This window comes from Ambystoma mexicanum, chromosome 5q (assembly GCF_040938575.1).
Source record: "Ambystoma mexicanum isolate Mex_15411 chromosome 5q, UKY_AmexF1_1, whole genome shotgun sequence".
Taxonomy (NCBI): domain Eukaryota; kingdom Metazoa; phylum Chordata; class Amphibia; order Caudata; family Ambystomatidae; genus Ambystoma; species Ambystoma mexicanum.
This window is the reverse complement of record NC_090933.1, coordinates 981,512,612-981,584,700: the sequence shown is the minus strand read 5'-3', so window position 1 is coordinate 981,584,700 and position 72,089 is coordinate 981,512,612.

Here is a 72,089-nt window from a genome sequence, read left to right as displayed (position 1 = left end):
CAGCCCAGCTTTTGCCAAGGAAAGCAGGAATGGAAGAATCTGTGGGGTCGTGACCCTCAGACGGGTAATCTTCTGTGAACGGCACCATGTAGAAAAATGCTTCCATTTATGGCCATAGCACTTCAGAGTCAACGACACCCTGGCTTTGACAAGGACCTCCCTGCAGTCCGCCGGCAGCTCATAACCTCCAAACTCTTTGGGTCATGATGAACGATTGCCCCTCTCTCCCTGGTGAGTAGATCTGGAAGTACCAGCAACTTGACTGGAGGCGCCACTGTCAGGCTGAGTAAGTCCGGACACCAAATGTGCCTAGGCCATGCTGGGGTGATGAGTATCATCTTGCATCACCACTGTCTAAGTGTGTTGATCACATGTAGCAGGAGGGGAAACAGGGGAAAGGTGTACAGAAACAGACCTTCCCATTAGAAGGATAACACGTCCCCCATGCTCCTCGGTTGGTGGAATTTGCTGGCAAACTTCTGGCACTTTCAGTTCGCTGCAGTGGCAAAAGGATCGATCAGTGGTCTGCTCCATTCGACAAATGGACGGTCCACCTGATCCTGTTGAAGTTCCCACTCGTGGCAGGAGCGCAGCTTCGTGCTGAGGGAGTCAGCGATGGTGTTCTTGATGCCTGCCAGGTAGAACGGGACTAGGAACATCCCCTATCTGATTGCCCAATGCCAGAAATCCAGAGCTTCCTTGGAGAGTCCTGGGGATTTGAGTGCCCCCTTAATTCCTGATGTAGAACATGGGGGTGGTGTTGTCTGTGAAGATCCTCACCACCTTGCCTTTCAGAGATGGTAGGAAAGACCTGAGGGCCCCGAACACTGCCTGTAACTCCAGGATGTTGATGTGCAGATCCTTCTCCTCCAGAGGTCACTGGTGTGTAGACGTCCGGTGTGAGCTCTCCAACTGTCCAGAGAGGCATCCGTGGTGACCGTCTCCTGGTATGACGGGGTTTGAAATCTTGTCCTTGGGAGATGTGGGAGCGTTGGAACTCCTAGGTGTGTCCCTGGGCGAGAGCGTCCAGCATCCATCAGTGGGTGGTCATCTTCTTGCATTCGCTGATGAACCTCGTCAACCACCCTCTCACAGGGGTGCATGAGTGGGGGCCTAACGTCTTTGCCGGTTCAGGCTTGCTTGGGTGCCGGCACCTTATCTTGTGGGTGACAGCAACGTTGACCTCCGCTACTGTAGGCCTGAGAGCGAGCCCTGTATGCTCCCTGTGGGGAGGATCGGGGAGGTTGCCTGTAGAAGTGAGGATGATCTGCTAGAAGCTGCGGATAGGGGAGGCTCCACAATATTGTTGATGCTGGACCTGTCTGTGGCTTTTGATACGATCAACCACAAGATTATCCTTCAACGTATTTGGGAAATTGGGAGAGCCTTCGAAGCAGTAGTAAACTGGTTTAGCTCCTTTTAGAAAGACAGGACCCAGCGCGTAACACTAGGAGGTTTTCTCTCAGAGTTACTATGGCTAAGATGTGGAGTCCCACAGGGATCAGCATTGTCACCACTGATCTTTAATCTATATATTCAACCACTTTTTGATATATTAAGGAAGTATGGCTTAAGATTCCACTCCTACGCTGATGATACCCAGATCTACGTGGAAACATAGAACATAGTGGAGGCATTTGAAAAAATTGACCAGTGCATGCATGTGATTAAAAGATGGATGGCATGCAATCAGCTACAGCTTAATGCAGCTAAAACTGAGGTTATTCTATTCGGACGAGGAAGTAAGATGAGGGCTGAAAAACAAAATATAGTCCCACAGATCCTGGGTGAAGAGGTCCAGTTTTCAAGGAAAGTAAAGAACCTTGGATTGATATGGCAGGAAAACCTGGGCAGTGAAGCACAGGTAGGTGCTAAAGTGAAGGCTGTGTACTATTCCTTGCGCATGCTGAGGAATGTGCTTCCTTTTGTGTCAACTGAAGATCACCCAGTGGTCGTAGGGGTGCTAACCAACTCCCACCTTGACTATTGGAACAGCCTAATGGCAGGGATCCCAGCAAAACAGAAGATGAGACTTCAGAGGGCCCAGAATGCTTCATTAGGCTAATCGCTCACCTGGGAAAAAGAGACCATGTTTCAGCCTCCCGTAGATCTCTCCACTGATTGATGGTAGAGCATTGGGTAAAGTTCAAGATGACGTGCCTCATGCACAAATGCTTTTATGACCATGCACCAAAATATTTGAGTGCTAGGAACCATCACCTCCAACCAACCAGAGATCTTCGCTCGAGAGATAAACTGTTGATGACTATACCCCAGACTGAACAGATCTCAAAGGGAGATAGGAAGTTTTCGGTCTTTGGTCCAAAGCTATGGAACCAGTTACCATCTACAATCCGTTCATGTTCATCGCTGGAAAGTTTTAGAAAAGCACAAAAAACCTTTCTATTCAAGTGGATTTAAGTGACATGTGCTGTAACCACTATGCTCTAAGTAGTGTGTGAACTATAGTTAACATCTGCGCCCGAATGCAGTTCATTCTGCCTGGTGCGCGTAAGAAATATTCAAAATCAAAATCAAAATCATAAGACATGGAGTATCCCTTGGATGATCTGCTCGATATTCCGCTGGAGGAGCCAACAGACGACGAGCGATGCTGCAGCATAGTGCCAAAGGCATGTGCCGTCTCGAGTGTCTGTCTTTATGGCTTGAAGGGATTCGTCAACCGCCTTACTTAACAGATGTTCACCATTGAAAGGCATGTCCAGCAACTTCGCATGAACGTCCTGGTGAAAGTTAGTGGCCTTCAACCATCACTGCCGACGAAGGAAAACTCTGTTTCCCATCTGTCGGAAATCCGTGTCAGCGATGTTATGTAATGCCAACACATCATGCTTTCACACACCAAGTGCCACTTAAAAATGTTGTAGAAATGTTTTGCATCTGATTTTCTTTTCTTTTAGGAAAACATTACACATAGTGCCACTATAAATGCACATATGCATTCTTTTACTTTCATGAAAATGCTCCTAAAAATATATTTTTTTAAACGCACAGCATTCTATATTTTTCATTTGAGATAAAAGTCACACTTTCGAATATTCCTTTTCAGTCCTGTTTTTTTCTCTGCATTGTGGGACTTTTAGTCTGAGTTGTATAATGGGAGAAGTGGAATTACAAGTCACAGAATGCAAAGAAAAAAATGAAGACTTGATAAGCACGCACAGATTGAAATGGGTCATGTTGGCATGTATGCATGTACTGCCAACATATTAAACTTACACACACCTAGTGGCACTTAAAAATGTTGTACACATGTTTTGCATCTGCTTTTTCTTTCTGTTAGAAAAAAGTTACGTACAGTGTTGCTATCAATAGACATGCATTTTTTAACTTGTATCACATTTCTCTTAAAAAGAAACTTTTTTAAGTATTTGCTGCTTGATGTGAGCAGATGCTGAATGCTGCAATGCATGGATTTTTCTGGAGTTGTTAAAAAAAAGAATATGCTTATTGAGAAGCTTATTACAGGGTAAGTAGCAGGAATCCTTTATATATATATTTGTAAAAGAGTTGCAGAAAATACTTTACAAAAAATAAGCATACCTGTACTATGTATTGTTAGATGCAGATGTTCTTGAATCTGGAAATAGAAATGTTAGAGAGTTTAATAGTAGTTTTTGATGCAGATCGCTGTGATTAACAGTAGATATGTACTCTCAGAGTTCAAGTGCACATCTGAAGTGTTGAACTGAGATGACAGGGTTGGTTGTATAGTTTTTGGATCTGATTGGTGCATGGATGTATGACTGTTTGAAAGCAGCCAGAGAGTGTTACAAGAATGAAAGTGGAAAGTGTAGAAGGGCTACCCCTGTGCCACATCTGGGTCTTTCAAGGAGCCTGGCATGGAAAGGAAACTCTGGGGATTAGCCAATGTGGTGTTCTGGTTGTGGTTTATAGGAAGAGAGGGTAGTATGTGTTTTGATTGTTGTGTTAAGGGAAGATGGATGCGACTATTGCTAGGAAAAAGCTCCTGCGTGTATGTTGGGAGATTTTTGGATGAATAATTTGAAAAAGTACACTGGGCCTCATTACACGCAATGCAGTAAGGGTTTACCTTTACCGGTAAACCCTTACCACCTTACTACGAGGTCCCTTTGCGGGACCCAACCTCAACAGCTGGTTTTACCAGCCGTTAAGCAACGGGCCCGCAAAGGGACCTTGGAGGCAATTACGTTACCGCAATTTGTGGTAACGTAATTGCCGCCTTCCCCATTCCCATTGAGCCCTGTGGGGGCTCAATGGGAATGGGGAAGTGCCATGGTGAATGGGGAATTACCGCCCGCACACACCTTGGAATGTGGCAGTAATTCCGCCATTCACTATGGCGGACTCGGTATGGTACCGGCGGCAACCATGGTGCTAATAGCGCCATGGTTACCGCCTACCGTATAATGAGGCCCCCTGAGTTTTGTGGCATCTCTTTTACTACTGGATTGGAGGGAGTGGAAGTTTGGTGGTATACAGTGTCTAGGCTAAACTGGAAGAGTTTACAATCATTTTGTAAGGCTATAGCTCACTTTCAATGCACAGATAATATTGTTGTGCATTGTGGAGGAAATAGTTTGGGCTACATTATTTCACTATCTTTGCAGGTTGCATTAAAGGATATGTTGCAAAGCTTAATGGAACTAGTTCCACGTGGAAAGATTATTTTTTCACAAACACATCAAAGGGAAGTATGGAGATGTGTTTTGCGTGCAGCTAGAAGCAGGTAGGCACCATGAAAATAAAGGTGTATGTGCTTTTTAAAATGGTGTAGACATGGCATATTTTGAAAATGAAAATAACAAGTTGGATGGTGCAAACCATTTTTGGAGTGAGGGAGTGAATTTGACTGATTTTGGGAATCAGATGTTTCTTGTAAATATTCAAAATGCACTGAAAAAGCTTATGTGACAAAGATGTACAGTGCTTATGGAAACATTTGTAAGTAGTTCTAGGAAATAAAAATCAGAAAAGCAAAAAAAATATCAAAACTGAAAAGGGCCACCATTCTACAATAAATTGTTTAAATTAAGTGTAAACCTCCCACTCCCTTCAATTGGACGCCCTGTCCGCAGGCACCACAGTAGTTCGCGAACGGCACATGCACATCCAGGTGTTTTGAGGATGCCTGGCACAGAAAGGGCACTGCTAGACCGCGGACAATTGCGGATGTCTGCGGACATCAGGGTATCAGCTAATCAAGATTCTTGGGTGCAGTGTACAGTGAGATAGGGTGGCAGGAATTTTGTTTAGTGAGAACACTGAAGATGCCTGTGGCTATGTCTTTGAGGAGGCATAGTGTATGGATTTTGGGGGACTTTTATTCATTGGCTGAAGGTCTACTCTACTCATGGATTGGCTGACAATCTTGGATTCCATGATTTTGAAGTGTAATGGTATTGAGTGCGAGGAATGAAGTGGGTTGACTTACTCCCGTTTTGTAAGAATATGGTTCACTTGAAACATTTGGACATCATTGTTGTTCATTGTGGGGGGAACAGTTTGAGGTATGTTGCTGGTTTTTTATTGCAGTTTGCAATGAAGGATACATTTGGAAAGCTGATGGAATTGTTTCCAAATTCAAAAATGATGTTTTCTCGCATTGTTCAGAGGCAAATGTGATGCATTTGAATTTATTTTATCTGCAAAAGGAAAAAGCAAGGGACAATGGGCCTCATTACGACCCTGGCGGTAAGGGGTTTACGCCAGCGTTAGCTGCGCCGACCCCTTACCACCAATTACGAGGTCCCCTAGCGCCATGGTGCTTTTAACACCTGCTTTTAGCAGGTGTTAAAATCCATGGCGCTAAGGGACCATGGAGTTAATTACGCCACCGTAATTTACGGTGGCGTAATTAACGCCTTCCCCACTCCCATTATGCCCTATGGGGCAAAAATGGGAATGGGGAAGGGTAAATGGGGATTGGGGACTTACCGCCCCGCCAAGGTCGGAATGGGGCGGTAAGTCCGCCAACCACCATGGCGTAAACGTAGTTTACGCCATGGTGGTAAAGTCACGGCCCAGGCGGTAACTTACCGCCTGGGTCGTAATGAGGCCCAATGTAAATAAACTGTGTGTGCTTTTTTGCATGCCATCTTTTCATAATGCAAATATTAAATTTGATATTGTCAACATTTGTCAGATATATGCAGCCCATCTAACTGATGTGGGAAATCAGATTTTTCAGAAAAGCATTCAAAATGCATTGAAGCAGTTTTTGTGAACACATAAAGTATGGATTGAACTATTTGTTGCATTAAATAAAAATGAAAAATATACATAAAAAATACAAAGCACTTTTTGTGAAAGTTACAAAAAATAATTATGTTGTGTTGGTTTAGTATATAAAACAAAATAATCAAAACAATATTTAAAAGTAAGAAAGAAAAAAAGGCTCTTTTCAGAGCCACCATTTTTGCGCAAAAAAGAATTAAAATGATTTCCATTTCCTCAACCGACGCTTGGAATTTTTCCAGATGTCCACAGACTAACACGATGTCTGCGGACTATGCAGGCTGCAAAGGGGCCTGTGACTTTTTTTCTCACTTCTATTTTTTAACTTTGAAAGGTGGCTCCTAAAGGAACTTTATGTGTTTTTTTGGTTTTATATTTTTTGTGGTTTTATTTGTGTTTTTTCCAGGAGAGGCAAGGTAAGGTGATAGAGGGAAGGGAGGGAAGGGGCTGCAACCACAGAGAGAGAGGGGAAGGTGGACAGAGGAGTAGTGTTTCTTGTGCCTCGAAATCTCTCTGAAACTCCTCCCCCCACCAGGTAGGTGCATCACATTACATGCATAATACTGTGACCCTCGAAAGATAAGGGTCAACACTGTTCTGTATGGCTTGAGAGGCGGCCACTGGGGTCATCTGCCCCAAAGAAAAATTCTTTGTGGTAACAGGAGCAGTTGAAGAAGATGGGGTAAAGGGTGTCAACCTACACGTACCTGAGAAAGGTATCACCTTCCTCAGAGCACCAGGGTGGGTAGATTTGGTGTGGGGTGTCATAGAGATTGTCCCGTAGGAATAGAACCCAGGTTTCCTGTGACTGAGTACAACTTTGCAATCAGTGCATCTGACCTCGGCTGCATGAGCCTTTGGGACATCCCCAACAGTGTTGAAAAATTGCCACACCCAGGACTCACTCCAGGTGCTGAAGATAGGGACTTCCTCCAACTCATCTTCCTCTTCATCCTTATCTGTATCGCTGTGCCTGTTCCCCTCTCCAGGCCCTCCAGGTGGTTGTGGTGGTGTCCCCTGGAAAGGGAGCTGGCAATGAGTGAAGCCATTGGTGCAAATAAAGGTGGTCTGCAACGCAGGTGTCACTCCAGATGCTCTCTCCTGAATAGCCAGATTGAGAATGAGGAAAAGTAATGGTTGTGCCCCTTCAGGGGAGCTGTCCGCGCACTGAGTGACTGTTGGTGGACCACTGTGTCGCAAATATGCCTTGGAAAGTTGTAAAAAGTTGCCAGATCAACTAAGATATGGTCTAACAGCTCTGGAATAGTAAACTTTCGATTTGAACCCCCCCTAGATTGGCCAAAAATGCAGTTTTAAACTGTCTGCGGAGCATGGACACTGTTCATGGTCAGGCTGTCATGGCGCACTGGGACGTCTGCGGACACCCATCAGGCGGGAATTGTAGGGCGCATGCACATTGGTGTCTGTAGAATAGGCGCACTGTCCTCAGTCTAATTAAAAGTCTGTCATGCGAAACCATACATATGTGGACAGTCTGGGGTGTCCATTCTCAAAATGGAGGTGCGCCCGGACAGTCGTATAGTTCACAGACCCATAAAATAGGAAATACCACACAATAATATACGACACATTTATAGTATAAAAAATACATTTATTTATTAAAGGGATGAGGTGTCGGAATGGGAAACATAAATAAGAAAATTAGGAATGTGTGTACAAGAATGATCAGGGTGAAGAAGTGAGTGAGATTTCATCAAAGCGTCTCTGATTTACATTTTGGGAATTTGATGGGGATGATTACTGGGGACAAGGGGACAGGTGCAAGAAGGACAGTGATAGGGAACATGTTTAATGACATGATTTTGACATATTGCAAAAGTTCTTTAAAATCATTACTTAGTTTATCCAATTTTGTAGACAAGTTCATAATTTGATTATGTACAGTTGGGAATAGAGCATCTCTTTGTGATTCTTGGGATTAAATTGGGGCGTGGTTTCTTCATGAAAACTATGTATTGTAAGAAAAAAATACATTATAATTGCAGTGAGATCTATAGAAATTACATTATTTGTTTATATTAAAAGATCTAATGTATACCATTACAGATGTTATCATCAGTCATTTCTTCTTTTATGAAGTTTTACTCTAACCACTGAAGTGTGTTTGCCATTTCTGTCAAAATGAACATGTTTTTCTTTTTCCTTATAAGACATGTTTACATAATGAATGCTAATAATAAAAAAATAATAGTGTACTTACTGTTTCGTGAGAGATTTAGAATAAGTGCTTGGTGTATGTCAGTCTCTATGAACAGTTGTATTGATGTGATAATATGAGGTGTACAGTTATGGGTTACGCTTGGTGAATTCTATTATATTGTGTTATAAATTACATATAATTTGTACATTTTCAAGTAATCATTTGTACAAAAAGGTATATTTAGGTGCACTAAATATAAGTAATGTTGTTTTATGTATATTTGTTTGTTGGTTGATGGGTAGTACATTTTCTGTTCTCCCGTGTTATTCTGAGCTTCTGGGCTTTGTGAATGCTACCTTCTGTCCGTAGGCTACCGTGCTGTCCGCGGACTCTACAGCTGCTAGATTGGGGGTGAGTGAAATATGAGGAACTTGTAGTAAATTAAGGGTGCACAGGTAAAATCTGTGAAATTCAGTGAAAAAGCTTTGTGAAAGGGAGATTATGGTTAAGTTACACTAATTAAAACCTATGAAATTCAGTGAAGAAGCTTTGTTAAAGGGACATTATGGTTACAAGTAAAACCAAAAACCCACAGAAATTCACCAGTTATGGCAAGCTAAGCAACCATAACTCACACCACAACCTTGCACTGCTAAGACTAACAGCAAGGACATCAACAATGACATCACAAATGTCATTGATGACATCAATGATGACATCACATGTGAAATTAATTTTGATGATAAGTCCTTACAAGGGGTTGTGTTTATAATGTTGGTAACAAGATGTGGGGGTAATGGGGAGAGCTATCATGAACTACTTAATGTATTAAGGAAAATGTGCTTATCCGAACAAAACACTATGTTGGGGTGTTGTTAATACAGGAACGTAATCATACATATACATAGGCAATGGCTCCACCGTACACCATGGAAGACAAGCATTTTTAATCTGGTAATATTGGCCAGTAAAATAATAACTTCAATCCTATTAGAATTTTGACTAATGTTAATTATGGAATAAATAGCTAACAATTGAAGAAATACTGCACACTTGTGTTAGTACAAACAATAAATGTAAATGTTAATGTTAAAGATCATTTATACAGTGCACTATCACCGCCAGAGTGGTCCCCTGGCACTCTGGCAGATCTGAAAGGGATGGAGCGTGGGGTGGGTTAGTGTGGCATAGCGGGAAGAGGTAGAGCGAGAGTTGTGATGTCCTGTTGACAGCTTCAGTTTGGTTTGCACCGTTTGCTGAGCTTGAGTTGCGATTTACGGCTTGGTAGATTCCCATGTGCTGTTGTGCGCGACTATCTGCGGTTTGTTTTGTTATTGCAATGTAGTGAAGTGCATGCAGATTGCTGTGCAGAGATGGGGTTTTGTTTGTTTAGTGAATAAGAGTTGTATGTGGAACGTCAAGTTTTAGGGTTGGGTTAGTGGGGCTTTTCTTACCTCATTGGTTCAGACGTCTGTGCTCAGCCAGGTACTGTGCATGGTGGTGGCTGTCCTCTCTAACTGTCTAGCGGTCTAAGGTCATGAGGTGGTGAAGGCCTCACCCCATCCCTGGGTGGAGATGGGTATGGTTGAAGGGTTTGCTCTTAGGTTGCCATGGTTGTGTCTACTCTTGCCTCCCCCCAGCCCCTGGTGCAGGATCCCACCCCCCAAGGAAGGTGCTTTAGGGCCTCCAGGGGTGCAAGTGTAGAGGAGGTCCCAAATAAAGCCTGTACTCCAGTCACCCATTTTGAAGTACCAGGAACGTTCGCACCAAGATATGTGACATATGATGAGCAAATAAACAAGCAGAGAGACTCAGTAGGGCTCTGCCCAGTGCCTATCAGAAGAACAGCACCTATTGACGTACCAATGCCAAGAAAACCATGGACAGTAAGGTATCCATTAAGAAAACCCTACCAACAAATGAAACGAAATGAAGATTGCCTAAGTACAGTCCCGGAGGAAACCAAAAAGGTCTCGATGGAAGATGAATGGTGATGTCATGAGGGCCCGGACTGACTTGCAGATAGAAGAAATGACAGCCAGAGAATGATGCAAAGAGGCGAAACGCCATGAATAAGGGTATAGTGAACCTAAAGTGAAAGGACGATGTCGAAATGCAGAAGTTAAAGCTGTAAGCAAGATGAAGATATTCGGCCAGTTTACACCTATAAATATGCTTGGAACCGCAAGAAAGCTAAGAAAACAGTGCGGCTTGCTATGCTTAGTAGAAGAGTAGTGCGGCAAGCGCCATTATACATAATCTACCTCAAATGAAGCGCAAATAAGTTTATTTCTACTTTGCACAAAAAGCAGAATCAACCCAGGTTACTAAAGGCCAAATGAGAAAAGATTAATATTTAGCAAAACGAGAAGAGACAGCTGAAACAAAACTCAGCAGAGGCAACTCGTGCCAAGAAAACTAAGGTCATACCAATAGAGGAGGCAAACAGTAGCTACATTTAATTGAAACTAAGAACAGAATATCCTGCCTCTGAAAGGTTGAGATAAGAAGGGGAAGGCAGGTGGCAGGTGAAACGAAATTCAAATACACAAATGGAGAGAAAAGAGACACATTCACAGTGTCAGAATCACGTGAGCAGTGGAGCAAGAAAAAACAAGGCTTCACACCTACGCTTGGCACCAGATCAAGCAGAAGTATCAGAACTTTTCCAGACAGAAGATGGAGTCTCAAGGCCAACCACAGTGAAATAATTGGCTACTAAAGTGATGATTGATTGTAACGGTAATCGGAGGAAGGCCGGGTAACTAAGGGGCACCCCGCACCTAGCCTACAATTCTGCGTAATGCTAAGCGAAGTGGAAAAGTATGCATGGGTTTGGTGCCAACCCAATCACAATGGACCAAATAATATAGGGTCCTACAGTTAGTAGAACCAATGGGACGTCGTACTTTTAGTGACGTCTACTGTAGTCATTTTTGAAGGAAGGGCTTAGACACCCACCTGACAGTGTTTACCCAATCCCCTCACTCCGTTACCATATACAGATATATTACCTATAGTAAAATTACCTTTTCCTAACCAATACAATTGCATGTTAAACTTTTGAGTGTTACACGTCAATGATGACACGTCTTGAGTATAAATGTTACCACTTGTACGAAGCTCATTGGAGTTGAAGCGAGAAGGACTATCGCATCACTGCTGATATCCATAACTCCCTGTTTTTTGTACTTGTCATTAAACAGACTCCCTTTGCCAAACCATTGAGTTGTCCTTATTGATTGGCGTTGGAGTAATACATCTGCACCCCCATCCATCTCAAGGGTGCAGCTATCTTGTCTTAAAGTACTTCTGAGCAAGCCTCGGCTCTATGGACCGGCCGGGGGTCTCGCAGTACACTTGGTAGCAGAGATTGATGGTTATCGACACCCATTGACCGTCGACATAAAGTAACTCTAGGTCTTCGGCAATATCACAAGTCCTTTGCCATTCGGCTGAGTAGACCATGAAGCTCCCTGTAGACAGTGATAGTGTAAGAAAACAAAACCTGCAGAACAAGGTCTGAAGGGACCTGTGTTTCCCACGTAACTCCTTCCAATTCCTACGGGCATCTGAACGGGAGGAAAGCAGAAGATGGCGGTGACAAAGGTAGTGATCCCGAGGGTCCAGAGAGGAAACATGCAAACGGTGAATGAAAAAGACTAAGGGCCCCATTAGGACCCTGGCAGTATGGGTTTTTTAACGGTGCCGTTAATGGTGCAGGTGCTGTGAAACCCATACCGCCCTATCACGAGGTTCCCTCGTGGGACCCGCTCTGGATGTCTGGTCAGACCAGACATCCTTTGCGGGTCCTGCGAAGGGACCAGGGAGATTACAATGGGCCTGTTATTAATGGGCCCGTTGTTAGCTCCCTCCCAATTCCCATGGGGAATGGGGATGGTCTGGGTCCGGGTTCTCTGAATGGTGAAATACCGGGCCCTCCAACGTTGGAATGGCCTGGTATTTTCTCATTCAGAGAACCTGGACCCGAGTTTAGAGATAACCATGCCCTTGTTAAGGGCATGGCTACCTCCAAACTCCTAATTTGGCCCTAAAGTTTGGCAAAAGTGCATGCTTTAGAACAAGTGAAGGGAAAAAGTAACGGAGGGAGGCGGAGAAAACAAGATATAGCTAGAAGTAGAGAAGAATGAATATATATAGGGAAAGGGAATAATTACTCAAGAATAATTAAGTAAAAAGAGGAAAGATACAGGGGAGGACATCCGAGAAGAGAGAGGTTACCGGGGAGGACACCCGAGAAGTGAGAGGATTCGCCTTATTCCTAATATAGCAGCTAGAAGAAACGTGTATCCAGAGTCCCAAATAAAGGGGAACCAATAGACTACCACATCGATTAAAGGTGCCGCGAAAGGGATATTTTTAAACTCCATGTCAGGATAATTTTAAAGGCAGAGATACATGTGACCAGCTGGTGTTCGTCTGGTCTGTTAAACGTCTGTCTTACATGTTGTTTGCTGTGACGTCATAAGTCAAACATTTTCTTTAGAAGAACTGACTTAAATTTTACGCGATTGAATAACTGAGATATTATAGTATATGAATTGATGTTTTTCAGTAAAATAGAAGATATACAATTTTGTGGAAAAAAATTGGGATTGGAGCTTCCGGTGATTGCTGCTCGCTCATATTGTTGGAATTGTTTAAGTCACGCAAAGCCTTAACAAAGTGTTATATAAGGGGGAAGGGAGCAAATTTAAACATGGAGGACATAACTCCATACTTGCCAACCCTACCGATTTAGGTGGTAGGATACCACTTTTTAAGCAGTCCTACCGCCTAGCGATTTTTTGACACCAAATACCGAATTTTTTAGTAAAAAAAAAAAAAAAGTTTTTTTTTTTAACATTTTTTTTTTTTGCCCACGCCAGCTCAGGGGAGTCTTTCAAGGACTCCCCCGAGCTGGCGTACCGGGAGAATGCGCGGCATGCAGATTTTAATGTCAAAGGCACCCACGGCAATGGGCTAAAGAGCCCCGCCGCCGCAGGTGCCTTTGGCAAAAGGCGCCATTAGCCCCCCACCACGCCAGCTCGGGGGAGTCTTTGAAGGACTTCCCCGAGCTGGCGTAGTGGGAGAAGGCATGGCATGCAGGCTGTTAATGTCAAAGGCACCCACGGAGATGGGCTAAAAGCGCCCCTCCGCCGCGGGTGCCTTTGGCAAAAGGCGCCATTAGCCCCCCACCACGCCAACTCGGGGGAGTCTTTCAAGGACTTCCCCGAGCTGGCGTAGCGGGAGAAGGTGCGGCATGCAGGCTGTTAATGTCAAAGGCACCCACGGCGGTTGGCTAAACGCGCCCCTCCGCCATGGGTGCCTTTGGCAAAAGGCGCCATTATCTCCCCACCACGCCAACTCGGGGAAGTCTTTCAAGGACTTCCCCGAGCTGGCGTGATGGCAGAAGGTGTGGCAGGTGCCTCATTGTCATTGAATGCACCCGTGGCGGTGGGCTCATTCAATGACAATGGGCTGCTGACGCGCCCTATTCCTATCAATACCTCCTCGCCTGACTGTTTTTGAAACTTTAAGATTCCTACAGATTCTTGGTCACAGAATGTTGGCATGTATGTAACTCCATTAGCACACATGTGCAAACATGCACCTAAACTGAAAAAATGCAGTACAGAGTGGGTTAAAGGAACCTCCCACAAAATGTTTATGTCATGGCCACAGGGTGGGTCCTTATCTAAAGCTGTTTTGCAACATGACGACATATTTGCATGCCACATACATGGGCAAAAAGTTAGACAAACGCCTAGCTGTTCTAGAGCTTTGGAAGATGTATGAACAAGAAAAGGGAGAGGAGCCGCCAGTAGATTGGATACATAATGAGACACCTACCGCACCACCTGCCCCATCTGAAACGAAGGTTGAAAAAAAATAAAGACGAGGGGTTATACTCGCTGAGAGAACTTAAAGCAGCCACAGGGTATAGCAACCCGGCATATGAGTTACCTACGCAAAGTAGTGATGAACATCAAGGTAAAGAAAAAGATGAGGATATCACCTCCACAGTCCCAATGGACAAGGAGAGACGCGATGATGATAGAAGGGACCAGACACAGACAAGTACATCTCTCGATAAGGAGAGAGAAGGTAAAAGATGGAATGGAAGCAAAGATAGAACTGATGAGATAGCATTCGCCAAAAATGAATCGATGGGAGGGCACATTTTATTGAAACTTGATGGCAAAGGCATTGATGACATGAAACAAAAGGAGAGGCTAGATGATGTACAGAGAAAGGAGAAAGAATTGAGAGACAAAAGAATAAGGAAAAAAGATAGACAGAGGCGAGAGCAGTTATATCACGAAGAGCAAGAAAGACAGCTCGATCGCAAAGAGAGAGCAGCCAATGATCAAGATAGACAGGAGCAGCGTAAGTTAGAGGAAGAGCAGAGGATCCGAGAGAAAAGAATAAAGAGACAAAGGGATGAGGAAATCCAAAGGGCAGATGAACGAAGAAATGAAAAGAAAAAGGAAGAAGATAGGGTCAGAGAAGAGATGAGGAAGCGTAGAGAATTCGATGACAATGTAGAACGTAAGCGAAGACAAAGAGCACGCGATCTTGAATATCTGGTAAGAGAGGTTAAAAAACATGATCCAGTGGTAGATTGGGAAGACATCGAAGAACTATTCCATACGATTCAGTACGAGGCACATCTAGGGCGAATATTGAAGATGACTTTGACACCAGAAGCAACGGAGAAATGATCGATAGAATATATGACGAAATGGGGTTAGAAGAAATACCCCAAGGGGAGGGGGACACTGAGGATGTCTTCCGAAGTAGTGGGAATAGAGAACCATCCCTGGATAGACTAGAAATAAGTAGGAACAAAGAAGACACAAGAAGTGGCACGAGTTGGGGACAGACCATGTCCGACTCAGAAAGGGAGGAGCATGAGGAAAAGGAGGAAGAGAGAAGGAGCGAAAGACGATTCTCAAAGGAAAAAGGGATGCAGTCAGACTGACACAAAGAAGTATTTTACGGTCAGAGGGGGGTGTTACCACCGCCCTATGTGGACAGGCTTAGGACATTGCCAGGCAGGCAGTGATGTAGGAACATTAACCCTGCAATAGACAGGAGAACAATGAGAGAAGAGAAAGAGAGCTATACATCCCAATTTCTGTTACTCGCGAAAGGGGGGCAAGACCACAATATATTCCATGGCCACACATGGATCGATAAAATTTGAAAAACAAGCTTCCAATGCTGACATCGGGAACTGGAAAATGGGTACACGAGTTAAGAAAAATGACAGGAGGGAACACGTTAGCTATAGGGGATATCAAGGGTCTCTTAATCGCCATACTTGGTGAGAGAGCAGACGATGTGTGGACACGGGCAGGTTACTCTGGTGTGACCACAATTAATGCCGCACATGACAGAGCTCCATTTAACAATTGCAGAGCTGCGGTATGGAAGGCACTACGAGTTCTTTAACCAGACACTTCTGATATGGGAGCTATAATGACAGGTAAAATGAAGGAGTCTGAGGATCTGTTGATTTACATACAGAATTTTCAAGACGCGTGGGTACTCGAGACTCATGAATCTTGGGGGAAATCTATACCTGTGTTTTACCATATATTGTGTCAAGGGCTGCCAGGGCCGGTACAAAAACAGCTCAAGAAATTGGTAGGAATCGAGGCTAAACCTTGGTCAGAAATACAGCTGAGCATCGCACACTATTGCAGGCTATTGCAAGAAAAGAATTGCAAAAAGGAAGCTGCACGATAGGGTGAGGAAGTGAAATTGGTGCAGAAGAAGTTGTCAAAATATGCTCTTGAGGGAGCCATGATAACTAGCACAGCTGAATCGAGCATGCAGAATGTCAATAATCCACAACAGAATAATCAGGGCAGTACTGGGTTTTACCCCAGGGGAAGAGGATTTAGGGGAAGAGGATGGCAGAGTAATCAGGGAGGTTTCAAGAATAATCAAGGAGGTTTCCAAAACATGCAAAATGGCAATCAAGACATGTCAAATGGGCAAATGATCTGACCACCGCCAGTATGTTGGTTGTGTGGGATGACAGGGCATTTAGCGCGCACATGCAGAAATCAAGGCATGATGCAAAATGGTCAAGGAATAGGAGCAGGAGTGGCAAATCCACCTGCCTTTGCACAACAGGGAGTTGCACAGAATCACATGGTGCAACAACAACAAGGGCCAGGAGCGCAACAAGGTTTGCAACCTCAGAATATGGTGAGGTTCCACAAGGGCAGTCCCAACAGTCACCGTTGCAGATATCAGAAATGATGAGCGCAGGGCAGACCGTGAACCCTAGAATGGGAAGTAACACTGGGAATGGGGCAAATCCATCAGCACACGGTGGGCCCAAACTATATATGGTCTAGGACAGCTCACTGGGAGCCCTGATGTGTTCTATCCTATCACTGACACCAGACCTTCACCGGGAACCTAGGGTGGATGTCGTTATAGGGGAGAAAGAATATTCCTTCTTAGTTGACACAGGCGCAACACATTCGTGCATACGTGAAGTCAAGTTTTCCTTGTCTGGCGATGCCATAAATACTCAGAGTTTCACAGGAGCTACAAGTTGTGTTCCCTTCACAAACGCACTTCCAGTCTCTATAGGAGAATGTGAAATGAATGTGCGTTTATTATATTCACGACAGACCCCAGTAAACATTCTGGGTAGAGATTTAATGACAAAGTTAAATATGACAATCTCATTCACGGAAGGGCATAGTATGTTCAACTCCAGGAATGCCTATTCAAACGTATGCAAAATTATTAGAGCATACGCAGGACATACAGCTATGAGGGCTGTACCATTGGAGCCAGAAATATTTGCGTATGGTATGCGAGTGCTAATGGCAGGGCTGCCAGGCCTTGCAGACAAAGGGCCTCATTACACAGAAGGCGGTAAGGGTTAACGGTCACCGGTAATGCTACCGGTGACCGTTAACCCTTACCGCCTTACTACGAGTTCCCTTTGCGGGACCCGACTTTAACGGCTGGTTTTATCAGCCGTTAAAGTAGGGTGCCGCAAAGGGACCTTGGTGCTAATTACGGTACCGCAATTTGTGGTAACGTAATTAGCGCCTTCCCCATTCCCATTATGCTCTATGGGGGCAAAAATGGAAATGGGGAAGGGCCTTGGTGAATGGGGAATTACCGCCCCCGCTCACCTTGGAGTAGGGCGGTAATTCCACCATCCACCAAGGCAGACACGGTAAAATACCATGGTTACCGCCTACCGTGTAATGAGGCCCAAAATCATGAGGACCCCTGATGAGTTTCTATTTAGACCAAGGATACCGATGCACGAGGAAAAGGGACAAGTATTGCCCTTGATGATACAAGATACACAAGTGGGTTTGCCCTGACATCTGAAATCATGGGGTCTACTTATTAAATTGTGGTAGACTTCGAATGTCATGTCACATACAAGCAAATATACTCTGTACATGGGCGTAATTTTAAGGGGGCGGGGGTGTTTGTCCCCCCCAACTTTCAGGGCACACTATTTTGTCCCCATTCATTTGAATGGGGCACCTTTTTTTCAGAGGTCATGTCCCCCCCAACATTTTCAGCAAAGTTTCTCCACTGACTCAGTATGTAATAGTCCTCATGAAATCGAGAATGAAAACACCAATAGATTAAATAGTACAGTTTCTTTTTAGTTATACTGTACATGCATTTATTAGTCATGCATTTCTGAAGGATTTTTTCACTTTAACGGGTAGATTCAGTATGTCAAAAGGATATTTGTTATAAATATTTACAAAACCTTTGCATTACTGAGAAAGAGTCATTGCACAAGTACAACAAAGAAGTACTTAGAGGTGATTTAGTGACCACCACCTAGAGTGACAAGTGATAGTACATTTTGGGATTAAACCAGACAGAAAGCAATAGATGATATAACGGTTGGTTGTCTGTAGCCAGGCTGGAGGGTGACCTAACATGTGATACACGCCCTTGATGATACACACATCTTCAGTAGGAGGGAAAATGGCCTTGATAGATGGTTATGATGATGAAGGCCGACAATGGTGCTCAGTAATCGCCATTGAGGAAGGATACCGATTGACTGACGTCACTGATGACGATCTGTTTGAAGAGCAAGCAGATATAGGAGAGACAATAGTGGAGGTGAGCCTTACCTTTTGGGTGAGAATGATCAAAAGGGAAGTGCCTCAGAGAATGATGTTGGGCAAAACCGTTCTGAATATTTTGATGACGACATGGCCCAGGTGCCTTTCTCAGTGTGGACCACAGGCCCCTATGACGTAGGCCTATTGAAAGGGGTTGGAGAACTTCAAATTAAACTGAAACCAAGAGCAATTTTACCCAAAGCTCAACAATATCCGCTGTCCAGAGAGGCAGATGAAGGGATTTTTAAGACAATTTCGGCTATGATGGAGCAAGGCATCTCAGTGACGTCAGAGTTGTCATGCACTACTGCAGTTTATCCGATCAAGAAATCAAAGGGAGGGTCTTGGAGGCTAATTCAGGATTTACGCCCAATAAATGATATTGAATAAATGATATTGTTGAGGCCGAGCTCCCTTTAGTCCCTAACCTGGCTACAATCCTATGTAATTTACCTGTTGAAGCAAAATATTTCACTGTGATTGACTTGAAAAATGCATTTTTCTCAATCCCGTTGCACCGTGGCTGACAAGATCTGACGACATTCATATTCAGACAGATGCGTCTGAAAAGCACGAGGATACCCCAGGGGTACTGTGAGTTTCCTTCTATTTTCAACAGAGTCCTGCAGATGGACCTAAGCAACATTGCATTGGAAAGCGTTGTCCTGCCATATGTGGATGACATCTTAATTTGCAGCACGACAGAAGAACAATGCCGGCATGATTCTGTTCAGCTATTGACTATACTGGATGAGAAAGGATATAAGGTTGACAAGGAGAAGCTACAATATTGTCAACAAGAAGTGCTGTACATAGGCCAGCTGATCTCACATGAGGGAAAAAGAGTGACCCCGGAAAAGGCTGAAGCCATACTGAACATGGCTAAGCCACACACGATAAAACAGATGCAGAGTTTTCTAGGCCTATCAACTATGTCAGGGCATGGTTCTTCGACTATAGCTCTTACACAAAGCCTTTACTTCAGGACTTAAAGAAGGCCCAAATGATGAAAGAAAAAATTGAATGGTCTGAGACCATGGAGGAAGGATTTGCCGAACTCAAAAAAGTTATTTGCACAGCACCAGTTTTAGGGATTCCCAATTATGCAGAGGAATTTTACCTGTTTTCACACACGAATGGCAGCGTTATAATGGCAGTGCTCACACAGAGAACCACATTGGGGTACAATACCCTGGCACATTACAGTGGGAATTTGGACCCAGTGATATAAGGCTATTTCCCGTGTGAACAAAGTTTGGCTGCCGCAGTGCTCGCCATCGAAACAGCTACTACCATTGTGATGGGATGCTCAATGAAGTTGTACGTCGAACACTTACTATTTGCTATTCTAGAGAAATCAAAGGGCACACTGACATCTCAGAGAGCTTCTTCTTATGAAGTAATCATATTGAATCCATCGATTAAGGTAGTCCGCTGTCGGATATTGAACCCAGCTATGTTTATAGCAGAGCCAGTCAATGAAGTAGAGCCAATAGATGACTGTGCAAACTATGAAGAATTCTATGATTAAATTCCCAGGTTAAAAGAAAATGCTTTGGCAGAAGGAGAAAGTGTCTTTATTGATGGTTCTTCGAGAATCGATCAAAATAATGGGCAAAGATATACAGGTGTCGCTGTAATGAAACACACCGCAAATGGAGAATTTCGAGTACTACTTAGTGCATGAATACCATTTCACTATTCAGCACGGGATGCAGAATTATTGGCGTTGATACTCGCCATTGAGAATCACGAAGACCAGGAAGTAACGGTGTACAGTGACTCTGCCTATGTGATGTCAACAGTGCACGCAGCTTAGCACGCTGGAAAAGGAGGCGCTACCTCCGAGCAGACGGAACGCCAGTGCATCATGCAGCCTTATTGGACAAGCTGATCAAGGCACTACAACTCCCAGTGGGCATATCGGTCGTGAAATGCGCCACCCACACCAAAGGGACAGATTTGATCTCACGCAGAAATCAAGCAGCAGACACGGAAGCCAAACGTATGGCATCCAAGAGTGAGACGATCATGGAAGTGGAAGTCACCCATACTAATGAGAGAATGATGATTGCACGAACTGCACCTGAGAGCTATAACAATCTAGGGCAAACACAGTTGATGGAACTCCAAGGGGAGGCACCACAGGAAGAGAAAAATCTATGGAAACGGTGAGGGTGTTCTTTAAACCCCTCTGACAGTTTGTGGTGACAAGACAGCACTGATAAACCGGTGATGCCTATAGCCCTGTTAAAATTAGTGCTGGAGCAGCTACATTATCCGGCACACATGACAAAGGAAAATCTAGCGGCTATGCTAGCAGAAGACTGGTTCATACCGAATTTAACAGAGCACGTTGCATTTTTTATAGTGAACTGTATAATCTGCCAACAATTCACAGCTGGGCACACATTAAAAGTAATTAGTGGAATTATCCCTAGGCCAAATTGGCCTTTTCAGCACTTGCATGTCGATTACGTCAACATGATTCAAGTATGTAACGGGTACAGATACTTAATTGTTGTGGTGTGTCCATTCTCTAGATGGATAGAGGCAGATCCATGCACACATCCAGACTCTACCTGTGCGACCAACTATTTTGTGACAGAAGTATTGCCCGGGGGGGCGTGTGAATTCATGAGATCAGATATTGGAGCTCACTTTGTAAACAAGACTTTCAAACAAATTAGCTTGCTGCTTGGTATGAAGCACAAGTTCTCGTCAGCGTATCATCCGCAAGGTAAAGGGTTCTGTGAGAAGCTCAACGGCTTATTAAAGGAAAAGATAGCCAAGTTGAAGCCTACTCTAAGATAGGGATGGTTGCACTGCCTTCCCCTGGCACTGTATGCACTCAGGAACCAACCCGGTTCCGACCATCATCTTACACCACACGAGATAGCCACAGGAAGAAGAATGCGTACTCCCTGACATCCCGAGATAGAGCTAGATGTGATGCCCAGTCCACAGGAGAAATCTTAGGGTCTGAAATGCAAAATTACCTGAATTGTATGACATCTTGCCTTACTGTAATTTCAGACCAGATGCAGCAAAGACGAAAAGGGTGCAGGGCAGCACGGAACACAGAAGGAGATACTACTACAGGCACAGCTCAAGGAATTTGTGTACCATCCATTTTCCCTGGAGATATCGTCTTGGTAAAAAACCATACGATAAAAAGGTGGGACGAGCCAAGATTTAACAGTCCATTTACAGTGGAGGACTGCACTCCTTCCATAGTGAAACTACAAGGCAGAAGAGCTTAGATTTTCCTGGCCGATATCAAACCCTACATCGAAGTAGGCCCCCTGCCTGCACCCCAGCGCGAGGAGACTACGAGTGATGGGGAAGAACCACAACACATGCAGACGAGATACATGACGAGGAAAAAGGATGCATGACCAGCCAGACAAAGACACAGAGCTTTTTGCAAATTGTGGCTTAAATTGGACACTTCCTCTGAGCAAAAAAGGCGGATAAGTACATAAACGATGGACACTCTGTGCATCCTATTTGCAGGGTGAAGAAGAAAACTGCACGAATAAGCCACAACATAATCTGTTGACTTTGATTTTTGGATTGAGACACATTAAAACTGTGACGAGAAAATAACATGCCAAATTTTGATCGAGGACACATAAATTGGAAGAAAATACAGTACCCGACTCATTCCACAACGAGACAACTTATGGTGTCCCACATTGGTGACATCACCAAAGAGGTGGTGTCATGCTTCAATCTAGTGCTAAGATCGTACCTGTCACTGGTGGGGAGGCTCACTGACTTTCTTCAAGATCCTGAAAATAAAAAGATCATAAAGAGACTGCTTACTGTAATCACCGAGCAATTACTCCTACTTCCTGAATACAGCGAGGAAAAGCCAAATGTTCCAAGCAGAGAAGGAAGTAAACAAGCTTGTCAATACATTGTTCTTTTGTATAATCAAAGACCGTCCAAATCTTGTCGGAAGAACAACAGATGTACTCACTTTTCTTCGATATCCAGAAAATACAGAACATCTAAGCAAACTCCTAAATAACATTGTGATCTTAGTTGCACTCCACGCAAACGGAACGTGCAGACACTGTTTACAATGAATGAGAGCAAATAGTTCCAAACCGCAGCAAGACAGGACAAATGTCCCAGTCACCAGAAGACAGTAGGTTGGCCAGCAATGTTTTCTTTCGTATAATTACTGACTTTCCAGAGCTAGTGGGGAGACCTGTAGATGTTGACGTCCTCACCGTCATCAGAAATCCAGCTAATGCTACACAGATGGGCATGCTCTTGCATGGAATAGTGATGCAAGTGGAACTCTCCAACCATCAGCAGAACTATTTGAGAAGATTTTAGATTTTCTGCCGAGGGACAGATCGAGAGAACATTGACATAGATTTCCTTTCTTATTTGCTACTGACAAAGAAAATGGGCGTCATTACGACCCTTGCGCTGATGGAATGAAGGGGACCGGTATGGGACCGGCCCCCTTCATTCCGTCGGGGCTGATTACGAGGTTCCCTTTGCGAGACCCGGATCAGACGTCTGTTAAAACCAGATATATTTCAGGGTCCCGCGAGGGGGAGAGGGAGATAACAATGGGACACTTGTAATGTGCCCGTTGTTACATCCCTCCCCATTCCTATTGAGCCCTATGGGGGCTCAAATGGGAATGGGGAATGGTTCCTGCAAGGAGAACTTACCGGGTCCTCCTATGTCGGAATGACCCGGTAAGTCCCCATTGCAGGAACCCGGTAATGGAGCCCGGTTTGGAGGCAGCCATGGAGCTAACAGCTCCATGGCTGCCTCCAAACTCGTAATGAGGCCCAATATGTCTTCAGGACTGAAGCAGATAAGAGGTATAGACTGGGAGCTGACATACTTTGAACATGCACAGTAAAAGAGACTTTCTGAATTATTGCTTGATATTGATACTTCCCATAGCTGAGTAAAAGAACTGTCTCCCGAGATAAGAGACAATTGGGGATCCAGAGCAGCAACTTTGTCCTCCCGCAGGAGGAAAGAAGTCCACGTTTCTCTGGAAGTAAATGCTGCCACCTGACCTACAGGGGCATAATTTATTTGTATATTATATTCATCATTGTTTTACTGTCATTAACGATCAGCACTGCATTTTTTATTGGTGCACAAAGCTTTCCTATTCCAGTGCACCCCCCAATGATGTGCGCATGAAACCCACGAAAGTACCCAGACCTTACATAGTCATTCCAGACCCTAGAAGATCTGATGGTGGAATGAATGAACTTGAGATGGATGTGATTAGCAATGACGCACACACACTTGGGGTGACAGATGGATTAAAAAGCCAGAGACAGGGTCAGCAAAGCATGAATGTGACAAGATTATTGACAACCACATGCATGCAAACACGGAATGCACATGCAACAGGCCTAATGTCAATGACTGCAGGACCACAATCCAAAGCATGAGAAAATAAAAGACTGCCTACTATGAGAAATATAATTACAAGTAAAGCGAAGAGCTAAATGAAGGAAGCAGACATAGTGGAAAAACTAGAGGAGCTGGAGAAGAAACCAACAGAAATGACAGTAATGAACACCCCTGAGACGACACTGATCGAGACGAAGACAAACTCAAAGAAGATCTCACAAACACAGCTGATAGCAGAATCCATAAAGCTGTCATTAGCCAGAGATAGGAAGAGGCAAGAGGAAATAGAAAGAATGACCAGACTTTCCACCACTCAAATGGTGCAGATGAGGAGGCCTGTACCATGGACCAAGATACCGGAAAATCCTCCAGCAAGAAGGAGCCATGCAGATGCATTCAGGGATGTAGTTATAGCAAACTACATGAAAACCTTGAGAATCAAGAGAAATTGCATGGAGATGACAGCGAACTAAACTATTACTTGGACAACACAGCACATTTGGGAAACAACATTTGGTACCAACACATGAAAAAAGTTGGAAGACGAAACTCAGAAGGGGAATGCTTTGTTTGTGCATTCCTACCATACAGCATGGGGAAGTCCAAGATCTTCGTAGCTGTAGAGATTGATGTCCAGACAGCACACTGTCTTTCACACGTAGCCATGTGCAAGACCAGAGGCCAGTTCATGGGCAGTGATGCTTCCCTAAAATTGGCAACTGAAACAGCCTATCCAGATGAAGACGATTATGTTCATAACATTAAGACAAGAAATAGAGCTCATACAAGCAATTATGTAAGCTGGTACGAGAAACCTGGAGTGAAAGGAGCGGAAATCAGATGGGAAGTGAACCCGAAACTGAATGTCCAAGGGAAAACTCCAGAAGTGGCTCAAAGTTGGAAGAACAGAGGCCAAATGCAGATTTGGGGAACAGTGCTTTCATCAGACGGATGGGTAGAATTTGTAGAGCCTGGATGGTCACTGGTCATTACCAAGGCACCATCGACATCATACAGAACAGATGCAAGCAATTGTGGCGAAAACATGCAAAACTGCTGACATGGGTCGAAGACAGAGGAGGACCCTTGCAGATAGTGCCACTGGAGAGCCCAAAGTTATGCTTCAGGAATAATAGCACCAGGAAAATGGGAGAGAATCAGAACTGTGGACGAGTTTTTGATGCCCCAGGAATGGTGCATGGGACTGCAGTAATTGTGGATCATTATTGGGCATGTGGATCCAAAGCATACATCAGACTGCCGAAAAACTGGGGAGGAATATGCACCATGGTGAACGTCCACGTTCCAGCATTGGTGATCATGAAAAGTGACCTGAATATTGACAGTTTTCCAAAAGCAGATGCTCACCTGAGAAAAAGAGATCTGTGGAACTGATGTCTCGATTGAAACAGGAAAATTACTTCTCTGCCAAATCATAAGAAGCCTTTCATGCAATCACATATGAACACAGGCTGTTTAGCCTCACCTCATCAGTGTTCACAACAATTTTTATGCCAAGATTCCAAGTTTGAGCAAATACTAAATGGTTACAGATAACCAGATGGGAGTTACTGCAGACCATCAACACGACAATGAAAGGATTCAATGCAATCAAGGAAGAGTTAAGAACCATCCGACTGATGACTCTCCAGAACAGATATGTCCTTGATATGATCACAGCTATGGATGGAGTTTGTGCAAAAATCGGAGCTTCATGTTGCACATTTATACCTTCTCACGATGAGGAGAATGGAACTCTAACAGAAACCATAGGTATGCTGACGAAGCTGCAGAACCAGATGATCGATGAAACTGACGAAGTAAATGATGACAGCTGGTTTGGAGCACTATTCTCATGGGTCCCACAATGGATGGCAAATGCATTCAAGTTCCTGGGAGCCCTGATAGTGATGATATTGCTAGGATTTTGTGTTATCAAGATAATAATCTCTCAGTGCCAGAAAACTGCATAGAAAGCCATGGGTTGAAGATCATGAATGATGTCAAGCCAGGATGGAAGCCCAAAGACCTGACTGATGAAGAAATAAGAGACTTTGTGAAGGCCAGCATTCATGCACGAGAAGGAACAAAGTTTCTTTACCCCAGGAAACATTGAAACTATGTGGGAAGATGGGTTTATTGCAGCCCAAATGGACAATGTCGATGGATGACATGGAATAAAGATGAACATGTAAGGACAGCAGGAAGCCTGAAAGGAGTAATACAAATATGGACTCCAAAGAGACACTTCTTCAGACTATCATGTATAGATCCAGAAGATGAAGCAGGAATGAACCCAGGCGATGAAGTGAAGATGAATACAGAAGAACCAAGTAAGATGAATCCAAAGACAAAAGTGAAAGTGGTCGATGAATCGCCCAGAGGGGGGAATGTAGAGGAGGTCCCAAATAAAGCCTGCACTCCAGTCGCCCATTTTGAAGTACCAGGAACGTTCACACCAAAATACATGATGTATGATGAGCAAATAAACCAGCAGAGAGGCACAGTAGGGCTCTGCCCAGTGCCTATCAGAAGAACAGCACCTGCTGACATACCAATACCAAGAAAACCATGGACAGTAAGGTATCAATTAAGAAAACCCTACCAACAAATGAAACGAAATGAAGATTGTCTAAGTACAGTCCCGGAAGAAACCAAAAAGGTCTTGCTAGAAGATGAATGGTGATGTCACGAGGGCCCGGACTGTCTTGCAGATAGAAGAAATGACAACCAGAGAATGATTCAAAGAGACAAAATGCCATGAATGAGGATATTGTGAACCTAAAGTGAAAGGACGATGTCGAAATGCAAAGAAGTTAAAGCTGTAAGCAAGATGAAGATATTCAATCAGTTTACACCTGTAAATATGCTTGGAACCACAAGAAAGCTAAGAAAACAGTGTGGCTTGCTATGCTTAGTAGACGAGTAGTGCGGCAAGCGCCATTATACATAATCTACCTCAAACAAAGTGCAGTATTATATGTTTATTTCTACTTTGCACAAAAAGCAGAATCAACTCAGGTTACTAAAGGCCAAATGAGAAAAGATTAATATTTAGCAAAATGAGAAGAGACGGCTGAAATGAAACTCAGCAGAGGCAACACGTGCCTGGAAATCCAAGGTCACACCAATAGAGGAGGCGAACAGGAAACTAAAACAGAATATCCTGCCTCTGAAAGGTCGAGATAAGAAGGCGAAGGCAGGTGGTGGGTGAAACAAAAATCAAATACACAAATTGAGAGACAAATTCACAGTGTCGGAATCACGTGACCAGCCGAGCAAGAAGAAACGAGGGTTCACACCTATGCTTGGCACCTGACCAGGCAGAGATATCAGAACTTTTCCAGACAGAAGATGCAGTCTCGAGGCCAACCACAGTGAAATAATTGACACATGGCTACTAAAGTGATGATTGATTGTAACCATAATTGGATGAAGGCTGGATAACTAAGGGGCACCCCGCACCTGGCCTACCATTCTGCGTACTGCTAAGCGAAGTGGAAAAGTATGCATGGGGTTGGTGCCAACCCAATCACAATGGACCAAATAATCTAGGGTCCTATAGTTAGTAGAACCAATGGGACGTCGTACTTTTAGTGACGTCTACTGTAGTCATTTTTGAAGGAAGGGCTTAGATGCCCACCTGACAGCGTTTACCCAATCCCCTCACTCCGTTACCATATACAGATATAGTACCTATAGTAAAGTTACCTTTTCCTAACCAATAGAATTGAATGTTAAGCTTTTGAGTGTTACACGTCAATGATGATGAGTTTTTAGTATAAATGTTACAGCTTGTATGAAGCCAGTTGGAGTTCAAGCGAGAAGGACGATCACATCACTGCTGATATCCATAACTCCCCGTTTTTTGTACTTGTCATTAAAAGGACTCCCTTTGCCAAACCATTGAGTTGTCCTTATTGATTGGTGTTGGAGTAATAAATCTGCACCCCCATCCATCTTAAGGGTGCAGCTATCTCGTCTTAAAGTACTTCTGAGCAAGCCTCGGCTCTATGGGCCGGCCGGTGGTCTCCGAGTACACCAGTTAATTGGGTAATTCTCCTCCCTCTGCAGCTATGGTGCACGTCCCTTGGATGATGTCTAGAGTGGGATTATTTTTTGGGGGTAGGTCTTTTTTTAGTGTCTCTCCCTGGCTTCTTCCTTCCATGCGTGCTTGCTGCAGTGTGTTCTGTTTCCAGTGGCGTCTTTGTCATTCCTAATCATTCCCGTTTGATTCTGAGTTGAAAAGCCAGGTTTTCACAATTTTTGGTGATCTTTTGCATTGCGTATTTGTTTCGAGAGGGTGTTCCAAGTTTTTTCTGCCCGGTGGGAGAAAGATTACCCCCCCAGATTTTTGTTGTGTAAGGTTTTGGTTCCAGGTGAATGTCTGAGTGGTCTTGTCGGTCGGTAGATCATTATTTTCTTTTGTAGGAATCCTGCTCCTTGGCCATGGATTGTTCTGTGCGTTTTGCACATTGTTTTGAATGTGATTCATTGTTTAATCATCAGCCAATGTAGCATTTTTAGCGCTGGGATAAGGCGCTCCCTTCGCAGTAGTCTGAGGAGAATTCTGGCTTCTGCATTTTGGATACGTTGCAATTTCTTTAGTAGGCGTTGCGCATTCCGAGGTGTAGGCTATTGGCATAGTCTAATCTGGACATGATGAGGAAGATGATGGTAAGTGTTTTATAGGCGAAGGAGAGGAATGGTGGGATCCTTTTTGCTTTGTGCAGGAGGAAGATGCATTTCTTGATTATTGCGTTTACTTGTGGTTCTAGTATTAGTTTGTTGTCCATTAGGACTCCAAGTTATTTGACTGTTTTCGATTGCGTCAGTGCTGTTCCTAGTTCTATGGACCACGGGATGTAGTGGTTGCTTTGTTTGTTTTTGGGTATAACCATTATTTCTGTTTTGCCTGGGTTGACTTTGAGGCTGTTTGTGTTCATCCATTCATAGATTTCGTGTGGACAGTCTTCCAGAATTGTGTCTTCAATTTGGTATATGATTTGCGTGTCATCTGCGTAGTTGTAGCACATAATGCGGCCTCTTTTTACAAGCTTGATTAATGGGGACAGGTAGATTTTGAAGAGCAGTGGGGATAGAGAACATCCCTATGGTACTCCACAGTTGGTTTTCCTTGGAGTGGATTTAAAAGGATTAAGCCAGACGTTTTCCATTCTATCGGTTAGGAATGATTTAATCCAGAGTAGGGGCAAATCATTGATTCTTACTTCTTCTAGCTTTCTAATGAGGATGTTGTTACTGATTGTGTCGAACGCTGCAGAGAGGTCGAGCAGCATCAGAGCCGAAATTGTGTCAGAGTCTGCATTTGTCTTTCGATCATCCCAGATTGAGAGGAGTGCTGTCTCTTTCCCTCTCTTAGGCCTAGAGCCGACTTGTGCCTGGTCTAGCAGCTGGTGTTTTTCTGTGTGTTCCTGTGTTAGTCCATATATGTAGGTTTCAAGTAGTTTTGCTGTGTTGGGTATGTTTCATATAGGTCTGTAGTTATAGAGATCTTCAACGTAGCTTGCCGTGTCCTTGAGAAGTGTTTTGATGTTCGCCGATTTGAACGATCACAGTAGTTTCCCTGTTGTGAGTGATAGGTTAAAGAGGTTTCTGTAGCATTTCAGAGGTGTGCCCTCTGCGAGGATTGTCTTGTAGATATCTGGAGGGCAGGGGTCCATGGAGGTGCCTGCTTTGTTGCTATTTCTTACAAGCTTGACAAATGTCTCTACTGGTATTTGGAGGAGGTTTTGGAGTTTTTATTGACATTCCATGGTCGGGGGTGTGGGTTGAGTGATTTGGTTGACTGGTCTGATTTGTATGATTCGGTGGATGCCGCTAATTATTTTTTTGAAGTGGTCTGCAAGGTCATTGCCTAGTTTGAGTGAGGATATCGGAGTGTTGTTGCAACCAAGTGGGTTCTTCATTTTGTTTATGATGCTGAAATGTTCTTTTTGGGTATTGCTGGCTTTTGTGATTCGGTTGTCGTAGTATTTCTTTTTGACCTTCTTTTTGACCCACAATGTATACAAATGTGAGGCACACACAGGGAAACTCCAGAAAGCACGAAAGAATCGACCTCACCAGATAATGTCAATAAGATTAAAGTTAATCTTCAAGTATGCCGAATGAATTGTGTGTGTAAGGCCTGCTCATTGCCCCGTATATGTGCACCATAAGGTGAGGACAATCCCTAAGAACATTAGTTTAAGAGCCTACGACAAGTATAATGTCTCTCTCTCTCTATATATATATATATAGATATACATATATATATATATATATATGTATATATAGAGAGAGATATATATAGTATCTTTTGAATTTTCATATGCTGACTATCAGTGAACAAAAACATCTGCCCTAGATATGTCAGTGAACAAAAACAAATGGCCCAGAAATGTGATGCCATCAATGACATTTGTGATGTCATCTTTGATGTCCTGGGTGTTAGTCTTAGCAGTGCAGAGTGGTGGCATGAGTTATGGTTGCTTTGCTTGCCATAACTTGTGCATTTCTTTATTTTTTGTTTAATTGTAATCATAGCGTCCCTTTAACAATGTTCTTTCACTGAATATGCATATATAAATACACATATTCCCTGCTAACAACCCCCCCACCTACAAACACAGTTCCCAGCCCACGCTACCAGAGCAGTCTGAAATGGTCCTGAACCTGCAACAGTCCTGCTGCCCCTACTGGGGAAAGGGTGCACTGCACCCAACACAGAAAAAAAGAAACCTTGGGAAACGCTCCTTCGAGCGTCCTCCCCACTGCTTAGTGGAAATAAAGCCCTCTCTCCTCTCTTATCTCTGTTCCTTCAACTTCCCATCCTGGTCTTGGGCATATATCTTTAAGCTCATCTTCTTGAGGGTTTGGTTCACCCCTGATCTCTGTCTCTAGCTCCACTCGACTCATTGGGCGCATATGTCAGGGCACCCCCTAGTATCGCCACTCAGATAGAAAGGCTTACGGCACATCATTGATTCCCGCTCCCTCCTGCTCCCAGTATCGCTCTAGTGTTCTTCACTCCTGCAGGGGTTCTCCCCTCACCTTTGTCTCTACTAAATTATTCTATGTTACAAATTCAGTGTCCCCTCTTGTCTCAACCTACATTCCTGGATTCTACATGGTTCCACCACATGCAGCACAGTTTACCTTGGACTCCCCCTCTTCTCCCAATTGTTACAGTTAGTGACAATTCCATAACAGGCACAGACCACCCTCCCCAAACACTAACTTCACGTGAAAACACGGACTCTGTTCGATTTGGCTGACTCTGCTTTTTCAGAGAGATGCAGTGCCAAGTGCTGCATCACTTGAGTGCAGTTAGGAAAAACAGACAATATATATGATTTTTAAGCATAATTTCCGGATGGCACTTCATCACAGAGGACTGTTTTTGTGTATCTTTTGGAGAGTCTACACTGAATAAAAAATGCAGGCTTGAAAGTCCAAGGTGACCAACATAGAATAGTCTTTTCATCAGCAGATCCCAAAAGACTAATGGAAATGCGCACACAGAAGCATTTTCTATTTTGGATGAATCCTAGATTCTTGGGCAAGAATGTTGTCTTCAAAATGTTTTTGGTGTATTAACCCATGGTCAACTCCCTGATGACTTTCTGAACTAGATTTTAGATCCCCTGACCTCAAATATCCTCTATCAAAGTCTAATTTTGTGCAGTAGCCTCAGACTTCCCATTGCCTTCCTTTTACGGACCTACAGGAAACATGGCCAACCGCCAATCCACCTGATTTTGTATATCAGTCCTTTATGTGTAATGAGTGTGAAGGAGAGCTGGAGATGTTGATGCTACTAATGAACCACCTTAATCCATGCAAACCACGTGTCCTGTTCCATGATTGATGGAGGATAATGACAGTTTTGATTGAGCATGAGGCATTGCACAGAGGAATAATGCTGCAGTAATGCTAGAGAATGGAGGACTGAGAAGCAGAGAAAGTGCAATGCTTCGAGAGGGAACCTGTGCAGTGTGTGCTGCTGCAGTAAACCTGGTGCAGCGGAGTGGTGTTGTTAGACAGACGGAATGCAGGAAATGTTTCTGTAAATCAGACAGAACCAGGAGGAATTCCTCTTCTAAATGCAAGACCTAAACTCTTTAAGACCACTGAGGCGATGCTTCTGAAGTTCCTTGTTCTGAACCATATTGCTTGCTATCCATTGGGGTGACTCCTCAGAGTCATACTCCTGCTGGGCTTACTACACACAGTGCGGGAACCTATGACCCGGGTTGGACACAGTTTCTGTGCTATGTCTCCTGGGCACGGCCTATTCTAAGGAATTAACAATGGTCCAGGCATTCCAGGATTGTTTTGGGACATAGGAGCAAATTCGGCCTTGGAATGGCCATGATGATAGAAGGGGTAAGAATAGGGCTATATCTCAAGGACTACCTAGATCCCATTAATAGACACAAGACATTCAAGTGAGTCTGCGATAGTAACTATACTAGAAGAGCATAAGAATGCTAAAACCACCTGAAACTCTCCAATATCAGAGGAAGATTATGGAGCCTATAAGGTTCTAGAAACTAGGTGGTGGTATATTTCAAGAGACAAGCATCCAGAGGTTTTTTGAAACGCATAGAAAAAAATAAAATGTTACCCATTATGCTGAGGATGGCTGAATTGCAGGGATATTGTCTCAACAGATATGACATCTCTATCTGAATGAATTTTATAGAAAACGTTTTACAGAGAAGGGAGTGTAAGGATCCCAATTAAATGATGAGTCTGGATTTCTTTTCGAAGAGTTATCAGGTGCTGGGTCCAGAGGTTGACTTAGCAGAAAATGTTCATGTTAACTCCATGGTCCTGAATCTTTCTGATAAGAATTGATGGCAGCTGACAAGATACACAAACTACAATCTGTCCATCAGATCATCTTGATGCACATGAAACACCAGGCGCAGGTTATGTCTGATATAGCCATGCATGATAGATAACACTGCTGTGGCTGTGGCATGGGGTTGCTTCAATTGCTGCATGCTCTGATAATTATGTTAGAGATGGGAAGTGAAATGATAGTACGGGAAAGCATCTTACTTCACATTCCTTTTTTATGGGCAAGCGGTTTGGTCCATAACCATTAATTCACTTATCCTTTACAGGGCAGTGACGTTTCAAAATAGAGTCAGTCAGTCATCCAGTAATTGTTTATTTCGAAAATATTCATAAAACAATCAAAAACATGCAGTAAATCATATTTTTATAAAAATATACAAAAAATAACAAATCCTTGAATAAAATACGTTTCCATCTAGTTATACATTCTTAGACTATCGTGCAGCATGATTAATTATAGCTTAGGTATTCGGCCGTAATGTCCTCATAACAGTGCAAGAGATAAGGATAGGTTTGTGTTGACTGGATCCAAAATGGTTTTGTAAAAAATGAATGTAATTGCTATAAAAGAATGTATGCTCACTAACACTGATAGTATTTCTTTTCCATTATGGCAATGGGAAACGTATGTTAAGATTTATAAGACCACCTCCAAGGCATTTACATATGGAAGAGGACACCAAGATTAATTTGAAAATGATTTGTATTTTCCCCTCTCCTGCCTTAAGATACAAAGGGCCTCATCACAAGTCCGGTGGTAATCCAGCGCAATTACAGCCGGGCGCTAATAGCATTACTGCTGGGTCGTGTGGTGGAATTAGCGCCACAACACAACCTAGCGTCACCGTGCACCCGACTCAGATGGTAACGCTATTAGTACCCTGAGGTAACTGTGCCGAAACAAGGACTACTGCTGAGAAATCGGTGCTAATAGTGCTACTGCCGGTGAACCCGATGCTATTAGCACGGCAGCCATTTTGAAAAACACAATCCATTAAATATCTCCACTTCCTGCAGCCATCCTCGTAAGCAGCGAAAATGTCACAGGAGAGGGCAAGAGGCAAGGTGGCTGAAAACTGCCTCCGTAAACCCAAATTTAGCGAGGGGGAGCTGGTGATCCTCACAGATGAGGTAACTTCCCACTACGAAGAATTGTATGGCAGTCACCAAAGCAAGGCCAGTGGGCAGCGCCGGACCACTATCTGGAACTCCATCATTTAGATGATGACAGCAGTCTTAAGTGTACCCTGTGATGGAGAGGACTACTGCAAAAGGTGGAATGACCTGAGGGTCAGGGTGCAGGGACTGCTTTCCCAACACTGCCCGGAGTCCCTGGCGACAGGAAGAGGCACTGTTCAGTCACTTGTCCTCCTCGCCTAGGAAGAGAAATGTAGCATGACGCTCGACTTCGTGGGGATAGGGGGAGTCGGCGGTGTGGAGGCGGGTGCCAGCAGTCCAGAGACCAAAATGCCAGGGATGGCGGAAGTAACATCAAATGACCCTTCACCCCTGATTATATCACAGGAAGTCATGTCATTTAACCCCACCCCTAAGTGACATCACGGAAAGTGATGGAACACAACCTTTCACCCCTTAATGAACCAGGAAGTGGCATCATATAGAATTGTTTCCTAAGTACACTATGAAAAATATAGTTATGATATATGTATCATTAACAACATTGTGTATAGGCCCATATTACCAAATTACCATCCAAGGACAAATGATAATTATGTGTTATATAGCACTTACACTTAAATGCCTTATATAGTAAAAATAAACATACAATATCACCCAACCTGTGTTGGTGCGCATTTATCAATCTCAGAAGGATGAAAGATTGAGTTGACCTTGCCGGGATTTGAACTTGCAACCTGCAGATAACACACACACTTCAGCAGTGACTGCTCAACTGTCATGCACTCAGCACACCTGGGCACCTCTGACATGCACGCAGCACGCCAGGACACCTCTGATATGCACTCAGTACACCAGGACAATCCTTCCCGGCAGCAACATGGTGCTCAAGTGGCACATCGTTATGGTTCCCCAACAACCAAGGGTGTTCCGTTATTTCAGATTCATTTTCCGTGGCGGCCCTGGCTGCATCAACAATGGCAGTTGTCATGGAGATTGATGAACACTCGTATTGCGAGGTGGCCAGCTAACGTGACATGGACCCACTCATATGATCGCGCAACCTTGATGCTGGCCCGATCACGTGATTGCACTTCCTTGGCAACGGGATAAATGAAAGTCAGTTGTTTTACACAGCGCTTCTCAACTGTGTTTGCTCCCAGCTAAGTGTCTTACCTCGATCACGACTTTGTTGAATTACGACCTTGCTTCGCTTTCGGATTTCCTCTTTCATGACCCCTGGCTACGGCAATATTGACGGCTTGATTAATCGGACATCTTCCATTGAATTACGGCTTCGCGGACTGCCTTGTTCTTTATGTTTTGGCTGCGGTGCACTTTTGTCTAAGTATCCGGGACTTCCTCAACCTCAGACTCTGCAACCGGATCTCTGTTTGGACCTGTCCTTCTTGTACCATGCCCAGCCCCAATCCTCCACCCTTGGGGCCTCTTCACAATCAAAGTGGACTACAGTGGCAACCCATCAAGTGCCTGTTGGGACCCAGCTCCTGCTGGTCCTGCCTTGTTTTTAGCACTGCACCATCTTGGGGGGGACAAGCCTGCTTTCCCTCCTCCCTTACACCATCTCACCAGCAGCTCAACTGGTTGGTGCCCTGTTCTCTGTATATGTCTTGAGGAAGTTCTTGTATTGTAGCTACGATAACTAACACCTGACTGCCTGTTTTCATTGCAGCTACCTGGGGACCCGGTGCCCTTGTTCTAGCCACCTGTGGACCCAATAATCGGCCACTGAGTCATTTGTATCTCCCTGACTGGTGTTTGGGGACGCAGATATACATAGCCTACGTGGACCTTGATTCTTGATGTCAACCCATTGAGCTATCTTGCCGGTTATAGTAAAATTAAAATAAGCAATTACCTGTCTGTATCTTCTTAAACTGGTAACTGAGATTTAAAAGCAGGCCAGTTCATCTGCAGTTTGAGATCTATGTTTCAGGAATCAGAGGTTGGCAAAATACAAAATCAGAAAAAACATGGTATTACTGCAACTTCCGAAAAGCAAAATACATAGTCCGAAATGGATGCTTATTCTACTCTAAATGCTTTTTGAAAGATTTTGTCTGAATTGTGAATTTTAGGTGTTTAAGATCTAACTAAATCAGTGACTCACACCCTGAAGTGTGCCGGAAATAAACCTTTAATGAGTCTAGCAATTATTGAATAGAATTCCAGAAAGACAAATTATTTGTTATTCCTATTTTATCTTATTTAGGGTCACTGCTCACACTTGTGGAAGCCCCTGTTTTTTTAACAGGCCTGAACAAGAAAGACAGCCAGTCCAAAAACAAAGAGCCATATGGAGCTGGCCACAGCCCAGGAGCTTCCGTTAAAAAAAGGGGTAGCAAGGGAGTCCACAGGGGTAGCAAGGGAGACCTCTGGTCATCCCCAAATGATGTCCCTGCAGGAACCAAGAGGCAGGAGGTGAGTCAACCCACTCATAACCCCCCCAATAAAATGCATGCACAAATGATAGCCCAGCATAAGATTCCCCATTGGACAGGGATACAGTCATCAGACCCAGAAGCTGGGCCTGCAAACGGAGCAGAGTGACGGGGTAGCAAATCATCCACCCTCCACAGCTGCCATGGGCCAGGGCACCAAGGGCACCCCTGAGCATCACAGCAGCTGCAAGGGCAGTCAAGTGAACCAATCAAATGCCATGCGCACCACACCCCTGCAGGTGTACCCTATGCCAGGGGGATTGAGGTGCTTGAGCAACCACAACACTGTGCAACACCAGCTTGTTGCAGGCCCAGTAGGCATACCCCATGACAGCATGGCAGACAAGCCACAGGGAAGTACACATCCCACAAAGTGACATGTGCCCAGCCAGCCAATCACTGTGCACCCCAGTGCAGCCCTACTGGCTGCACAGCAGTGACCCATCGAGCCATGACAGTTGCATGGAACAAGCCACCCAGCCCCCACCATGTGAGTGACACCTGGGAGGGGGCTTGGGACCATGAAGGGCCACAAGCATGCATGTCAGACATAAGCTGCCCCAGCATGGACACCCTGCTGTACCCAAACACAGGGCAATGACCAACAGGCCATGGGTCACACACCCATTGCTACAAGCATCGCTACAAGAAACCCCATGACGCTGGGCCCACTTGCATCCTCCTATGACCAGCCATGGCCATTTGTCTATATGTGTGGGGTCACACTCTGTACCAGAGCAATTGTTTCTTGCATGTCAACATACGTGGGGAACCATGTCTGACGACATTACCTATGTCCCCTACAGGCACTCACACATTGCCAGAGGCATCAGAGGAGGAGGATGATGCAGCCCATCAGGGAGTGCCACTACCAGGCCCTCAAAGTCTGCCACCACAACCCTGCAAAAGCCCACACAGGTCACACCAGTGCTCATGTCCCGGCATGTAACTCCGCACCGAAGCATGGGCAAGTCAACGCCCACACCATAGGCCACCAGGAGCAGAGCAGGGCACACTGCACACACTCCTGCAGCTGGAGGCCCCAACACTGAGGCACACCTGCTGCCAGGGCAACTGAGGAGCTACATAGGGACACCAACCCAGTGACATCTCCTGCTGAAGGGCCACACTCCCCGGAGAGCCCTCCATGACACAACGCCAGCACACTCCCTGGAGAGCCCTCATTGTTGCCAGTGCGCACGTACACCCAAGCCGGATGTGGATACTCCCCCATATGGCTCCCGTGCTTCCAGTCCTGAGCCAGTGCAGAGCCCCTCAACACCACAGCACACTTCTACATGCAGCATTGAATGCTGTGGCTCGAGGTCATGGAGCGCAGACAGCGGGAGATGGAGGATATTGGCCGCACCCACAATGCACACCTGCAGGCAACCAGGGACAGCTGCCAGGGGGCTACCCTCAGGCTTGTGCGCCACACGGCGTGGAACAGGGCCGAGATGGCAGCAAACACATTTTCCCTTGCACTTTACACCCAACCTGACAGGTAGATGACAGAGGGTGTCTCTGCACTGGCAGAAGCCATACACCATAGCACAGACGTGCAACGGCAGCAAAACATGGGGACAGTCTCTGTCTCAACCACATCATCCACATCCACAGAGGTGTCACAGCAGGGCCCCCCACGGTGACAGTCAGCACATCTTATGCATCCAAGATCACCAGGGGCTGGCAGGGGTGGGAATAGGCCACGGCAGTGAAAGACTCTGGGACACTGATTTCCTTAAGTGGCCATGCTGTGGAGTTGGTGGTGGGAGGCAGGAGGGGGATAGTGTGATGGAGAGTTGGTGGTAGGAGGGGGGACGGGGATATTGTGATGGGGAGCTGGTGGTCAGAGGGGGTGGAGGATACTGTGATGGGGAGTTGGTAATGGTAGGTGGAATAGTGTGATGGGGAGTTGGTGGTGAGAGGACGGGGACAGTGTGATGGAGAGTTATTGGTGGGAAGGGGCAGAGGGATAATATGATGGGAGTTGGTGGTGGGAGTGGGAGGCGGGATAATATGATGGGAAGTCAGTGGTGTGAGGGGGTTAGTTGAGGCACTTCATACTATAAAAATCCTAACATTCATCAATGCGAGAACATTCCTGATTGTGTCAATGTCGTGTTTATTGATTAGGGGGGTGTCACATAGTGGTGCACAGCTCATGCCATGTGTAAGTGTCAGAAGAAATTGTCTGTCAGTCCCGGGCGTGCCATTATACCATCCCTCACGTCATCTCTCGCAATATGTGCATTTGCCTCTGCCACAGGCACTGCATCATCATCCTCTGGGGGTGGCATGTCCATACCCGGGGATAGCAGAACATTTCTCATCAGGTAGATATTGTGCCACATTGCACATACTATTATGCTTTTTCCATTTTTCTCTGCAGCGTACATCAGGGCTCCACTGGTACATTCGAGGCTGCGGAAACGTGACGTCTGGAGCCCAAAGGTATCCTCAATGCAGACCCGGTCCTGCTGTGGGCATGGTTGTAGGCATTCTCTTGCTGTGTTTGTGGATCACACACAGGGGTCATTAGCCAGGCAAGCTGTGAGTATCTGGAGTCACCTACTTGGGGGGAAGCACAGGAATTAGTCACAGTGTACAGTGTGGGGGTGGATTTACACAGTATCAGGTGAATGGGCTACTTGTGCATGCAGATGGTCCATCATTTCACGGCATGTGCCTATTCATGCAGTGACACTAGTGCCATGCATTGTTTGTGCTTCCCATGCACACTGTTCCCTTGCAGCATATGTTACGTAGGGTGTCTGTCAGTGACATGGCCAGTGGACATGTGAGCTGTCATCTACAAAAACGTGCTTTCTACCATACCCTTTGCCTTGCAAATCATTCATCATTTCTCATCTGCCTGTCATGATACTGTGGAAGAAATTGCCTTCCTAAGCTTCACCTTTGTGACTTGTCTCTGCTAAGGTTTCCAGTCCAGCCCATCTCTTTGTAGTCAATCTACCTTCTGCCATCTTCAGCACTTAATTTTCCCACTAATGTTTCCTCTTGGGCTGGATTCTGCAAGAAATCTAAGCACTTGGGTGGTGCAGGATTTTGGGTAAGCTTAGTTACTGATTACTCCTTATCTTGCCCCACTGGTTTTGAACTGAGTATCTGCCCCAGCGTACCTCACCTTCACAATGCACAGTCGAGGGAAGATGTCTGCTCCATTCCTGCACCAGATTGTCTGAACCACTTGCCTTTCTGATGTACTTCATTATCTCCTGGAGTGGTAGGAAGGTGGAGGGGAGTGGGGGGGGGGGGTCCGCACTGACTCACATCTGTTACTGTACAGTATCATGGAGTAAAAGCCTTGGAAAATACAAGTAGACTTCAGGAAATCATATTGCCAGTACAACACTAGTTCACAGATATCTCTGTTACCACATTTAACACAAAGCCCTGAGTATAAAAAGGGGGATTTTTTCACAGTGGCATAGGTGTTTATAGACAGGGAAACAGTGGAGAAGTGTGCAGAGAAAGAGAACAGAGGATGGAGATCAACTCAAGAAGGCCCATAACAGATGGGCTTCAGAGAGAGACAAGAAGGCTGAGTCAGTGTGGCTGAAGCTTGGTGGCAGACAGGGGAAGAGTGCTGTGAAAGTTAGGAGCTCTGTGAACTTGGGCCTGAAGACTAACAGGGTTTAAATTCAAACAGTCGAGCAGGCCCAAGCTACCCAAAGCTGTATATGGATACAGGTTGACACATACCACCAGAAAGACTTGATAGTGAAAATTAAAAACACCTTGCAGCTTGGGAAACAGTTAAATCCTAACCATACATTAGACATTGCTAGACTAGTGTGACGGGTCAGAAGAAGACGCCGACACTGTGAGGACATTTTCACCATATCTAACTTAAAGAATATGAATGAGTCCCATCTTTCCCTATCGCTATTGGGTGTTTCCTGCATACTTTACTAAGGTGCTTGTCAGTCATCAGTGAATCTCCAAAAGTATATACGTTTGCTGTCCAAATCTAATCCTAACAGACCCTACCACTAGTCTAATCAACTAAGGACAGGAGAATGACTCCCTCCTCCTGATAGTTGTGCTTTTGCACTTGTCTTCCCGTCTTTTATAGTTCTTGTAAATATGCAATTCTAAAATAGCCTCTCACTAGCCTTTGTATCAATTCTTGTAACTCCCTTGTGCGAATGATAGTATTTCTCTCCTCTTTAATGTGGGGTTTCCTTGCCCTTGTCTGAATCCTTTGCTCTGTTTTAGATAGTTCTGAATATTCTTGTCTAGTGTCTTCTCTGGGGCTTCCTGGTATGGGCTTTCTTGTACACTGTTTATCCGGGTCTTTAGTTCATAGTTATCTATCATTGTTATGTTCCACTCTTTGTTTCTTGGGTAATGGGTTATTTTGCCCTCTTCTCAAGGTAGTGATACTCCAATTATGTTTCTATCTCTCTTTGAGGTTTCTATGCTATAAACGTGAGGTTGGTGGAGCTAGCAAGACCACCAGGGACACTAAATAAGATTTAAGATTTGCCAACCCCACAACACTGGAAGCAAGAGGGCTTACGGACGCTGAGAACCTGGATCCAAGATGGCATGCTGACACAGAGAAACATCAGCTAGTAGAGGTAATCGATAGTAATACATAGTGGGAGGATGGGAACACTGAAAGGGAGGAATCTGACAAAGGAGGGTTCACTGAAAATAAGGCCTGTAGTGGGCTCATGGTATACCAGAAGCCAACAGTAGAACTTTGGACTCTCAATCACAGCCCTGCATCTCTGTGCATGTCTCAAAGACTGTGACATATTTTACTTGCTTGAATAACAATTTTTACAGAGAATTATCCATCCATTCGTTTCTAACCCCAAACTTTCCTGTAAGTATTAAAATAAATCCTCTTTTGAAATGACCACTCCCACTCACTCGGGCTGCTTGTGCTGAATTCTCTTGTAGAGTTCCTGGCCCACAATACCTTCAGCCAGCAGATGCTGAACCTCCAACCCCCCATGCTTATGTTTTATGTGTCAGCTATGCAGGCCACAGAGGAAGATTTCTGCCTCAAACAAGCCTGCAGATGTCTTTGTTTTTCCTCTGCCTTTCACCGCTCCAGTCTAGCTTTGCTTCTGGGACTCTGCCACTGGGCCGGACTGGATTGGGCACCTCAATGCACCACTGTTGGCATTGGCTTATATAGTATGGCACTTGATTCCCATACCTTATAAATCCCATCCAAGTGGAACTGAATACCAGCAAATTAAAAAAGATATACAAATACTAAAATGGCATGTCTGTGATGGCATTGAATGGGGGATTAATAGACCACTTGAAACTCAACTGAGGTGCAACATTAAAATGTGTATTCAGTTCAAACACTGGGGTTGAAACAAAAAGGGACATGGAGGTTAACGAGAACAAATAAAGGTAATGTTGATATCAAGTTATTAAGGGTTTGTCAATACTCAGACTTCAGTACAGAATCCAAGTGGCACACTTTACACCAGTTTGTATTCAGGTACTGCCCCAAAGGTATTGTATACAATATCTCACCATCCTTTTAGGGAATCTCCTCCAAGGTCCAGAAATCTTACATAGCACTAAATGTATTGTATACAGTCACCCACCATTCTTATGGGATCTTCACACTGTAGGATCCTTCAGTAGATTCTGTGGGTAAACATTGTCTCTCCTGGGCTTTTTTATTTATTTTTGTCTCCTGATCACAGTTGATTTCTTCTTTGTCTAACCAGGGTAGATAGACTGTAGTCATTGATGGCCCCAGCCAAGGGCAGGGTTCTCATATTCTGAGTTCATCCCTAGCACCAGCTGTTCATGAGCTTAACAGACCAGTTCTCCAGCAAGTCCTGGTTTCTCTAGTCGGTTTTGTAAGTTTCACTAGAGTCTGGAATATAATTCTGCTTAGTCTATCTTCTCTTTCTCCCTTTTTGTATTACTTTTCAGAAAGTACTCTAGTCCCCTTGGTTGTCTTGCTTGCTTGACCAGAATCCAAATCATAGCTCCAGGATATCCTCATGCTTCTCAATTTCTCTTGGGATTTTTAGCCACTTTAGCCTGCCAATGTGTGAGCCCAAAATAAGAAGGCTCTACACTTTTCGCGCACTTGCTTTTTCACTTTCCTCAATCTATGCCCGTCTTGCCCTGCCTTCTGCCTCTTGATACCCCCTTCAGCCGTTTGCCCTCATGGCTTGATCAATTCTCGATCATGATCTGGATATCTCTGTTCAGCCTCTTCACCACTTTGCTTCTTCTCAGTCTCTGATGTACATCTGCCTTCGTGGACCTATTTCCACTGTCTCTGGCTTCTTTCCTACGTCCTCCTGATTTACTCCTTCCTTCCCAGTCCCTTCTCCAATTTTTACCTGCCCTTATCTCCTCCACCTTTCTCCTTCTTCTTGATGTTGTTTTTATTAATCTCATTCATTCATTTCAATGTTATCATTCTCCACCTTCCTCACCCTGCTACTTATTCCTTCCTCCACCTCCCTGTCCTTCCTTTATCCACTACATTCCTGAACCTGCCCCTTTCGCCTCCTTTAACTACGAAGAGCATATGCCTACACTTTCCCATGATTGACCTCTCTTCCCCAAACACACTCATCCTTGGTCAGTCTTCAATCCCTTTTAAAGGTTGGTTATTGGGAAACGGTGAAAATGAGTGCTTGACTAGAGGCATATGGGCCCTGTTTGTCATGCTTCTGTTTGTCATGCTCCTGTTTGTCATGGCCCTGCATGATCACTTGATGGTCAGTAGACCCTCACCCATGGCAAGTTTGCTCATTGATTGTGTGGTTCCTATATACGTTTGTACGTTATGTGATGCATCCAGTGGAGTCATCACTGATCTCCTGCTGATAAATCTATGAACCAACCTTCCAACTTTGTTGGACCTTGCCAATCTGTTGAAATCACCTTTATCAATTCCACTTGTCAATCAATTAAAACTGACTTGCCATCAAAACCTTTTAAAAATGATAATTCAAATTCCATAGGTCAATTTTCAACAATGGACTCCCAGAATCCTCAAAATACTGGGATGCAATGTGCAGCAAAAGGTGTCGTTTCTTGGGCCCCGGGCCCACAACATACTCTGCATGGTCACGCCTCCAGATAAAGCCTTGCAGACTCAGCACAGCTCATTGCCTCGTCTGAGGCATCCCTTCCCTTCTCTGGTCTCTCTTTGCGCCACAGCCGGATCTGTTGTGCAGCGCGGCTCTGCCCCTCAATGACGTCAGCACATCAGAGGCTTACATCTGTGTATTGATTCTCCCCCTCCATTCAAGGGTGTTTGTGCCTTTTTTCTCGCTTTGTGACACAAAAGGGGCATATTGTTTTTGCTCAGCTGTCAATCCCACAGGGAGACCGGCTTTGTCTTGAGCCAAACATCCAAAGGCACTTTCCATGTTCTTTTGAGTCTCACAGCTGAATGTAACTTCTGTTTCTAGTATCATCCATGTATGCAGAACATGTCTTAGGTATAGGGAGTTTATGGGACCGGGAGTCGTTGTCCACTTGCTTAGGAGCTCACCTCCCTAGCCTCAAAGGGGGTGGCTTCCCCCAAGGAAGAAGGAACAAAACCTCCAGATTTGTCACAGTAGCCAAAACTGTAACAAACTAGCAGATGGATATCAAAAGAAAAGAAGTAATCACTGAACAATTACAATTGCCTCATTTCTAATACAAAATGCAAAAAGGAACAGATGCATTCAACCATGGAAATAGAGTAAATAACTAACTAAAGGGAAACACAAGCAATTCACTCGTAGGTTTACTGTTTCTTGTAGGATTCAAGGAATGCACTTTTAGAGTGTAACAATGCTTGCTTCACATGCAACCTGTATACCCCGATGTTATAATGTAAAGACTCTATCCTAGCATTACTCAAAAGGGAAATGTAGGTTTGAGAACGTACATAGATCCATGACGTAGATAAACCCACGAGAACCTTTTTAATAGAAGATCACATTGAGTGCCTGCTTTAAATAGAAGGGCATTTCAAGTATGCATTACACACCACAGACAGATTCTCCCTGAAGGCAATTACTTTCTATAAATTCAAAATAGCACTTAGAAACATAAAAGATAGACTCCACGATGAGAGCCAACTAAGCCATTCTGTCTGCTGCGGTTCTATTTTTAATGGCTTAGGAATGGCAGCCGAGGCTGGCTTCCAACTGAGGTTTATCCTTGTTGGAGGAGTATTTGCGTTGCGAAGTGCGAGGTGGGTATTTAAGTCAGCACTGAACAACGGAATCATGAAGGTTCATCTTTGGGGGAAATAGGGCATGTGTTTTTTCGTGACCTACAGCAAACTGAACAGTGTTTTTCAATTCTATTGATTAATTGTCGGATTCATAGGAAATTCCTATGCAATGTCTAGGCTGATATAGCCCAGGCCATAAAAACTAATTTCTTATAAATCAATTAATGAAGCACCACAATTGAAACTTGATTTTAGATGATTTAGTAATTGTGCATGCTCGTGTGTTATTTGGCATTGCATGGTTGCATATGTATCTATTATTTGAAATTGATTTAGTATCTCTTTTCAAGTATGCTTGTATTTTTTCGAATTACATATATGTAGGTAGTACCATATAGAAAACATAGAAAAAATAAAAGTGATGTTTCTTCCCTTCAGCCTGCTTATTTTGAGACTATTGTCTAGTACTATTAATGAAAGTACAGCCTTAAGCTTGAAAAAACGTGTATTAATCTCTTTGGCCTTCTTTGTTTTACATTTTAGAATCCTGTGCCAAATGATCATTTGGGCGTTCCTTCCTCTGTAAGTAGGAAGCCCTCAATCTCTGCTGGCCCTACGTGGAAGTTGGACATATGCTGATTCTCCCACGTTCATGGGTCTATCCATGATGTCTTATTCTCGGGGTGGCTAGCTGCATGGAGAGGTACCACTGGCAGCCCGTCGCACACTGCACAATCCTGATGATGTGTCTGACTGCAGTGTAGACTACATCTGGAGTGATCCAATGCCTCAGCAGATCTGGCTGAGACCCCAACTATTTTTGATAGCCGATTTGGCCTGAGAATTATTTTTCAGAGGACAATTGCAGAGGTGGAGTTAGGGATGCCAGGGGGAGCAGCTGCCCCTCCTGGGTCCTCCCTTGCGTCCCCCCAGCTTCCCGCAGGGCTGGCGACCTGACTGTGAGTGGCGCGCTTTTTTTTTTTTAAATCAACAGGGCTGGCGCTCATTTAGAAACAGTGCTGATATGAAAAGAAAATATGATTGGCGGACCATCCTGTGCGGTGCAGCACGACACTCACAGGTTTGTCATGGCAACCAAGTTGGTGTTGGGGCGGGTGGTGGATTCAAGCCCATCCAGGGCACTCCAGCACCACATGCCTAAATGTGTTCAGCGCGCTTCCGCCTCATCGTACCCCTTCCCCAGAAGTCCTAAGGCAAGTGTGTGGTATGTATGTATTTGAATGTATGCATGTATTTGAATGTTTGGATGAATGTATGTGTTTTTGAATGAAATGGGTTGGGCGTGGGTGTGTGTGTGTGTGTGTGTTCGTAGCATATCTACAAGGCATTTACAGTGACCAACCATACAGTTTGGCTTTATGCATATAATTTAAAGCAACCGTTACTGTCATGGATAGGTTGTGGCAGCAGCCTCATGCATATGATTGAAAGTTACCATTACTTGCAAAGACGGGCACAACATATGTGTGTTTGTTCTGGGCCAGGGAGCGGGTGGGACGCAGCAACAATTTTTTCACTGGACATCTATCACAGATGCACAGTAAAAAATCATCAAGCTTTCATATATCAACCAATGGTTAATAAAAGAAATGATGATGTGTTATTATGTGTCCAGACTTGCATTTTGGGGCAGCCAGACTGGCCATTTCTTACTGTGTCATGACATTTTTCTACTAGATATCTATGATAAAGCAAGTATGTTAATTGTTACTACTGTCATTTTGCAGTCAGCCAGTCTAGCAGTTTATTACTGTGGCATGGCATGTTATCTGGGCATTCATGCTTAAGTAACTATTTCTTACTTTGGCATGACATTTTTTATTGGGCATCAAGAATGAAGAAAACATAGTAAGTGTTAATATGTGTCTAAACTGGACTACACTGTGCAGCCAGTTTGGACATGTTTTCTTATTGTGGCATGGCATTTTTAAAGTAAAAGCCAACAGGAGTTTATTCGTATGTGCGGATACTGCCAACTGACAACTGGTACAACCTACTTTGGGCAGTATTGGTCACTTTAAATCACATGCATTAAGAGTGTCATGCAAGTGCTTTACATAGGGCTGGCTACTCCATATAGGGTGAGGGGGCTTTGACACGCCTTAGCCCTCACCTGTCATCGAGGAGCCGTACCAGCCGCAGAGCACTCGCTCAATTGCTTGCTGAAGCTGGGGGGTTCTCCTATGCTGGCTTGAAATGTCAAGGGGAAACTCAGTTTCTCTTTGACAGTTAGTACACCAGCCATGCAAGACGAATGGGCCATGCAAGGCCAGGAATGTTTTGCTTCTGCAGCCTTGTATGGCCAATTGGTGATGCACACTGGGGTACTCTGTTTTTGTATGATCAAGGGGGCATGCTTGCATCTCCCCGCACAAATAAATGGGTCAGGGCATTGTGTCAATATCACATTGGCTCCTGCGCTCATTTGCAGGAACCAGGAAGTGCTCTGCTCCCTGGAGTTTGGTCATGCTACGTGGAACCCAGGGGTTTTTCTGGAGCCCACAATGGAGCCGCGTGATGGAATGAGCAAGTGAATCTGTTGTGTGAATGTGTGTGTGCCTGTGGTGTGTGCAGGGTCAGGGACTGGGTGTGGCGCAGCAACAACAAAACTTTTACTGGGCATCTATCATAGATGCCTAGTAAAAAAAAATCATCTTTTCTTTTATCAATCGTCAGTTGATAAAAGAAATTATGATGTGTTATTACGTGGCTAGACTGGCATTTTGGGGCAGCCCGTCTTGCATTTCTTACTATGGCATGACATTTTCTACTGGATATCTAGCAGAAAGCATGTTTTCTTGCGTGAAAGGTGGGCATAATTGATCCTGCAAATGTATTGCTATTTGGAAATAGTGCAATCTGGCTTTGTCTTGCAGAGTTAGTTTGTTGGACTCTTGCACAAAATGGAATATGGCAATGCTATGAAAACTGTACATATGCTTGACAATGAAGTACCTGTGCCCTAGATGGTAACTCTTCAAGTACCCAGGCTTTGATGGAAATACTCTTAGTACCTGGAATTTTGGTGTGAGAACCAGGGATTTTGAAGACATTGAATGGCATATGCATTTGTATTTGTATTTATTGTTTTATATAGCACTTTAATCCAAGGCGCTTTACAATGAACAACAAAATATACATTAAACATGGAATAGTAGAAGCAATAACGGTAAACATGAGTCAACCCAGAAACATCAGCATGTTGAACAATTCACATATGAGAAAAAAGAGGAGGGGGGGTAGAGAAAGAAGGGGGGAGAGAGAGTAGTGAGTAAAGTGAATAGTAGGAAGAAGGGAGATTTAGAAGAGAAGGTGAAGATAAAGAACAAAGAGAAGGGTAGAAGAAAGAGGGAAAGAAGGCTAAGACGGGTAAGGGAATCAGGGACGGGAATATGATATCAATACCTAGCATTTCATTGGAGAGGAGAAGCAGAGCACATCATCCCAACTCCTGACAAGTGATGGTACTTCTTACATCAGCAGAATCTGCTGATTCCTGTGAATACCTGCAGATATAATATCAATGCTTAAGCAATGCTTATACATCAGCCAAAACTATTGGCCTTGTCAATGCTGCTTCTCCTGCCTCAAGAAATATTGCTATAACTTTTGTGTTTTGTACATACATGATGCATTTTGAAATCAGTGCCCTTAGTCACACTTTCTGCACCACTTACATATTAACCATTCCGATGTATATTTGTTAGGCACATAGTGTGTGTGGCAAATGGATTGACTATGGTTTGTACTTTTTGATTGTTTGCCAATATTTGCATTGCCTTTAGCTTGCCCCTTTGAATCTTCTCTTTCACAGGTATCATAGTAAGTTACAAATGAGTAAGTTACACATAGTTGTGAAATGTCCCAGTCGGCATGATAAGTGACTACAAATCATTCATCACCCAACACATCCCATCCTGAGAGACAGAGGCAGGCCCAATACATCAGGGCCAATGGGACAGGCCACTGGGCGCACCGAGGGCTCTACTACTGCCGTAAGCCCCTCTGCCCCATCCCTCTACCCCACAGCCTTGTGTGAGAAACCTGAAGGTGTCTCATCCGCTGATCCCCTGGTGATCTGGTGTCCAGGTGGCCAGGAAACAGCCATCGCTATTGGATCCAGTTCCTGTGGGTGGACCAGTGGAGGAGGATCACCTGGGCGAGTGGTCTTTGGAAGTGGAAGTGGGACACTGAGGGTTGAGACGCGGTATCCCCTTCCCTGTAACAACTTTTACCCTTCCTGCCCTGTAGGATATTTAGAAGCTATACCCACCACCCCTTTTCCAGCACGAACACTTCCTTACACAGTAACAGACAACAGACTAGCTAACGCCAGAGCTGTTTTCCTGACATGTCCCAACACTCGGGTCAGGCAGAGTCAGGCAGTTGTAAATAACCATGTACACCTGACAGCCCTTTACCTTCCCCACAGGGATAAAAGGTGGAGCATGAAAGCACACTTTGAGCAAGGCCGAATGCACGAGGAGACAGCTACACCAAACCGGCATTACAAAGAGAGAAGAAAAGCAGTGGGACCTGGAAGGACGACAAAGGGGGAATTGCCCTTGCCCTTTTCAACTCAGACCTGTGAAGCCTGCAGAAGGAAAAATGTAAGACCGGGAGTTACAGCTGGCGTCTGGAGCAACAGATGTCAATAGTACATGGGGGCCTTCCGCATTGATAATGCAGACGGAGAGGCAAGCTGGCTACCATGGCACTATCCTTGACTCCATGGAACAAAGAAGCCAGCTGGTAAGTCGGAGGAAGCAGATATCAAGCCGAACTGTGTTAAGCCCAAGGTTGCGAGTAGCAACATTTTGAACGTAAGAAGAAAAGACTTGTGTATATGTTTGAAGTTTCCTTGCCCTTTTCAACCCAGACCTGTGAAGCCTCCAGAAGGTAAAAGTTAAGACCGGGAGTTACAGCTGGCGTCTATAGCAACAGATGTCAATGGTACATGGGGGCCTCCCACTTTGATAACGCAAGCAGAGAGGCAAGCTGGCTACCATGTCACTATCTTTGACACCAGAGAACAAAGAAGCCAGCTGGTAAGTCGTAGGAAGCAGATATCAAGCCGAACTGTGTTAAGCCCAAGGTTGCGAGTAGCAACATTTTGAACGCAAGAAAAAAGGACTTGTGTATATGTTTGAACGTTAAAGAAAGCCCAGTTGAGGTCCAGGTGCAGAGGAGTCCGGTGCCACGCGGGACCTCCTTCTAAAGGCTCTGACTGGGACCTGGTTGAGAAACTACAACAACCAGAACACCCTACAAAAGGGTGTGTGAGGCATCAGAGTGGTCCTACAAGGGTCACGTCAAATGCCTTGTACAATCAAAAGTCTCTGACCCGTTGCTAGAGGAAAGCTAGGTGAAAAGAACCCTGCTTTCCACTCCAATTGTGAACTGTAATAATAGGTAAATGTGAACCCGACAGAGGGATGCCAAAAGAAAGTTGAAGAGAAACAAACCCTGCTCTCTGATAAAACTGCACAAATACATGAACTGTGGTGAAGAGATACCATAGTGAACCCGACGGAGGGAGGTCCGTTTCTGTAAGGAGGATCCAAGCCCAGCAGAAGGAGATCCCTGGTATCCATGGCCGGCAGAGGGAGATCCCAGGGGTGAATAGCAATTGCCCAAAGAACATTTGTTTGTTTGTTTGTTACTTCTAATCAGCAATCCTTCTAAGGTAAGAGACTTTTGCAGGAAAGAGACTTCGCCTCTGAAGGGGTTTTTGATATCGTTGAACTGAAATCTGAACCTTGTGCTGTCGAGGCCAGGAGTGTGCTGTGCTCGAGAGAGTCCTGCCTTGTCTCGTGGTTCAAAAGTGGGGAAGGGAGACTCAGCCATATGTGTTTATGTTTTGTGCTTATAACGTGCAGTAGCCTGCAGGCATCAGGGCACACATGTACCATAAAGACAAACCACTAACAACACTAACAGACATATAAGGGGTGAGGCTGAAGAATAGTGAGGTTAGTTGGCCAAGAGGTAGTCATTGTTGAAAAGATTAAAAACAGAGCTACTATTAGAATAGAAGTGTCTCAAGCCTTTTTCAGAAAATTTGGAGGCTCTTCTCTGTACGCATCTCAATTGGGAGGTCATTCCAGGCAAGAGTAGCTGTAACCAGAAAGTATCGACCTCTACCCCGGCTTCTTTTAATCTTCAGGAAGATGAGACGGTAGGTGTTATTTGATCTAGTTGATCTCCCATGTGTCTGTGGAGTGAGGCAGGTTTTCAAGTAGCTTGGATCATGCCCATGTAGACATTTATGTGTCAGCGTCAGGAACTTTAAGGTAATCCTAGAGGTGACAGGGTTCCAATGAAGTTCTCTCGTGGCCGAGGTTATGTGTTCCCTTTTTGAGAATTTTTTAATAATTTGGACCACGTCGTTTTGTAAAACCTGGAGCTTCCGTATACAGTTCTCACTTGCTCCGCCAAGCAGAGCATTACAATAGTCAATGCGAGGCATTACTATGGCTCTGACCAAGGTTTCATAATTCTTGCTGGCAACATATGGTTTAACCAATCTAAGTAGTCTCAGGTGATATTGAGATTTTTTTTTTTTTAAATGTGTTTTTATTCGCATTTCCATAAACATCAACCATGACGTTTTCCACATGAGTGTCTGCTCCCAGTGACTGATTCACTATCACTCCTATAGTTTTTTTTTACCTGGTATAAGCTCTTGATATAGTGGACATCAATGGCAAACTCTGTATAGCCAGGTCCCAGTTACGTCCTCGCTTGGGGGGAGGGTCACCCAGTCTTTTATTATTTGATAGATATTCTGTTTTTGTGTCCTGAATGCAATCTCACTCTGTTCCTCTAGTAACTGCGTATCATCGGTATAGTTTGTAATTTGACCCCTGCTTTATCCAGGATATTGCATAAAAGGCGTAGATGGATAATTAAGAGTGCAGGGAACAGACATGCTGCCTGGGGCACTCCACAAGTGGACAATATTTTTCCTGAGGATGCTTGACCCCAACACACTCTCGACATCCTGCCTGACAAGAAGGAATTCAACCATTTCACTGCTAGTGGTGGAGACAATGCAAGCACAATGTGGCTAATAATGTATTATTGTCTAGGGGGTCAAAAGCCGCTGATATGTCAAGGAGCATCAGTAAGCCTGCCTTACTCCTATCCATACAGTCCATCATCTGGCTCTGGAGATCGAGTAATGCACTCTCCGTGCCATGGTGTTCTCTGAATCTGGATTGTTTGGGGTGGAAGATGGCCTCTTCAAGATGTGTTTGCAACTGCATGGTGGCTTCTTGATCTACAACCTTCAGGAGGAAGAGTACATTTGTGATAGGTGTATAATTATTGAAATATTTTGGGTCTAAACCTGCCTTTTTCAATAAAGGTGTAACTACAACCTTCTTAACCTTTTTATGAGTGATTCCATGCCGAATAGCAGCATTAGTGAAACGTGTCAAAAAGGTGAGATGGTATTGGTGTTGTTTAAAATAATTTTAACCGCCAGAGTGTCACCATTACAAGAGGTGGGAAACATCTTCTTGAGGACTTCCTCCATGGTCTAATCTGAAATGGCAGAGAAATTAAAAAGCTTGGCATCATCACTCTGAGGGACCACAATGTTATCAGGCTCAGGGGCTAAAGCAAAATCGGCCATACTTTTCACATGAGCTATCGTAATTTTATCTATGAAAGCTTGTTGAACCTTAAAACAATCTGCCATAGAAGGAAGCCTAGCAGCGCGGGCCTGGAATGGTTTGCTGGAATCTCTTTGTAAGAAAGAAAAACACCTGGCTTTCAGGAGAATGCTAAAGACTAGACTGGTTGAGTATCTTCATCCGGCCTACTGCTCTGACTTTACGATCTTTCTCTGTTAGGGCGCCTGGATGCCTTCACGCTTTGGCGCGATTCAAATCCATTAACATAACAACGCAACATAACAGGAGAGGCCAGGTCTGATTTCAAATGTGATTTTTCCAAAGTTTTCAAAATTTCAAACAGTTTCCGCGTACTATTTGAGGATTCCTCAATTTAAGCATTATAAAAGTTTTTCTTAGCAGTAAGAATGTTTTCCCTATATTACTTTTCTATATTTGTCCAATTGGTTTTATTTTCCTCAGTCTGGGTTTTATTCCATTTTCGTTCTGCTAGTCTTTTCTTCTGTTTCAGTTTGATAAGTTATGGGAAAACCAGCTACAATGGTTTTGTCTATCCCTAACAATCATAGATTTAGCAGGGGCTATGCTGTTAAGTATTTCAGTCATGGCAGAATCGTATCTTGAAGCCAGAAAATTGGGTGAGTATAGAACTGATGGATGTGGCATAATGCTGGATAAGCATTTATTCAGATCAGCCGGTTCGATTTTATTTACATTCCTACAAGTCACCATTTTAAATGGTTTCCTCTGAGGAGCTGATTTCCCCGGAAGGGTTATTTTGAAGATAACAATAAAGTGGTCAGACCAGACACAGGGGGTAGTACGGATCGAGTCAACCTGCATATTTCTTGCCACAACCCAGTCCAAGATGTTACCTTTAATATGTGTCCCTTCATTGTTATGGACCCGAATTACCTGTTTTTTAGATCAAGCTCTAGGGAAATCGCTTCTTTGTCTGTAGGATTTTCCTTCCACCTGTTAAGATCTCCCATAAGCAGGATGGATGTGTTGGGATTGTTAAAGTTTGTTAATATGGCCGTAAGGTCCTCGTTGAAATTGGGCATTTCATTTGCAGGCTGGTAAATCATGAAAATGTGAGTACAGTGGACTGGAGAGGTGTTGATTTTCTGTTGTAGCAACTCACAGCCCTCATACGCTGTGAGTGTCCGGAAGAAATGAAGTTCCTCTCTGCCAGTTAATGCTACCCCACCTCCATTGCTTGACTCTATTCTGACCGAAGAAGGAGAATCCCCTAGGAGTGGCTGCCTCAATGACAGGGCCACTGGAATCCGTAAGCCAGGTTATTGCCAGAATGTCTGTGTCATTCTTCAAGATAAAATCATGGATATCTATGGCTGACTTCCCTAGTGACCTAGTATTCAATAGGGCGACTTTAAACGTGGACCCATTTAACAATATGGTTTCCACTATAGCCCTCTCCTGTTTTAGAATGTGTGTGTCATCAGAGAGGGTTGGAAAATTGTCGTGCTTCGGTTCACTCAGGAGCTGGTAAGTGGGAGCAGAGTATGTAGACAGTTGTTTGCTGCCATTTTTCTCAACTGGCACCCCCTCTTTATTGAATTTAACCTTCTTGGTTACTGTTGTAAATTATTTCGGTGATTGGCATGGGTCCCATAGTCAGGGATATCCTCATGGAGGTATGCCTTATAGAGGTATTGTACTTCTCCCAAGTATAGCAGGGCAACTGTAGATTTTTCTCAATAGTACTTTTTGTAGTTAGACGGCGCATGCTTGGAGAATGAGCCCTAGGTCTGTTTAGTTCCATACCTGGAGGAAGAGATATGCTGTAGTACTTCCACTCCAAGCAGGCAGAGGGGCCAACGTCAGCAACGTCAGCATGGACGAGCACAGACTGGCTAGACCCTGATGCGCCGGCGATGACATGCCTGAAGTTAAACAAATGGGCACGTGGACTACAATTGTACTGGGGATTGTAGTTCGCTGCACGATAGCGTTCCCAGGACCACGCCGCAATTAAACAAATGGGCTGCTCTGGGTGAAAGGATTGCTGAGTAAATAAAGGATTACACAACAGATGTAAGCAAGTTAATGGCTAAAAACAGCTAAAATGTATCAAATCTAAAACTTTAGAAGCTAGATGGAAAATTATTTTTAAAAACTGTCTAAAAGGATCAACTCGACAGAAGTGTACAAGGTAAACACAATGTGCAAATGAGCAATACATGTATAATGAAGAAATAAGCAGCATTTTACTGCAAACTAAGAAGTGGCGCTGATGCACAAAGCAGGGTTTAAATACTAGCACAGACTTGATAGACCATGACGCGCCGGAGTTTACGCGCCTGAATTTAATCAAATGGGCACGTGAACTACAATTCCACTGGGGATTGTAGTTCGCTGTGCTATATCGTTTCCCAGGACCAAGCTGAAATTAAACAAACTGGCTGCTCTAGGTGAAAGCATAGGTCTCAACTCACCCGCTTTTGGCGGGTGTCACCCGCCTTGTGAAGGGCTGATTCACCCGCCAAGCCGTCTGCACGCCCATTCATCCCAATGGGCGTCTCACCCGCCAAAAACAAAATTGGGTGATTTCACCCGCCTTTGCGAGACAAATGGTTGAGAGCTATGGGTGAAAGACTTTCTGAGTAAATAAAGGATTACAAGCAAGTTAATGGCTAAAAACAGCTAAAATTGATCAAATCTAAAACTTTCGAAACTAGATGGTAAAGAATTTTTTTAAACTGTCTAAAACGAACAAATCAACAGAAGTGTAAAAGGTAAACACAGTGTGCAAATGAGCAATAAATGTATAATAACGAAATAAGCAGCGTCTTACTGCAAACTAAGAACATCATTTTGAGAACACTTCTTTCTTTTGTGGTGAACATTGTCACACACTCTTTTTGTAATTAGTAGTAAGGATTGGCAATAGATTTCTTTTAGTATAGGCCCTTTATATTTGACAAGACACCCCTAGGACTGCCTTATTTTCATTTGATGGTTGAAGCTTGCTCCCATCTTAGATTTAGGTTTAGATTAGGGATTTATCTCACACATGATAAAGTTCAATAAACACCCTTGAACTGTGATCACTTGTGTCTGCCTGTACTGTTACCGCCATGAGTTCCTTACATATGGTGTCAGGGTGGGATGTGGCACAATTGTAGCAAATTGGGGAACCCTAACATTTCAGAAACATAGTCAACACGTTTCTAACCATTCTGTTGCCACAAAAGAATCGATAGGCTTTGATATCTGTAGCAGTAGGGAAGCTGTCCCTCCCCACGCATCCTCTCTCCCTCCCACCCCTTTCCCCAAACCTCAAAATCAACTCCTCAGTCCAGAAATAACCTACACGCCTCTTTTCCTTGTCCCTCTGCTTACATATGAGGCACCTTGCCACATAGATAAGTGCTGGGATGAGGAGAGGACGAATGGAACTAGGAGTAATGAAGAGTACAGGTAACTAAGTCAGGTATTACCTCCATGTCCCTCCACCTCATCCCAGTACTTGTGTATGAGGCACAGAGCTCATACACAAGTACTGGGACGAGGAAGAATAGGGCCATGAGTAATGAAGATTACCAATAAGTAATCAAGGCATTAAACACAAGCAATGGTGCGACACCATTAAGCTGACTGGGCTTCAGCCCTCCCACCCCAGAAATGTTGGGCTATGTTGACTCAACCTGTCAGAGCTACAGAGCAGTTGCAGGACAAAGCAGGACACAGGGGTTAAATGGTGCCCGAGTTTTGTGTAAACAAAGGCCCGGCAATTACTAACGTAAAGCATTTCACTGTTAGTGTCTGCATTCAAATGCTTAATTCTTTAGGCAATTGAAATCATGATGTGGGTTTAGTACTTGCATGCCAGGGGGGTTATTGGAAAGGTAGAGAGAGGACAGGAGACTGCTCCGTCTCACAGCAGTCCATAAGTGGGTGCTTTCAGACTTAAAGGAAATATTTAACTGCTTGTAACATAGAAGCTGCACTAGAATAGTCTCATTAGAATGCATAAAGAAGTGCATTTTCCCCTCCCCCAGCGCCTCTGAAGTTAGCGCCTCTCCCAACATTTGAAGGGTTAACCTGGACACCTTTCACCATAAAGGCACACCCAGGCAGCCACCCATACATTTAAGTGTGCACCCTTTCATCACCCAGGCAGTCACCCATACATTTAAGTGTGCAGCCTTTCGCCATACAGGCACACCCAGGATGCCGCCCATACATTTAAGTGTGCACCCTTTCACCATACAGGCGCACCAATGCAGCCACCTATACATTTAAGTGTGCACCCTTTTACCATACTCTCACACATGCACACCTAGCCAACCATACAAATAGGTTTGCACTCTTTCACCATACACTCACAGGCACACCAAGGCAGCCACCCATACATCATGCACTCACTTATTCATGCACATTACATTATATACATGTATACACACATACTTACATGCACGAATACACATTTAAAGAAAATACATTTACTTAACGTTAATCCATTGGTCCAGGGAATGAGGCCTTCAGCCCCCTGCAGAAGCCAGGAACACTTGTTCCATTCATCTGCAGAGGATCTGGGGCAGGGGCGTCATGTCATCAAAATGCCAGGGGTAGCAGAAGTGACAACCCTTTACCCCCTGATGACATCACAGGAAGTGATGTAATTTGACCCCACCCCCGGTGACATCACAGGAAGTGGTGGCAAACGACCTTCACATTTTTCAGATGCCTATAGCACCCGTGTTCCCAGGCACTCCCATTTCAGCCATATATAAGAACTAAGGCACAGAGGGTGGCATGGTTTGTCCACGATCACAAATTTGGGAATTGTAATTTTCCATATTCGACGTAGGGTCTATATATAAAACATACATAATGCAGTACTTGTAACAGGGTAACTTAAATCTCTAATGCAGGCTACAGCTAGTGTATGAAACAGCTATAGATAAATGGACACAGAAGTACGTTATCTGTGGTGTTGCTGTGTTAAACAAGCCAAAAAGCACTGACCTGGGGAGGCGTGTGCTGCTTTTTACCCAGGAGCAAAATGTTGCATGAGCAAGGCCTGAAAATTAAATCATTGTCCAGGATTTAGTATCAACAAAATTCCCTGATTATAAATGTATTATAAATGTATCTATGAATCAGCTACCACTACAATAGAAGAAACCAATTAGACTGGTATGCGTGCACACAGGGGAGTACACCTAAAGGTTCTTTCAATATACCCAAGACCCACCATAGTTTTTATTATTTAATTTTAATACTGGGTGCCAGAGGACTTAAAAGTCCCCACCATTTAATGTAATATCATGCAATGTCGTCAGGCCTGGAACGATAGTCGCTTGTTTTGTTCCTCTCCCTCCTTTCTCCTCCCACATCCCTCAGCTCTTATTAATCTCCTGCTCAACCAGAAATGTTGTCAGGCCTAGTACGGTAGTCGCCTGTCTATTTCCCATTTCCTTCCAATCTGTGTTTTAGCTCTTGCACTATCTGAAATGTCATCAGGCCGAATACGATAGTTAATTTCACATTCTTGTTGTTCATGGCCTGTAAGAATGTCGTTGTATTTTCCCTTGTTCCCTCCCTTGCCATGAAGCGCTTTGAAACACATTAGGCGGTATATAAATAAAATATCATATCATATCATATCAATGTCCATGATGATTGCTGCAAGGGCATAGTGAAAGAAGTAAATATGTTTTTTAATCAAAGCTTTAATGTTTCATGTAGCGTAGATAGAATGGGGCGGTGCCTGGTCCACAAATATACCAGCCACCAATGGTGGCTGGTTAATTGTTTTTTGGAGGGTGTAAATATTTGCTACAAGTATGCGATTGCAACTGCGCGTAGCGAGGGAGCCCGAACTAAAGAAAATGGGTTTGAAGGTTGCGGGGATTCTTCCCCATCTCCTGAGCAAATGTTTTGAATAATAGGTTAAAATGGTGCATTACACAGCAAACTTTCTGTGAATATGTGGGTAAAAGGCCCACAATGTGGGAAAAAGGCCAAGAATCGGTTTTGTAGAGTGTAGGGTAAATCATGCAAAAAACTACAAAAGATGCAAGTCACCAAAAGTGCACACGGCATTTCTCAATGCATTATCACGCTGGTCCCTGCAATATATGCCAGTATAAAAAACATTTTCATGCTGACTGTGCCCATACATTTCTATGCTGGCTCCACCAACATATGCTAGTATTCCATATAAGACCATACTCAGTTTGCTTTAAGATGTTCTTGTATAGTATCATCACTGGCACTGGGCACAAAACTGGCTTGCTAATACATGGCAGTACTCCTATGTAAGAACATACTCCCATTGGTTTGGCCATTAAAAGTGACAGATCACAATATGATAACCTGTCCAATCGTGTTCCAATGTAAGTCAGTCTAGACCCATTGAAACACTTATGCTTGATTTATCATAGATGCTCACTTAATAAAATGCCATGCTACAGTAAAACATCTACAGGCTGCTACACCAAAACATCAGTCTGGCCAGGTGATACTACTTATAATGCTTGCTTTTTTTAAGATGCTGAGTAATAAATGCCATACCACAGTAAGCAATGGCTAGACTGACTGCATCAAAATGCCAGTCTAGCCAGAAAATGATACTCATGAACTTGGCTTTTCCTGAAAACACCAGTATAACATGCAAAGTCAACAAAGGATGTGTCAAAAATACTCTAGTGATCCCCACTCTCCCCAGGGCCATACACACACATGCATATATGCATCCCCTTTCACCCACTGGTCACTCACCCATACATCTCCTCTCACATTCATTCACACTACATTCACCACTCAGGCACTCAACACAACATTCAAACACACACTACCACATTCATACTCAATCACCCACCAGTCACTCACTCACACCTTCTCTTACATCAACTAATTGCATTCTCTACATAGGAACACACCCACCCACAACATTCAGAAACACACCATCACCTTCATACTCATTCGCCCACCGGCCATTCGCTCACACTTTCTCTTATATGCACTCGTTGCATACTCTACACAGGCACATACCCACCTAAAACATTCAAAAACACACCATCACCTTCAAACTCATTCACCCACCAGTCACTTGCACCTTCTTTTACATCCACTCATTGCATTCTCTACACAGGCACACACACACCCACAACATTCAAAAACAAACCATCACCTTCATATTCATTCACCCACCAGTCACTCACAACTTCTCTTACATCCACCCATTGCATTCTCTACACAGGCACACACCCACCCAGAACATTCAAAAACACACATCACATCACTTCTTATTCACCTACTGTTTGGCAGAGTTTGTATGCTGTACCCTCTGGGACCAATACACACAACTATGACTACAGGTGTAAGCAACCTTTGCTATAAGTCTGCACTACACAGTTATGGTAGCGGAGCTGAGCAGCCAGGCTTATCTCAAGAGGGGAATGTGAGCAGTAATGATGTTATACAGAGGTCTAGCATCACAGGTGTTCAAATAAACTCTTACACTCAAGGTTTCTTTGATAAATACTTATTAATTTTTTTATCTGTCAGTTATAAAACATTCATAAGAAGGAGGCAATTATATAACACACCAATATACTTCAATACTATTTCAGAATACTATTTCAGAATACTTTTCAAGAGGAGTAAAAGGCAAAGATTATTAGAACATGAAAGGTTACAATTATTCTTAGACAGAGTAGATATTTTGAGTTCATGAGAAGAGTCAATTCAATTCAGGCTAGTCCAAAGTCAATGGGCTAAAGTCTTGGACAGGATAAAGCAGTTCTGGTAGTTCAACAGAAAAGTCTCTGCACAAGTTCTCAGAAGGAGTTTGTAAAATGAGGAATCAGATGTTGGGTCACATGCTGATTAGGCCCTCGAGATGCAAAAGTTTCAAGCACTTTCACCACGAGAGGTAAGTACTCTCAGTCTGATTTCACAGTACCTTACAATGAAGAAAAAGATGCAGCTGATGACTTCTATTCCTGGCAGTTCCTGCAGATCTCGCTGTTCCCATGCCTCAGTCGTGGGGACAAGAGGAGGACGTCTGGGGACTCCTGCACTGCACTGGGACTGGTCAAAAAGGCTTGCAACTGACAAACTTCCATTCCGGTGGCTGTAAGTAACGCACACAAGCTGCTGTCCCTCTCCTGGTTATACAGTTTCCTGCAGCACTCTGACTGAGGAAAATGCAACCAGCTCTGAGATAGGTATCCAGGTGGCTTACTGTCGAGTTGATTGGTACGACCAACCCAAAGAAAGAAGTCGTCTTTAGCAGGGCTTCTCTGTCGAGATGAATTTGGCGATTTGGACCTGCAGCAGGGTTTCACCGGGCAAACCAACGGTCCAGGAGTGGCAGCAGCTGTCCTTTTCAAGCTCGTCTTCGGTTCCTTCGTTCCAGTGGTCGACTCTGCCTTCCAAGCCAAGAGACTCGCCTTTTATTCAGTTCTCTCCCATTCATTCCAGCCTAGCTGTCAATCCCCCAGCAGGCTGGCTGTCCTTGCCGGATAGTCAGCCAGCCAATCAGCACAGAGTGCATTTGTGTCTCTTAGGAGACTAACCACAGGGAGTTTCGGGCATCTGCCTCACTTCCTGCCCACCCCAGACACTCAGGCGCCAGAGGTGGTCTTCAGTTCTGAAGCCCGCCAAAGGCGATGGAACAAAGGGACCAAACTAGGTTTGGCGCCCGCAGACAAACTCTAGAAGGACCTTTCCACAAATAAATGGTGAAAAAAGAAGACCAGGACCTATTTTTACAGAGGGGGCTCAGACGCCATCTTGAAAAACATGGCTCCCGCGATTTAACGTTACCGGAGCTACGAATAGTTCGCGGTTGGGAAAAATCATGGTGGTTCGTTGTAAAACCACTGCCACCAGCCATTCTGAGAGGAAAGGGTAGCATTTGACTGCTACATGAGTATCTAGACACAGGGGATACGAAGTAACCCCTCCAGCACTCTATTGTAAGATAGGGTGTGCTGGGTCTAGGAATTTGAAAGACTAGTAAAGTCAAGTTCACTTTACTTACTTTGGGAAACAGTAGTTTACCCCAGAGAAGGTATTTAAACCTTGGGAAAGCCTGAAAGTCTTCCCTGTGCCACTCCACTGAGGGTGCTGTGAGACCACATGAAAAGATGATGCCTATGGAGTTGTTTAAACTCCATAACCAAAGAAAACACAGGAGTAAAACACACATCAAAGTACATGAGAGAGTGGGGAAAAGGCTCAGACTCTCTCCAGGTAAAATAATCAAGTCATCAAAATCCAGCAAAGTTGCTGGGGGTCTCTAAGGTGAAGGGAATTAGCACATTTTTGAGAATTCTCCCTAACACCCACCATTCACATATATACATCTGACTGACACGCACTTCACACATGCAGCAAAATACACATTCTTTTTTAAAAAGCCTTTTTACCTTTTTCTTGCAGCTTCGCTCTGTCCTTCCAGGCCTCCCTTGGCACCTCTGTGCTGCTCAGATACAGGAACCAGGACGCTGTGTGAGCTTCCTGGTTCCTGTATGTGAGCTGCAAGGAAGCCGAGGGAGAAGAGGTTGGAGCTAAACGCGGCATGAGAAATATGCCACATGTCACGGTCAGCTCCAACTCCAACCCCTACTGGGCGCATCCACGGCCCAGCCTTCACCCTGATTGGTGAGGACTGGGCCAGGGAACCCCAGACCTGGTGGGCGAGGGCCACCGCACAGCGAGGGCTGTGGGGGGCCCCCCACTACACTAGGAGCTTCTGGTTTTCTTTTTATTTTCAAATTCTTTTTTTCCACATATTTAAAACAAAAATAATTTAAAATCATTGGGGTCGCAAGGGAGTTCCTAGGGGTTGCAAACTGCGACCCCTGTGATCTCTGGTGACCCCCAGACGATGTCCATGACCCGGGGGTCCGCCATGTCATGGGGTCAAGGGGAGCCCTATTACTTTAAAAAGAAATGGTTTCTTTTTGAAGTCACTCTGACTTCATAAAGAAATTATTTCCAGTAAAGGACCAGACCGTAATGGAAATAATTTCTTTATGAAGTCTGAGTGACTTCAAAAAGAAACAATTTCATTTTGTAGTCACTCCCCACACCCCATCCTATGGAGGCCTCCAGCCTGGAGGCTTCCATGTCACGGGGTGCAGGGAGCCCTCGGACATCAAAAATAAATAGTTTCCTTTTGTAGTCACTCTGCAATTATTTATGTTACAGGGTAACATAAATCATTTCTTAATGAAGGCAGAGTAACTTCAAAAAGAAACTAAGAAACTATTTCTTTTGGTTTTTTTGACGTTTCTTTATTTTAAAAAATATTCTCGAGGGGGTCCTCTCCCAGGTCATGTGTTGGTGGACCTCCCGGACTGCAGTCCTATTCCAGTGTGCACCCTCCATACATACTCCCTGGAGCAGCAAACACCTCTTCTCCGGCTATCTCTCCTTTCGGCACAGAACCCCAAAGAAAAGAGTTTAGTCCCGCAATAAATTCAATCCAACTGTACACATAGCTCTTCCACCTTTTCCTTCTCATGACTTCCTGGATATCTTATCTCTCCCTCATCACAACTATATAACTGACGTTGCTCCTCCTACCACTAGTGAATGATCTATCATCCTCCTCCTTTGCCTCTCTGACAGGCACATGCACTTCGACGCCTTGAACTATGGCAACAGGCGCTATACAAATGCAAGATAATATAACATTTACTAGTGGAATTATGCATGTAATAGGCTGTTCATACACAACTCTGCTGTGCAATCAGCCCTCTGCCATAGGCCACACTACGATGTAACATGGTGGGCTGATAGACCAGAGAAAAGTGGAGAGTGTGATGTGGGGCGCTATGTGAGGCTCACTTAGCGTCAATGGGTGATACACCAAAGCACTGGGTTACAGGATGGAGCTCCAGCAGATCTGTGTGACGTGTTCTGCCTTATTTACTTAACGATTCCCATGTTGAACATAAAACAATCTATTGAGTAAGTCCAGGTGCAGTCATCTGCAACCCGATAGTCTTGGCAGTCCCAAGTCCTAAATTACCGATGGAAGGACCAGGGCCTCATTTCACCACAATGCCATGGGTAGCGGAAGTGACATCAATTGGCCCTTGACCTCTGATGACATCACAGGAAGTGGTACACTACGAAAAATATGGTTACAATATTACTGTGACGTGATATACATTTCATAAAAGAATGGATCAGCATATGTATTGGCACAAAAAATATGCTATAACTGCAACTTGTGAAAAGTAAAATACATAGTCCGAAATGGATGCTTATTCTACTCTAAATGCTTTTTGGAGGATTTTGTCTGCATTGTGAAATTGAGGTGTTTAAGAACAGACTAAATCACTGACTCACCACTGAAGTGTGCCTGAAATAAACCTTTAATGAGTCTAGCAAGTATTGTATGAAATTCCAGGAAGACAAATAGCTCAAATAGCCACATGGCATTGGCCACAGCTCAGGAGCTTCAATTTGTTTTAAAAAAAGAAGAAAACATGTTTTTTTCTTTTTTCGGGGTAGCAAGGGAGACCACAGGGTTGCAAGGGAGAACGCCTAAATGACGTGCCTGGGAAGGACGTTCATAGTTCCGTGTAAAGGCTTGTGGGCAGGATAGCATCTGCTCTTGGCAGCCACAGTGTTTGAACAAGTATGATGCGCATGCTCGTCACTCAAGGAATCGGCGCCCACTGTCCTGATAGACGGATCCATTCGGCTTTAGATGTGGTTTTAGTTTCACGAAGGAGGTACTAGGCCATATGCACCGTCAGCTAGAGAAAGAAAGTTCATGTCAAGCCAGAACTCAACTCCTTTTCTCTATGAATCTAAAAAAGGCCATGCTGCAGACTTGTGAAAGGACCGAGAAGAAATGTTGTCACATCATTTAGAAAGAGAGTGCATTGCTTTTAGAAAATAAGACACGGTTATTAGTGCTATACTCTAGCTAGCTGAAACGAACATATATACTCTTAATTGAGTTCTTCTCAGGACACTGTATTTAAAAATGCCATCCCCTTTTCCGATCACAAGAAATTGCTAATAAATAGAATGTAAATAAGCTATTTCTTCTTTCCATTTTAAATGCTGATTTGTATGTGTTTGGATTTGAGCCACGCTTTTTATGTAAAAATGAAAACTCTGCATCCGCGCCCTCATTTCAGAATTTGTTTCTTCTGTAAAAAGTTTTAACAGCTCATTCATTTAAGTACTTGTTGCCCCAGTGCCTCTCTGAAGCTTAGAAAATGCACATTGCAGTTTTTCATTCATGTTATTGTTCATTTTCTGTGATCTCTGTTTACTACAAATGTGTAATGAGGCCCTTTACTTTGCAAAGCTGTTGCGTAAACATCTGATCTGAGTGCCTTTTTATTGCTCTATGCAGCCAGTTATTTTCACAGTCAGCCCTGAAAATGTGTACCACATGCCTTCACACCAGGTCCAGGAATAAGATATTCAACCACATGTATGCTGAATGTGCCCCTGTACCTTTCCAACACCTTTGTTACATTGCAAGAGCTGTATGATCAGGGACAAGTGTGGCGTCGTGTGAGAACCACATCCCTGGCATCATCTGCCCCACGGACTACCTGCGGACCGGGTATCACTCACCCTGCATCCAGGGATGCGAGGGACATCACACCAGAATCTGCTCCGCGCTGCACGGTTTACCACAAGGACCATGTGCCTCACCGCCAGCTTCAGCCCAATCTAATTGTAGCGGTAAGCATTCAGCTCAACGTCGTAGTACCCCACCAACCCCACCTTACACCTGCGAGTCACGACATATCGGCAATACTAAAACCAAAGTACCATTCATCCAGGCACCAGACTCTGGTTCGTTGGGCATTGGAGCTGCACAGTGACTGTGCTTTCTGACAAGGAACATCAGGGGGCCCAAATAGAAGAAGGGTTGCAGGGTGGTGCCACAACAAATAAGGGTCAACAGGCCCAACTGGTTTAAGCAAACATATATTTTATCAAGCTGGTTAAGAAAATTGACATTGTGCAAGTTCAGTGTAGGTTTAAGACTATGCAAAATGTGCTTATGTTCATCAGTTGCAATAAGGCCCTCAACAAATTCACATGCATTTAGTGTTAAAAGTGTTTTATTGTGTGTTTTTCATTGAATACAATTCATCATCATTTGTTTGTCTACCTTTAAAACAAATAATGAAACATTGAATAATAAAATAATTAACAGTCTGCAAATACACCCCACCCTTCCCCGTCATGATGTACCTTCACGGTCCAACCTACAGCACTGTGAATGGTACCCTAGCCAAACTTGCGTATTACAGCACCAACATCACTGTTCAACTGTCTTCCTTAAGGTGCCCACTCCGTATTTTAAATAAATAATCCACAACAATGTTCCATCCAATTCTGTTCCATTATTTCAAGTTCAACAATTCTAATGATATCCCGTTTTAGCTAGTCTTCATGGCAGATACCTCCCCGTCTAAGTATAAAGTGGTCTTGTATAGTGCATCTCTGAAATTTGAACAAAAGGCGGCCTTGTTATAATGAAGAGGCAGGTACTAAGCATGTGGCATTGATGAGTGTGGGCCAGAACTACCAGAGTCCTGAGTATTGCTATGGTTCAGTGTGGTTTGTGGCATTGGCACTATGGCATGTGTTCTATCTGGAAGGAAAAACGTAAGATCTATTAGATGACAGCAGTGGGACACTAAGAGAGCCCCGGGCAGAGCCGATTATGTGATAGACATAAAGACTGATGGCAAAGCAGATCAACTAATAGCCAATCTTTTGAAGCGTAAACAAAAATTGTGGAGGTATGATTGGACTTGAACGACTGGGCTATGCAGGAAATATTAAATATTTTCTGCGATAACGCTGATTGAAAAAACCCGCAATGTTCTTGCCAACTACCTCCTCAGATTTCCGGATTTTCGATGGAGAACGCAGTTTTTCAGATTCTGGTTTAATCTTTTTTCTACTTACAACGCACCAATGTAGAAAGGTCTCTTAGACTCTGCTGCCTCTCTAGTTCTGTTAAAGCTCTGGAGACAGTATTTTATCTGGTGGTGGTCTGTTCAGTTCTTAAGGAGCTTAGGTTTACATTTGTTGGTCACCTGAAGCCATTTAAGCATATTTCTGTGGATGAATTTTGGTATAAAATTATGGAAGGAAACAAGTATCGTGGAAACTTGCTGTACTAAGGATGTTGAATTCAATTTTTTGTGAGAATCATGTGTTGGTTAGCAAGCTCCTGTAACTCTTTTAAAGCTTCTCAATCTTTGTTTGCAGTCGGAGATTGAACTTGGATGTTTTTTGTCTTTCTTCTTTTCTGTCAATAATTTTACTTTTTTCTTTTTGATTTTTCTCTTCTTTTTTTTCTTTTTTAAATCTGTTTGGTAAATGTGTAAGGTTCCTTTTTTGAGCCATATCAAAATAAATTTGAAAAAATAGAGCTAAAGATGTAGAAGACTGTGTGGTGAGCTCTGGGTTGCTTCCAATGGTTCCTGTACTTGGGACCCCTATGCTATGAAGTCAAATCAATGGAAACTCAGCGCATTGAAAAACACCCTAGACTTTGACATTTACAAAACCGCCTGGAGTCGGTAAAAAGGCCCAAGTGCAACAGTGCATGATAATTGTGCAGTTTAAATACAAGTACATTACAAACAAATATGGAGTACAGATAGAAAATCGGAATTAAAAAGTACCCCAATGCAAATGTACATGCACATATACAGGTTTTGCATTTGTCACGGGATAAAATGCTGGCAAAGTAAACCAACTAAAATTAAGAGTTCTCCGTCTTACTACAGAAATGCCCTAGTCTTCCCCCACATTTTATGAGCTCCCTGGACTAACTATGAGCATGGGAGTGATATTATAATGTCTAGAAAGCACAGCCTTTTCCACTTGTAATGTTTCCTTGAAAATAATCAAGTAAAATATGCAATAGGAAAAATAAATATTTCTATATATATATATAAAAGCCAAATAGCCTGATTCATGGAATTATTTGTGGGAAAAACGCAGATTTGCATGCCTTTCTGCCCGAAAATCCCCATACTTCAAACAGGGATTTTCGGGCAGAAAGGCGCGCAAATCTGTGTTTTTCACGCAAATAATTCCATTAATCAGGCTGAAAATGTGTTTGTTTGTGACAGGATTTGTGGATAAGCGTTGTTCCTTATACAATTCCACACTGTTAACCAATCTGCACCACATTTTACCTAGTTACCTGTTAGGACCCCCCGAACTTTACTGGCTACATGACATTTGTTCACCCCACCCCTTTCCCTGGATTTCAGCACCTTCACACATGAGACGGTTGCCTGAAATCGGCGAAACATCAATGAGGTCGTAGAAGGACCGATCCCGACACGAGGAAAAAAACTGGAAGTCCAGGCTCTAGGATGCACAGTTTCCAAGATAGTTGCACAGCAATGCGCCACAACGAACAGCATCACACCAGGGTGAGGCGACAGGTGAGAAAAGAGCTCTGAAGGTCCCAGTATGCAGCAGCACCCCAACTCTCCCCTCCCCCCAATGTCTGCTCTGGGGTATGGCAGCCAGCCACTCACACCCATTCTCAGTGCAGTGTACTTCAGGGTGCAACACACATCAATCGATAACGCAAATTGGAACAGCGACCTACAGGATCAGTGTTATCATGTCTGTCTACAGAACCCGTTGACTACTTCTGCAAGTTTTCAATAAATTAAATTGGACTTTCGAATCCATTGATGTCAACTGTTTTTAGGGCACTGATTTACTAGCTCCCGAACTAATTGGGGTGTGCCTGGGGTTATTTTTACCAGCAGATACTATTGTGGGCATGTTAGAAACTCGTTGGGAACTGTTTACGGTAGGTTGTCCCAGGGTTGACACTTGCTGCTTGCTGGATGGTGAAATACCATGGTTAAAAGGTAGAATAGTGCTGTGAACATGAAAGAAAAATTACAACTGTAGAATGAAGGTCCACATACCAGGGTCAGACTTGTTCATGGGACTGCCCACATCTGGCAAAGACACCTGGTGAAAGCTTAACCTGTGAAATAAGTAAATTGAAAGAGGGTCTTTGCTAGAAGTGACTCAGGGAACTGCCAAGGAAGAGGTCAGTGTGGTGATAGAACAGCAGGACCAGCAATGAGGCACCATGAGGAAGTCACCACGCTTTAAGATGGCCGCCCATTGTTTGGCTCTGGCTACCCATGCCTAACAAAGCCCAGCATACATTGCTGAGCCCTGATTGCCTGCCGTGCCAATCACCTCCACCTATCATGCGCCGGCAGGCGTAAGCCGGCCTATTTTCACCAAGGCCCAGGGAAACAAGGCCATCACCTGTCCCAAGCCTGTCCACGGCCGTGCACGTCGTTAGCCAGTCCCCCTGCTCGACCCGCCTCGACCCCAGCTGCCCCCAGCTGCACCTCAACTCGTCGCCAAGGTATTTTAAACTTCCTATTGCGCACTATTGTGAACAGTTTCCAAAGTTGCTCGCTGCAAGTCCTCCGGCCACCCTCTTCGCCCATTTGCAGCTTCCTCGCACTGTTTCACTTTTAGAATACTGGCCTATATGCTAAGGACATACGACACTCACTGTACGGCCTCCAAGTGCTCTGCTCTGCCTCCCCACCTGTCCAAGACAGATGCACTACATCCACATCTTGGCATGATCACTTCCTGCAGCACCTGTGTCTAACATAAACTAGCCGTGCATACTATAAGACTCAAGACGCTACCCTGTACACGTTACCATGCTTCACACTCCTGTATAACTTGTTGACTCTGCTAGCGATTTAAGTAACTTGCACCTATTTGTACTGCCATATGCTTTGCTATGATTGCCGGACTAAAATGCTTTCATTTATGCTGCATTATTAATATAGAACAACTCATGATACATAGCGGATGCATAGGTTTGTGCCCCACGCCTCGAGTCCATGCTCTAGCATATCCGTGAAAATTGTGAACACCACTTACCTGTGTGATTATCCTCAGCATACCAGCAATTGATATTAGCCCACCCCCGCACAATGTGCTGATATTAGCCCATTTGTAAGTAAGCGTAATATACTCAATTGATATCACCCCTCACCTTATTGCGACCCAGCCCACTGCTGCGTACCTGCTTCTAGCCTACCTAACTTGATCTGAGTATCCCTCGTAACTGATACCAGTTTACACCCAATTGTGACCTTAGCACATGCTTTCGATTTGGTACAAGCCCATTCTGGACCTGTTACTAACCTAACCCTTAATAATGCCTACGTAATGGTCACCAGGCCATATTGAATGTGTTTTAGCCCATTTTAGCATATATTTCGTTACTGTGACTAGCCCATACTGATTATGCCTCTGCTACGATCCATACTGAATAGACACTTGGCCATACCGAATGTGTTTTTATTCCATCTCTAGCATATATCATGGCATATTTTAGCCTAAACCTTTGCAACCGCAACCAGACTACGTTGACTGTGCCTATGCAACGGACACCAGTCCATATTAATGTGCTCTGAGTTTATTTCTCTATAATTATACAAGTCTACTTTGGTCCTGATTCTAACCTACTCACAGAGAATCGATTCTAGTCTTATGCTGAATGCGACCCAATTCTATTCCTATGCAATTGATACCAGCATTAACTGTATGCGATTTCACCCACCCTTGTGCAATCAAAACTAGCCTACACTGAATGCAATCTATACAAGCCCATTTTGGATTTGACGCTAGTCCACTCTTAAGTAACTGAATGAGATTATTTTGAATTTGATTTCAAGTTACTTATGCAATTGATACCAGTCTTTACTGGATGTGATTATTCCCTTTTTCTATGCAACTGGTACTTACCTATCCTGTAACTGCCTCTAACCTACGCCTGTAGCATCATCAAACAGCCTCTAAACTAGCCCTCCTTCAGAAACTGACCTGCCCTAGTCAAGCTTATGACCATGAGCAAAACCCGAAGGACAAAGACAACCCTATTCATCTTAGGCCTCTTTACCATAATGGCCCTTGTCTCAATGACCACATGCCCCGCTAAGGTTAGAAATCTGAGACTGAGATCTAGACTACCCCGCCTTTATGAACCAAAAATTAAATATACCAGTAGATGCCCCGTACGCAATGCAGCCTTCCCTATAGAACTCTCTACTAAACCTGCACAGCAAAAAAAGCACTTTTAATCTCACCCCTGCGCAACCAGCCACTATGCCAAAAAGTCCTCACATAGATCAGACACCTACAACTAGATACCCCATCACTACCAAACCTAAAAGGATCTTACCTCTATCAGGGTCACTTATCAATGCCAGGTCTTTCATAGCCCATGCCACTGATATTGCAGACACCTTAGCCAATGAAAACCTAGACCTACTGGCTATTACTGAAACCTGGCTCCATGAGGCTGCAGGACCTGCCCTTATGATAGCTGTACCAGAGGGCTACCAGATACTTAGAGCAGGTAGACCTAACGCCAGAGGTGGGGGACTAGCCATTATCTCCAAAACAAACCATCCCATTAGATTAGCTACCACTCCATCCTGCCAATCCTGTGAGATACTTACAGCTAAACTCCCTCTCTCCAATAACCACACACTTACTATCCACCTGGTATACAGACCACCAGGATCACTAGGCTCTTTCGAGGACAACCTGTCTCCTAGCTAATAATACCAAGGACCAGCGCAAATCCTGATACTGGGAGATTTCAATTTGGGATTTAACGACATTGGCGAAAAACACGGCAAATCTGGCGCTGCCCTCTTGAAGGATCATGGACTAACTCAAAAAGTCTCTACTCCTACCCATACTAAAGGAAGAATCCTAGATTGGGTTGCCGGCCTGAACTGTAACATTAACATCACTAATACCACCCCGCAATCCTGGACCGACCACTCTCTAGTAACCTTCACTGCCACTTTAGACTTCACCTGTCACAACACCATAATTATGGCACTGCCTCTCCCAACTAGAAGTAAAAAGGACATCACAGCAGACAAGATACTCCCACTGCTTCTCCCCGCCATTAATAACACAACTAGTAACTTAGACCCTACCATTCTAGTAGAGGTCTTTAATGAGGCCATGACTAAGGCTCTGGATGCTACTGCACCTGTCAAACTCCGGAAAGGCAGACAGAAATCTCACATTAATGCCTGGTTCACACCCCAACTCAAAGAATTTAGACAACAAAAAAGAAAGCTTCAGTCAATCTGGCGTCACTCGCCTTCCGACGAGAACAAGGCCAAACTTACTAACTTATCCAAACTTTACAAGAGTGAAATAATCAGCTAAAAAAAAAGAATGCCTTCAATGACAGAATATCCAAGGCGAAGTCAGGCACCAAGGAACTATTTTCCATCCTCCAGGAAATGGAATCATCAATACCACAGGTTGACAACACTCCCAAGGACAAACCTTGGTGTACTGGCATACAAAACGCGCTCTCAAATAAAATTACTTAACTCCAACTTAAAATAGCCAATAAGAAAGCATCACTTATCACTCCGGAGCAGAAACCTCCCTGCATAATCATAACAGACAGGCCAACCTCACCCTTTAGCTTTAAGAAAATTTCCATCATTGAGACTGAAAAAGTCATACTCTCACTAAAACTGTCAAATTGCAAAGGAGACAACTGTACAGCCCAAATTATAAAGGATGCAGCTAGAGATTTAGCCCCCTTTATCTCTAAGCTCATCAATGCATCATTCAAGCAGACCCTAGTCCCTAATAACCTCAAAGAATCCTGGGTACTCCCACTGCTCAAAAAACAAACCCTAGTCCCGTCCATCCCAACTAACTACAGACCCATCACTACAGTCCCCTTTCTACTTAAAATCATTG